This window comes from Nicotiana tabacum, chromosome 21 (genome assembly GCF_000715075.1).
Source record: "Nicotiana tabacum cultivar K326 chromosome 21, ASM71507v2, whole genome shotgun sequence".
Classification (NCBI taxonomy): Eukaryota; Viridiplantae; Streptophyta; class Magnoliopsida; order Solanales; family Solanaceae; genus Nicotiana; species Nicotiana tabacum.
Genome location: NC_134100.1, coordinates 66059309 through 66131397, shown reverse-complemented (window position 1 = coordinate 66131397; position 72089 = coordinate 66059309). Strand labels below are relative to the sequence as shown.

General features: G+C 38.7%; 2 protein-coding genes and 2 pseudogenes across 3 annotated transcripts; all 4 read left to right on the top strand.

Annotated features, from left to right (window-relative positions):
* Positions 1-18767: 18767 nt before the first annotated feature.
* LOC107821226 (actin-101-like) lies at positions 18768-20233 on the top strand (annotated as a pseudogene).
* A 2686-nt stretch (positions 20234-22919) lies between these two features.
* Positions 22920-24668, top strand: LOC107821225 (actin-7-like; annotated as a pseudogene).
* Positions 24669-39349: 14681 nt separating this feature from the next.
* LOC107821224 (protein TIC 20-v, chloroplastic-like) lies at positions 39350-41285 on the top strand. 2 transcript variants are annotated; one of them, XR_001656093.2, is made up of 3 exons: positions 39350-40040; positions 40735-40807; positions 40918-41285. XR_001656093.2 is itself a non-coding variant. In XM_016647647.2 (2 exons), the coding sequence occupies exon 1, from the start codon at positions 39426-39428 to the stop codon at positions 40029-40031; it is 606 nt and encodes a 201-aa protein (XP_016503133.1). In that variant the 5' UTR covers positions 39350-39425; the 3' UTR covers positions 40032-40040; positions 40918-41285. The 2 variants fall into 2 exon arrangements, 1 of the variants encoding a protein (XP_016503133.1); XM_016647647.2 differs by lacking the exon at positions 40735-40807.
* Positions 41286-56265: 14980 nt separating this feature from the next.
* On the top strand, positions 56266-57423 carry LOC107821223 (fasciclin-like arabinogalactan protein 1). Its single transcript, XM_016647645.2, has one exon. The coding sequence runs from the start codon at positions 56361-56363 to the stop codon at positions 57171-57173; it is 813 nt and encodes a 270-aa protein (XP_016503131.1). The 5' UTR covers positions 56266-56360; the 3' UTR covers positions 57174-57423.
* The last annotated feature ends 14666 nt before the right edge of the window (positions 57424-72089 follow it).

Sequence of the window (72089 nt, the reverse complement as noted above, 5' to 3'; positions counted from 1 at the left end):
TATAGCACAAGCTATATCTGGTCGTGTACAATTCTTGATATACATTAAGCATCCCAACACACGAGCATAATCCAATTGTGATATGCTTTGGCCTTTATTCTTTGCTAATGCAAGATTCACGTCAATTGGAGTCTCTGCAACTTTAAAGCCCAAGTGCTTGAATTTTTCAAGTACTGTCTTAATATAATGAGATTGTGCCAATGCCAGACCTTGAGGAGTCTTATGGATCTTAATTCCCAGAATTAAATTAGCAACTCCCAAGTCTTTCATATCAAACTTGCTATTGAGCATACGCTTAGTAGCATTTATGTTGGCAATGTCATTACTCATTATCAGCATATCATCCACATATAGGCAAACAATGACTATGTGATTTGGAACATTTTTAATGTACACACATTTATCACATTCATTTATCTTAAAACCATTTGACAACATTGTTTGGTCAAATTTCGCATGCCATTATTTGGGTGCTTGTTTTAGTCCGTAAAGAGACTTAACAAGTCTACATACCTTCTTTTCTTTACCTGGAACCACAAACCCTTCAGGTTGTTCCATGTAAATTTCTTCCTCCAACTCTCCATTTAAGAAGGCCGTCTTAACATCCATTTGATGAATTTCAAGACCATACACTGCAGCTAATGCTACTAATATCCGTATAGACGTAATTCTTGTAACTGGAGAGTATGTATCAAAGTAGTCTAGACCTTCTCGTTGTCTATACCCTTTGACTACGAGTCTTGCCTTGAATTTATCAATAGTGCCATCATCTTTGATTTTTCTCTTAAAAATCAATTTAGAACCCAAAGGTTTATTTCCAGGAGGAAGATCAACCAATTCCCATATATGGTTGTTCAATATGGATTCTATTTCACTATTGACTGCCTATTTCCAAAACAATGATTCCGAAGAAGTTATAGCTTCTTTAAATGTTTGAGGCTCATTCTCCAATAAGAAAGTCACAAAATCTGGTCCAAATGAAGTAGACGTTCTTTGACGTTTACTACGTCTTGGATCCTCCTGATTACATGTACTTTCTTTTGTTTCTTCCCGAGGTCGTTTAGATCCTTCACCAAACGACTCACATTCCTTTTTATACGGATATATATTTTCAAAGAACTCAGCATTATCTGATTCTATAACCGTATTATTATGAATGTCGGGATTTTCTGATTTATGAACCAGAAATTGATATGCTTTACTATTTGTCGCATATCCTATGAAAACACTATCAACGATTTTCGGTCCTATCTTTACCCTTTTGGGTTTAGGAACTTGCACTTTTGCCAAACACCCCCACACTTTAAAGTAATTCAAGTTGGGCTTCCTTTCTTTCCATTTTTCATATGGAATGGATTGTGTTTTGCTATGGGACACTCAATTTAATATTCAATTAGCCGTAAGAATGTCTTCCCCCCACAAGTTCTGTGGCAAACCAGAACTTATCAACAACGCATTCATCATCTCCTTTAATGTGCGATTCTTTCTTTTCGTAATCCCATTAGATTGGGGCGTGTAAGGAGCTGTTGTTTGATGAATAATTCCATATTTTAAACATATTTCTTCAAAAGGAGATTCATATTCACCACCCCTATCACTTCTTATCATTTTTACTTTCTTGTTAAGTTGCGTTTCAACTTCATTTTTGTATTGCCTGAATGCGTCTATTGCTTCATCTTTACTATTCAGTAAGTAAACATAGCAATATCGAGTACCATCGTCAATAAAAGTTATGAAATACTTCTTTCCACCGCGAGATGGTATTGACTTCATGTCACAAATATCTGTGTGAATTAAGTCTAAAGGATTTGAATTCCTTTCAACTGACTTATAAGGATGTATAACATACTTAGATTCCACACATGTTTGACATTTTAATTTTTCGCATTCAAACTTAGGCAGTACTTCCAAGTTAATCATTTTTCGCAAGGTTTTATAATTGACATGACCCAAACGTACATGCCATAAATCATTTGACTCAAGTAAGTAAGAAGAAGCTGAAATATTATTATTGTTTTCCACAACCATTACATTCAGATTGAAAAGGCCCTCGGTGAGGTAACCTTTTCCTACAAATATTTCATTCTTACTAATGACAAACTTGTTGGATACAAAAACACACTTAAAACCGTGCTTAACAAGAAGTCCAGTAGAGACTAAATTCTTTCTCATTTCGGGAACATGAAGGACATTGTTCAAAGTCATGACCTTGCCAGAAGTCATTTTCAGAAATATCTTCAGAAATATCTTCCCATATCCTTCAACTTTTGCTGTTGAAGCATTTCCCATATAAACTGTCTCTCCGGGTCCAGCAGGAGCATAAGTAGCAAAAGCTTCTCTAACTGCACAAACATGGCGAGTGGCTCCTGAATCAAACCACCACAGTTTAGGATTTCCCACCAAGTTACATTCAGAAAGCATGGCACACAAGTTATCAACATCATCATGGTTTACTATCATGTTTGCTTGACCCCTTTTCTTGTTTTTCTTTGGAGCACGACACTCCGTAGATTTGTGTCCGGTTTTTCCACAGTTGTAGCAGTTTCCACTGAACCGCTTCTTGCTTGGGTTGTATTTCGGACCAGAAGCCTTCTTCCTCTTTTTGTTATCTTCAACAATATTTGCTCCCATTATTGTTGAATTTCCACGGCCTCTCCTTTCAGCAGCTTTATTGTCCTCTTCGATTCTCAACCGAACAATGAGATCTTCAAGGGACATTTCCTTTCGTTTGTGTTTCAAATAATTTTTGAAGTCCTTCCACAACGGAGGCAACTTCTCAATCATTGCTGCTACTTGGAATGCTTCATTGATGACAAGACCTTCAGCAAGTAGATCATGAATAATTACTTGCAATTCCTGGACTTGGGTAATAACAGACTTGCTATCTACCATTTTGTAGTCCAAAAATTTTGCGGCAACGAATTTCTTCATCCCGGCATCTTCAGTTTTATATTTCTTTTCAAGCGCATTCCACAATTCTTTTGACGTCTCCACGCTACTGTATACATTATACAGATTATCATCCAGTCCGCTAAGAATATAATTCTTGCATAAAAAATCAGAATGCTTCCACGCTTCAATCACGAGAAAGCGTTCATTCTCTGGAGTTTTATCTCAGGAACATCTTCCTTGATGAACTTCTGTAGACATAACGTAGTTAAGTAGAAGAACATCTTCTGCTGCCAGCGCTTGAAATCAATCCCGAAAAATTTTCTGGGTTTTTCTGCCGGTGCCAACGCCGGTGTTCGGCTTGTCGATGCGTTGGCAGTCACCATCGGAACAGCTTGGTTTTCGCTTTCAGTCGTTATTTTTTCTGTAAAAGAATGACACAAACAAACGTTTAATACACGTTTTCAAACAGGAGTAAAAATCACGTAGATTTTGATCTCCAACAAAACGCCACGAAGGCTTTACTCTCCAAAACGGGAGTACACAAAACCACAAAGGTTTTAGTTTGCAGAATAATAAGAATAACACAAATACAGAAATAAATATTAAATTCCTTAAGATTGTTAGTCCCGCCAATATTGCTGTATATGTAAATAATAATTCTGTAAAATATAAGTTATCGTAATGAAACAGTAATTAATTCGAGCCCACTGAATTCACAGTGTTTCCTTAAGGAATTTAATCCCCTCCTAGTACCCAAGGTAATGGATTATTTCCTCCCAGGATAGAACGAATCACACACTAGTGTAGCGGTACTTCAAACTCCAGTGTTTCAGCGAACACAAAGTTCGGTAGCAAATCACACTTACAATTGCTTTGTTTGAAGTTAAAACAATGCAGAACGAAGGAGTAAAAACTCAGAAAATCGTATGGAAATGCTGAGAGAAAGGAGTGCAATGTATAGCCAAATCTGTTGAGCGATTTCAGTCTTGTGTATTGTGTATTGTGTATTGTGTGTGTCTTTCTTCAACAGCTGTTGCATATATATATAGCAGCCAGTGTTGAAGAAGACCAATCGTCCACCCTCCATGGTGGAGCAAGCATTAGCTTGTTTGTGGAGCAAGCACATTCATGGTGGGAAGAGCATTAGGCAGCTGCCAAATGGTCAATACACGGATTGAAAAATATCCGTTACAAATGCGGATAATCTTACGTTAATATTTACTATTAACAAATAAATTTAGTCTAAAAAATTAATCAATCAATCGATCATCCGAAGCCGAAGCCGAGCGAGCGACGACGACGACGGCGCGAGGCTTGCTTTCTTCTTAACTCTTTAAGAGCTACAAGAAGAGCAATTATATATATACCCACCAAAAATCTTTTCCTTTTCCAATATGGGACAATGTCTCATTGTCAAGAGGGAAAAACTTAAAATTTTACTCAAAATTTTATTTTCCCTCCATTTCCCATTCACCCTCATTTTAAGACTATTTTATCTTAAAAACAAAACCTCAACACATTTGGTTATATATTTTTCTACAAGGAGAGCTTTCTATGGGTTTGGATTGGATTTTTCTTAGCTTTGGATATGTTATAAAACGTCTATGTTATTCAATTTGAAAGCGTACATTCTTGTTCATATCTTTCTGTTGTGAATTTAAATGCAAACCGATTGTAGGCGATATGGACGAAAGCCTAATTCCATTTTTGCAAGAAAAAGGCATTGTTCATTGCGATTCAGAACAATTTTAAGTACCAACTAAATTCTTTGTATTCCAATACAACAACAATTTTGTCGCAATTTCAAACAAGTTGATGACGGGTTTATGAATATTTACTGATGAATTACATTGAACATATAAGTAAGCATTAAAAGTTTTTCTTTCTCAAAGTTTATTTAGAAATCATGTACAAAACACATGTTAATTAACATCAGCTAAGGGATAAAAATTAAATTGAAACTCATTCATTTACTAATTTAGCATGCCTATAGATCAATCAGTTAAATCAATCCATTTTGACTCGTCGACAATGACATATTTGTGACATCTTTAACATCTCATAAAATTCTGAACAAATTGAATGATAATATATATATATATATATATATATATATATATATATATATATATATATATATATATATATATATATATATATATATATATATATATATACTACAAAACATTATTCTACTTTTTAATACGTAACATCAACCGTAGAAGAATGAGGTTCGAGTTTATGAATAGGAGAAGGCCGCAATACATCTCCATCATCATTCTCCTCTAGGGCTGATTAATTAGGTTAAGGAAAGTATGAGGCGACCCTATTAAAGAGAGCATTAAGGATACATCGACTCATCCCCGTTCCCCTAATTAAGACTCTCCGTATGTGCTTTTACTATTTTATGACTTGCGGGAATGGTTAGTTAAGGTTGAAATCGGAACACTTAGTTCCTTAATATTGACTTAAAATGGTTAAGTTTGACTTGAGTCAACGTTTGAGTAAACGACCTCGAAACTGGGATTTGACGGTCCCAATAGGTTTGTATGATGGTTTTAGACTTTGGCGTATGTCCGGATCGAATTTTGGATGACCCGGAAGCGTTTCAGCGCTTAATATTGAAAGGTGGCGCATTGATGGTTTTCAAGTTCTTTAAATTTGGTTAGAAGTAGAATTTCGTGTTATCGAGTTCTGTTTGAGATTCTGAGTCTGGGAATAATTTCGTATGGTGATTTGTGACTTGGACGCAAAATTTGGCATCATTCCGAGTTAATTTGATAGGAATTGGACGAGCGAAAGTGTTTTTAGAAGTTTTTGAGTTTCATAATTCGATTCATGTGTTTTGGCTCCGATTCGTATTTATGGATGTTATTTTGGTGTTTCAATTGTGCGAGCGGGTCTGTATTATGTTGTTGGATGTGTGAGTATTATTGGATGGGGTCCCGGAGGCCCCGGATGCGAACCGGATTGGAATCGGACTCGGACTCGGACTCGGAAATTTGCATGAAAGACTGTTGGTGCACCAGTTCTGGTGCGTCCGCACCTGTGTGATTTTGGCTGCAGGTGCGAGTCACCGTGTGCAAAAGCGGCTGGGGAGTGGACTGGCTAGAGTCAGCAGAAGCGGAGCTTTTTCTGCAGAAGCGGACTCGCTTCTGCAAGGGAGGAGTCGCAGGTGCAGAGGGAGGTAGCATGGCGTAGGTTGTAGATGCGCAAAGCGAGCCGCAGAAGCGGGCTCGCAGGTGCGGAGATTTTCCGTAGGTGCGACCAGTTCGGGTTCGCACGTGTTCCGCAGGAGCGGGGATTTTTCCGTAGAAGCGGCCTCGCAAAAGCGGCGAAGCTTCCGCTGGGAGGCAGTGAAGTGCATTTATATCGGGACTTAAGCTACTTTGGCTCATTTCTTTCATCTCTTGGGCGATTTTGGAGCTCTTTGAAGAGGGGTTTTTACCTAGCACTATGAGGTAAGTAATTTCTATATGAGATGAGTTTAATACATGCACTTTGGGCAGATTCTTAGCACATAAAGTGTAGAAATTGTGGGTTTAGTTGAAAAACCTAGGTTTTGATAAAAACGAAATTTAACCACAAAATGATTATGGAATTGGGAGAAAATTATATATTTGAGTTCGTGAGGTTATGGAGCACGTGGCCGGGGGTAAATTTTAGGAATCTTCCAATTTGGGTTGGGTAGTTACTCTAATAGCTAAATTATTAACTTTTGAGTGTATATTGATTAATTTATACAATATTTGGCTAGCTTCGGATTGTTTGGCACCAAGTTGAGGCGTTAGAGTGAATTTCTGGGCCGAAAAGTGAGATTTGAGACAAGGTAAGTCTCTTCCCTAACCTTGTAAGAGGGAATTTACCTCATAGGTATTTTAAATCACTATTTGCTTCTAATTGTGGGGCTACGCACGCACAAGGTGACGAGAGTCCGTGCGTAGCTATTAATTATGCTTAAGTTTGGGTAGTTTTAGGACCCAAATCATCAAATACTTGTGTTGTTTGCACTCTACTTGTTAATTTAAGTGCCTAAATTATATTGAAACTTGATAAAGGATTCGTAAAGACTAAATTTCACTTACTTTGAGTTTTGGCAGGTTACTTGGCCGTTAATAAAAATTGTGCTTCCTTATGTATTAATCTTGTAATAGTTTTTAAATCGGATGTTCATAGAGTATTCTCTCTTCTTGTGGAGTGGGTCGAACGCTTCGGTAGTATAATAGATGCATCTATGATTCGTGTCACTCGACCCTCGGCAGTGTACACATTATTCTTGATCGGGTCGTATGACCTCGGCATAAATCATGCGTGTTAATGCTTCGAGCCCGAATACACTTAATATTATTTTTATGAATTGAGGGGTTTTAATTTATTTATTGGCCCGAATTTTATCTAGAGTTGGTATGTGTTAGTTGATGATTTTTTGGAATTTACTATCATTTAAAGAATCATTCATTCACTGCTTGCTAATGTGTTATTATTATTATTATTATTCACATATCTAATGCCTATTTAGAATTTCTGTATTTTATTGTTGGCCCATAGTAAGTGTCGATGTCGACCCCTCATCACTACTTCTTCGAGTTTAGACCGGATACTTACTGGGTATATGTTATTTATGCACTCACGCTATACTTCTGTACTAATCGTGCAGGATCGGAGGTAGGTGCATCCAGCAGTCAGTCAGGCGCGCACCCCCGTTACCCCGACGCATAGTGGTGAGCTATTTTCTGAGTCCGTTCTGCAGCACCCAGAGTCTCCCTTTTTTATTTACTTTCTGTCTACTCTATTTCATACAATAGCTTAGAGTTGTGTATATTCTACTATTTGCTCATACACTTGTGATACCAGGTCTTCAAAACATGCTAGTAGACACTTTATGGCTTTTGAGCATTTATTACACTGCATTTGTTCTTTCATTAGTTTTTGCTTTAATCTATTAAAAATTTTCCACTTCTCATTTACTTATTAAAATAAAAATTAACTACTTTGAAATTATTAAAAAGAATAGATACGTGGCCAATTCACCGTTGGCTTGCCTGGTGGTAACGTTGGGCGCCATCACGGCCTTTAGGAGAAATTGGGTCGTGACAACATGATATCAGAGTACTAGGTTCACGTAGGTCTCACAAGTTATGAGCAGGCCTAATAGAGTTTTGCGGATTGGTGCGGAGACGTCCGTACTTATCTTCGAGAGGCTATAGGGTATTAGGAAACCACTCTTTCTTCTTCTCCTATCGTGCAGTTGATGTTGTGCTAAGTGTCTTTCTCTTATTCTCTCACAGATGGTGAGAACGCGTACAGCAGATGTACTCGACCATGGAGGAGTTGCTCCCCCTGTTGCTAAAGGTCGAGGCAGGGGCCGAGGGAGGGCTCCAGCTCATGGTAGAGGGCGAGAGCGTCCTAGAGTTGCTCCAGTTGTGCCACCAGTGGATCCAGTGGAGGATCCTGATACTGAGGAGCAGGCCGAGGTGCCTGCAGCGGAGCCAGTCCCAGTGGATTTCATGTCCACACCAGGATTCCAGGAGGTCATGGGTTATATGCTACGGTTAATGGATTCTATGACTCAAGCTGGTTTATTTTCAGCAGACCCAGCCACATCTCGGGTGGGATGGTGAGAACAGACCCTTACTGCTCAGGCTCCAGGGCATGCATCTGTCGTATATCAGACCCCGAGCACACTACCCGTGGGAGGAGTTCAGCTAGTTGCAGCGGCTATACCAGAGCCCAGACCAGCTGCGGCCGGCGAGCCATAGAAGCTATTGGATAGATGGACCAGGCTACATCCTCCTGTCTTTGAAGGTGAGCGACATGAGGACCCCCAGGACTTTATTGATCATTGCAGGGACAGACTGCACAACATGAGGATATTGGAGTCCCACGGGGTGGACTTTACCACCTTTCAACTAGGGGGCAGGGCCCATAGATGGTGGCAGTCCTATCTTCTCGGCACATCAGAAGGTTCTCCTTCCTTGACTTGGGATCCGTTCACACGCCTCTTCCTTGATAGACAAATCCAGCACCGCCATCTCCTCGGGGTGCTCTAGTACGGACCTATTTCAGCGCCATTCTAGAGAGCTCCTACCGTCCACCAGCTATTCAGGGTTCCTCCAATGGGCCTTTAGGCCATCAGGGTCAGACTTCAGGTCAGTAGTCTACTGTACCAAGAGGTTGTTTCGAGTGCGAGGATCTTGGTCATGTGAGTAGGTTCCGCCCGGGGCTTCGAGGCAAGGCGGTACAACAGGGTCAGCAACCTATAATTATAGCACTAGCTACCACACCAGCCGTGTGGTAGCCCAGAGGCGGAGGGCAGGTGGGTAGGGGCCGTCCTACAGGTGGAGGCCAGTCAGGTGGCGCTCCAGCCAGGTTTCATACCTTTCCAACTAGACCAGATGCAGTAGCCTCAGATGCCGTGATCATAGGTATTATTTTATTTTTTTGCGGTAGGGATGCTTCGGTACTATTTGATCCAGGGTATGTATTCATATGTTTCATCTCCGTTTGCTCATTTTCTAGGTGTTCCTCGTGAGTCCTTGGGTACTCCTTTTAATGTGTCCACGCCGGTGAGCGATTCTGTTATTGTGGATCGGATCTATCAGTCCTGTATCATGACTTTATGTAGTTATGAGACTAGAGCGGATCTTCTGTTGCTCGATATGATCGACTTTGAGATCATCCTGGGCATGGACTGGTTGTCTCCATATCACGCCATCCTTGATTGCCATGCCAAGACTGTTACTTTGGCGATGCCAGAGTTGCCTAGATTGGAGTGGAAGGGTTCGTCTGTCAGTCCATCTAGTCGGGTTATCTCTTTTCTGAAGGCTCGACACGTGGTAGAGAAGGGTTGTTTAGCTTATGTTCGGGATACTACTAAAGATACTCCAGCGATTGATTCAGTGTCTGTGATCCGGGAGTTCTCTAATATGTTTCCTTCTGATCTACCAGGCATGCCACCAGATCGTGACATCAATTTTTGTATTGATTTGGCTCCAGGTACCCAGCCTATCTCTATTCCACCGTACCGCATGACTCCGAAAGAGCTGAAGGAGTTGAATGAATAGCTGGAGGAATTGCTAGCAAAGGGTTTCGTCAGACCGAGTGTGTCGGCTTGGGGTGCACCAGTGTTATTCGTGAACAAGAAAGATGGGACTATGCGGATGTGAATTGATTACCGCTAGTTGAACAAAGTTACCATTAAGAACAAGTACATATTATCGCGTATTGATGATTTGTTTGACTAATTGTAGGGTGCCAGGGTGTTCTCTATGATCAACTTGAGATCGAGGTATCATCAGTTGAAGATTCGTGATTTGGATATTCCGAAGACGGCTTTCTGGACTAGATATGGCCGCTATGAGTTTCTTGTGATATCTTTCGATTTGACCAATGCCCCGGCGACGTTTATGGATTTGATGAACCGGGTTTTCAGGCCATATATTGACTCGTTTGTCATTGTCTTCATTGATGACATATTGATCTACTCGCATAGCATGGAGGAGCATAAGCAGCATTTGAGAGTGGTGCTTCAGACCTTGCGAGAATAGAAGTTATATGCTAAGTTCTCCAAGTGTGAGTTCTGGTTAGATTCTGTGGCATTCTTGGATCATGTTGTATCAGGCGAGGGTATTAAGGTAGATCCCAGAAAGATCGAGGAAGTTCAGAGTTGGCCTCATCCTACCACAGCGATCGAAATTGGGAGCTTTTTGGGGTTAGCGGGTTATTATCGCCGGTTTGTGGAGGGCTTCTCATCTATTGCAACACCTTTGACTAGATTGACCCAGAATGGTGCTCCATTTTGGTGGTCCGGCGATTTCGAGGCGAGCTTTCAGAAGCTCAAGACCGCCTTGACTTCAGCACTGGTGTTAGTGTTTCCTTCCGGTTCAAGGATGTATACTATGTATTGCGATGCTTCACGTGTTGTCCTGGGTTGTGTATTGATGCAGGAGGGGCAAGTTATTGCACGTGCTTCATGTCAGCTAAAGACCCATGAGAAGAATTACCCCGTACATGATTTGGAGTTGGACGCGATAGTTCTTGCTCTCAAGATCTGGAGGCATTATCTTTATGGGATGTCTTGTGAGGTTTACACCGACCATTGCAGCTTGCAACATTTGTTCAAGTAGAGGGATATCAATTTGAGGTAGCGCAGGTGGCTTGAGTTACTAAAAGATTTTATGATATTACCATCCTTTATCATCCAGGCAAGGCGAATGTGGTTGCGGATGCCTTGAGCAGAAAGGCAGAGAGTATGGGTAGTTTGGCATTCATTTCAGCAGAGGAGAGGCCATTAGCTTTGGGCATTCAGTCCTTGGCTAACAGACTTTGAGGTTGGATATCTCAGAGCCCAGCCGAGTTCTTGCATGCGTCATCTCTCACTCTTTATTATTCGAACAGATTAAGGCTCATCGGTGCAACGATCCGCACTTGTTGGTTCTTAGAGATGCGGTGCTACATGGTGGTGCCAAGGAGGTTACTATCGTTGAAGATGGTGTTCTGCGACTCCAGGGTCATCTGTGTGTTCCTAATGTTGATGGATTGAGGGAAAACATTCTAGAGGAGGCACACAACTCTCGTTATTCTATTCATCCAGGTGCTACGAAGATGTATCGCGACCTAAGGCAGCATTATTGGTGGCGGCGAATGAAGGACATAGTTGAGTATGTAGCGAGGTGCCTGAATTGCCAGCAGGTTAAGTATGAGCATCAAAGGCTAGGTGGCCTACTCCAGCAGATGGTTATACCTGAGTGAAAATGGGAGCGCATCACTGTGGACTTCGTAGTTGGGTTGCCACAGACCTTGAGGAAGTTTGATGCAGTTTGGGTCATTGTCGACAGGTTGACCAAGTCAGCACACTTCATTCCGGTTGTGACTACGTATTCTTTAGAGAGATTGGCCCAGATTTACATTCAAGAGATTGTTCGGTTACATGGTGTGCCTATTTCCATCATATCAGATAGAGGCCCTCAGTTTACTTCACATTTATGGAGGGCAGTACAGAGTGAGTTGGGAACCCGGGTAGAGCTCAGCACAGCCTTTCATTCACAGACCGATGGGAAGTCGTAGCGAACGGTTCAAATCTTAGAGGATATGCTCAGAGCATGTGTGATTGACTTTGGAGGGCAGTGGGATCGCTTCTTGCCTTTGGCCGAGTTTGCTTATAACAACAATTATCAGTCTAGCATTGAGATGGCTCCATTTGAGGCTTTGTATGGTCGGCTATGTCGTTCGCCCATCGGATGGTTCGAGTCCTGTAAGGCTAGGCTATACAATACTGATTTTGTGAAGGATGCCTTGGAGAAGGTGAAATTGAATCAGGAGCGACTTCGCACAGCACAGTCTAGACAGAAGAGTTACGCGGATCAGAAGGCGCGTGGTTTATCATTTATGGTAGGCGAGAAGGTTCTCTTGAAAGTCTCGCCGATGAAGGGAATCATAAGGTTCGGGAAGAAGGGCAAGTTGAGCCCAAGGTTTATAGGTCCATTTGAGGTGTTGAGACGAGTTGGGGAGGTTGCTTATGAGCTTGTTTTGCCTCCCAGTATATGCTCCGAAAGTATCATGCCGACAGGTCGCATGTGTTAGACTACATCACGGTTCAGCTAGATGAGAGCCTGGGTTATGAGGAGGAGCCAGATGCCATTATTGACTGGCAGGTTCGCCAGTTGATGTCCAAGAAGATTTCTACGGTACATTTTCAGTGAAGGGGTCAACCAGTCGAGGAGGCGACTTGGGAGACCGAGGAGGACATGCGGAGAAGATATCCACACTTATTCAACACTCCAGGTGCGATTCTAGACTCGTTCTAGGACGAACGTTTGTTTAAGCGGTGGAGAATGTAACGACCCGGTTGGTCATTTTGATTTCTAGATCCACATTCCCCTAATTAAGACTCCATGTATGTACTTTCACTATTTTATGACTTGTGGGGATGGTTAGTTCGAGTTTGGAAGGGTTCGGGTTGAAATCGGAACACTTAGTTCCTTAATATTGACTTAAAATGATTAAGTTTGACTTGAGACAATTTTTTGATTAAACGACCTCAGAACCGGGATTTAACAGTTCTAATAGATTCGTATGATGGTTTTAGACTTGGACGTAAGTCCGTATCGGGTTTTGGATGACCTGGGAGCATTTCGGCACTTAATATTGAAAGTTGGCGCATTGAAGATTTTCAAGTTCTTTAAATTTGGTTTGAAACAGGATTTGGTGTTATCGAATTCTGTTTGGTATTTCGAGCCTAGGAATAGATCTGTATGGTAATTTGTGACTTGCACGCAAAATTTAGCGCCATTCCGAGTTAATTTGATAGGAGTCGGATGCGCGAAAGTGTTTCTAAAAGTTTTTGAGTTTCATAATTCGATTCATGTGTTTTGGCATCTGATTCATATTTCTGGATGTTATTTTGGTGTTTCGATTGAGCGAGCGGGTCCGTATTATGCTGTTGGATGTGTGAGTATTATTGGATGGGGTCCCGGGGGGCCCGGATGCGAACCAGATTGGAATCGGACTCGAAAATTTGCATAAAGGACTACTAGTGCACCAGTTCTGGTGAGTCTGCACCTGCGAGATTTTGGTCGTAGGTGCGAGCCACCGTGCGCAGAAGCGACTGGAGAGTGGGCTGGCTAAAGCCCGTAGAAGCGGAGCTTTTTTCGCAGAAGCGGACTCGCTTCTGCGAGGGAGGAAGCATGGCATAGGTCGCAGGTGCGCGAAGCTAGCCGCAGAAGCGGGCTCGCAGGTGCGGATATTTTCTGCAGGTGCGACCAGTGCGGGTTCGCACGTGTTCCGCAGGAGCGGGGATTTTCCTGCAGAAGCGGCCTCGCACTGATGGCGAAGCTTCAGCTGGGAGGCAGTGAAGTGCATTTATATCGGGACTTAGGCTATTTTGGCTCATTTCTTTCATCTCTTAGCGATTTTGGAGTTCTTTGAAGAGGGGTTTTCACCTAGCACTTTGAGGTAAGTAATTTCTATATGAGATGAGTTTAATACATGTATTTTGGGTAAATTCTTAGCACATAAAGAATTGTGGGTTTAGTTGAAAAATTTAGGTTTTGATAAAAATGAGATTTAACCACGAAAATGATTATGGAATTGGGTAAAAATTATATATTTGAATTCGTGAGGTTATGGGTAACATTTATTTTCAAAAAATTTCGGAATCACGGCATGTGGGCCCGGAGGTGAATTTTAGGAATCTTCCAATTTGGGTTGGGTAGTTACTCTAATAGGTAAATTATTAGCTTTTGAGTGTATACTGATTAATTTATATAATATTTGGCTAGTTTCGGATTGTTCGCCACTAAGTTGAGGCTTTAGAGTAAATTTGTGGGCTGGAAAGTGAGATTTGAGACGAGGTAAGTCTCTTCCCTAACCTTGTAAGAGAGAATTTACCCCATAATTATTTTAAATCACTATTTGCTTCTAATTGTGGGGGCTACGCACGCACAAGGTGACGAGAGTCCATGCGTAGCTACTAATTATGCTTAAGTACGGGTAGTTTTAGGACCCAAATCATCAAATACTTGTGTTATTTGCACTCTACTTGTTAATTTAAGTGCCTAAATTATATTGAAACTTAATAAAGGATTCGTAAAGACCAAATTTTACTTACTTTGAGTTTTGGCGGGTTACTTGACCATTAATGGAAATTGTGCTTCCTTGTGTATTAATCTTGTAATAGCTTTTAAATCGGATGTTCATAGAGTATTCTCTCTTCTTGTGGAGCGGGCTGAACGCCTCGGCAATATAATAGATGCATCTATGGTTCGTGTCGCTCGACCCTCGGCAGTGTACATATTATTCTGGATCGGGCCGTACGACCTCGGCATAAATCGTGCATGTTAATGCTTGGAGCCCGAATACACTTCATATTATTTTTATGAATTGAGGGGTTTTAATTTATTTATTGGCCCGAATTTTATCTGGAGTTGGTATGTGTTAGTTGATGATTTTTTGGAATTTACTATCAGTTAAAGAATCATTTATTCACTGCTTGCTAATGTGTTATTATTATTATTCACATATCTCATGCCTATTTAGAATTCCTGTATTTTATTGTTGGCCCATAGTAAGTGTCTATGTCGACTCCTCGTCACTACTTCTTCGAGGTTAGACTGGATACTTACTGGGTACATGTTGTTTATGCACTCACGCTATACTTCTGCACTAATCGTGCAGGATCTGAGGCAAGTGCATCTAGTAGTCAGTCAGGCGCGCACCCCCGTTACCCCGAGGCTTAGTGGTAAGTTGCTTTTTGAGTCCGTTCTGCAGCACCCGGAGTCTCTCTTTTGTATTTACTTTCTGTCTACTCTATTTCAGACAGTAGCTTAGACTTTTGTATATTCTACTAGTTACTCATACACTTGTGACACCAGGTTTTGGAAACATGCTAGTAGACACTTTATAGCTTTTGAGCATTTATTTCACTGCATTTGCTCTTTCATTAGTTTTCGCTTTAATCTATTAAAAAAATTTCACTTCTCATTTACTTATTAAAATAAAAATTAACTATTTTGAAATTATTAAAAAGAATATATACATGGCCAATTCATCGTTGGCTTGCCTGACGACGACGTTGGGCGCCATCACGGCCTTTAGGAGAAATTGGTAGTTTTCGCTTTAATCTATTAAAACAAATTCACTTCTCATTTACTTATTAAAATAAAAATCAACTATTTTGAAATTATTAAAAAGAATATATACATGGCCAATTCACTGTTAGATTAAAGCGAAAACTACCAATTTCTCCTAAAGGCCGTGATGGCGCCCAACGTCGTCGTCAGGCAAGCCAACGATGAATTGGCCATGTATATATTCTTTTTAATAATTTCAAAATAGTTAATTTTTATTTTAATAAGTAAATGAGAAGTGAAAATTTTTTAATGTAATTGAAACCAAACCGGGCTACCACTATTATATACTAGAAAAAATTATTAGACTAGAAATGTTTGAATGTTTCTTCTTAACATTTGGCACAACGAAGATTTTGTTGCCGTTGCTCAAATGAAAAAGTGTCAAAGAAAAGAACCAATTTAAAATAATTCAAAACAAAAAGGAAAATAGGGAGCATATATTACAAAAGATTTGGCTAGGTAATTCAAAAGGGGAAAAAGAATTAGTCCAACAGCAATACTGATTTGATTCGAAGCTTCCGTTTTATTTGCATTTACGGTTGTTTACACGCGTCCAATAAGTATAGGCGGAACAGAAACTATTAGTTTCTTTGTTTACTAGAAAATTTCCTTTGTTTTTCTTACATTCCATATATACTGAACTAGCAATCGGAACTAGTACGATTTGTCTCTGTTTCACTTGTATTTATGCGCTTGCTACTTGTTATTGGTTGCTCAATGATTTGTTGGTGTAAATGGTTTACTAATTTTGGGTTTTTGAGTTTTGAATTTAGGTGAAGTTTGACATTTGTTATGATGATTTCATATGATTATAAAATAAGAACTTACTATTGATTATCTCCTTGTGACCTATAGATCACGTGTTCGGTCGTAAAATCAGCCACTAATGTTTGTATTAGATTATGTTGTCTACATCACACCCTTGGGATGCGGCCCTTTCCCGGACCCTGCATGAACGCGGGATGCCTTGTGTTCCGGACTGTCCTTTTTTCCCTTTTTCTGACGATATGGAATGCTTTGCGGTGTAACTAAATTGATAATTTGGTCTAGATTACCCACATAAGTATGGAGGTACATAGGTCAGGTTGGTTCGGATTTTTAAATTACCAAACCAATGGTGTTGGATTTTTAAATCTATAAACCAAACCAACAAAATCGGAGTTTTCAATCTCGATTTTTCTCAGGTTTTCACTAAAGTCTTCATAGCACAAAATATGTAATTTCTGCTCTAAATATTTCTTAAGTCCTAATAAGATACAACTATATAATATATTTTCCAAGAAAGTAATACAATAATATGAGATAAGTCATAGCATTATACTAAAATATTCAATAACAAAGATAATAAAATTCATAAAGCAAATATTGCTAATTAATAAGCCGTAATGAAAATTAACATAATCTAAAAATACTATATAGATCATGCTAAAATAAGTACGATTAATTACATAACTAAATACTAAAGAAAAAGATAAACTAAGTTATGAATTTTCATTATAAACCAATGTAAAACTAAAAATAGATATCCAACACTATTGGCATTCCTAGTGTTGAATTGAATTTTTTTTGTTAGCATTAGTATTGATTGAGTTACTACATCTATGGGCTATAAAATTTATTTACCATTCAAGAATCTTAAGTCCAAACTTGAAATAATACGTTAAAAGATAAAACTGTGAAAAAGTTTAAGAAATATTTATAAATTATATTACAATAAATATTTATATGTATAGAATAGTTTTAAAAATTGTATAAATATACTATCAGGTTGATTTTGTTTCGATTTGACTTTTTTTTAGTTAAAACCAAATCATACCAATTATGGTTGGGTTTTATTTTTCCAATACTAACCCAAATCAAACCAAACCGGATTGGAGTTTTTTTTTCCGGATTTGGTGCTGTCTATCGGTTAATATCCCTATGCATAAGTGTCCTTACTAAGCACATGTCAAAATTTTATTATTAGAAACTTGTGTACCGACTCGTAAGTGATTTTATATGAAAGAGAAAGTCAAAGACGGATGAGAATATTAATCAATACGAGAACTATTCATTAGATTTTAGGCAGAAGTCTTCGAGCTAAAAGGAGATTTACTAGATAAACTTTTCTCTCTGGTTCTATAAAACAGTTTCTTTGATTTTGAAAGTGTCTTTTTTGCTCCATCGCATGAAATAGGAATGAACCCCCACCTTTGCCCGCCAACAGTAACTACAAAACTGGGAAAGAAACATATATAATTTTCTTTTTGGCTCTTGATTGAACTTTGCTTGTACTGGTCAATTGATTTACACATTTGATATATTTACGCATAGTAACTATTTGAGTTACTTGGGAAGTTCATGATTCAGTTTTATGGGTAGCAATAGCATGATCACTGTCCACCAACAAACCATAGCATCTACTTAAAGAGCAAGACCTTTTTCTTTTTTCCTTTTCCTCAAAACAAAGAGGCGAAAACCTTAAAGTTTTGTGCTTTCTTGTGTATAAAAAGAAAAATATAATCAGGCAACAAGCAATGGTGTTAGTAGAGTTTTCTTATTCTTTAAGGTTACTATAGTTTCAAAATGGTGATTTCATAGCGGGGGTATTAGCCTAACATTCTGTGTCTTCGTCACTCTTTGCTAGAAATGCAGTCTTTAAGGTCTTGGGGCTTCCGTTTTATTGGCTTTTATTAAATTAAAATTATTTTATCTGTTCGGTGTGTGACATATTTTGGTCTATACTTAATGTAAAAGTGGGGAAGTTTAACATAAGGCGACGAAAAGAAGTGAGATAGTTTGGCCAAAGAAAGAATTTTGAGAGGTAAAAGTGAGCTAGGGAAGTCAACCTAAGGATTTTGGAAAATTCGTGTTTGTGCCTTTAACATGAGTGAGATATCTTGAAATTGCTTTAATGAACTCCAACTGCACCAGTTGACCTTTGTTATTCCTTCCCCCTGCAGGTTTTTGCATGAACCTCCTATTTGTTTTCACCACTTGTTTCTGTTGTCTTCGACTTTAACTATAAAGGGGATCGATGTTCATATGCTAATAGCTGATGACTTTTACTGGAAATATGAAAATCTCTCTCCCCTTGAGCTTGAAGGGAGATAGAAAGGAGAATCAAACAATATACTATTAAGGAAGAAATTCTCTCATTGACTGAGCTGATTCTATGAACAATTTTCACTTTTGGCTCTATATTTGTACCAGTGATGTCTCATCTATATTATACCTTGCAAAATAAAAATTTGAAGTCCTTACAAGATGGCTGATGGGAAGGATACTCGACCACTTGTTATTGACAATGGAACTAGATTGAGCAATGTTAGTTAGAACAAACTGCTTGCAATTTCAGCTCCATGTGACATACTAATGAATAATAACTATTTTGCTGTTTGTTTCTTTAGGCCGGCTTTGCTGGTATAATTCTCCAAGGGCTGTTTTCGAAAGTATAGTTGGTCGTCCTCGTCACACTGGCGTCATGCCTGGAATGGGACTAAACCACTATGTTGGTGATGAAGTTCTGAATAGAAGAAGTATTTTGACTCTGACATATGCCGTTGAACATGCATTGTATCATAAGAAACTGGGATGATATAGGGAAACTCTGGCACCAAACCTTTTATAATGAACTCGGTGTTGCTCCAGCGGAGCATCCCATTCTTCTGACCGAGGCACCTTTTAACCCCAAGGCTAACCGAGAGAAAATGACTCAAATCATGTTTGAGACATTCGATGTGCCAGCCATGTATGTTGCGATCCAGGCTGTTCTCTCACACTGTATACTAGTGCCCATAAAACTGGTATGAAGATGGAATACCAACATAAACTGGTTCTCTACTGTTTTAATTAGTCACTAATTTCGTTTGTTGTTTTGCAACAAGGTATTGTGATTGAATCTGGTGATGGGGTGAGCCACGTTGTCCCCATCTATGAGGGACATGCACTTCCCCATGCCATCTCGTAGTTTATCCTATACCTGTAGCATTGAAATAGATATATTTCGCTAGCTGAAGGAGACAAATGCTTATGTTGCACTGAATTTTGAACAGGAGATTGAGAAGGCAAAAAATTTCCCAAAATCAGCTAAGAAGAAGAGCTATATATGAGTTTCCTGATGGAGAAGTCATTAATATATGTCCTGGGAGGTTCCGTTGCCCTGAAGTCCTCTTCCGGCCGTCATTGGTTGGAATGGAAGAGATAGGAATTCATGAAAAAATTTACAACTCAATCATGAGAAGTGATATCGATATTAGGAAAAATTAATTTTTAAAATATTTTGCTTAGTGGTGACTCAACTATGTTTCCAGGCATAGCAGATCGTATGAGTAAGGAAATCACTGCTCTCTCTCCAAGCGACACAAAGATCAAAGTTGTTGCACCCCCTGAGAGGAAGTACGGCGCCTGGATTGGAGGATCAATTTTAGCTTCCCTCAGTACATTCAAACAAGTTAGTTTCTTTTTGCTTTACTTCAATGATCCATGGATCAATTGTTAATTCTTTTAAGCTCAAGGATTTATAACAAAGGGCGAGTTTGATGAATATGGTCCCTATATTGTCCACGGGAAGTGCTTCTAAGAGTGGTTTGTGAACTTAGATCCTTGTTAGTTAATTCCACAGAGATATGCTTCTTTTGTTGAAGTGATACCCAATATTGTGAGAAGTATGATATTTTAGTTTTTAGCTGCTCTGTAATGAATTGTCTTAGTAAGCCATGGAAATTGTAAATCTCTGCAACTAATTGTCTGTTCTGTTGCTTCAAGTTATGCACAGTTGGTTTCGTGGAACGCGGATTTGCTGCATTTTATTGAATATTTACAAGAATTATATTGTCCCAGGTTTAGGGTAGATCGAGATGGTTTAATTTTGATTTAGCTCTTATTCAATTTGCAAGACTAGATTCTTGTCCATAGTACCTTTCTATTTGGAATTTAAACAACATGTAATTTGAATAAAATATCAATACGATTTGAAAATTCTATACAGGGCCAAAGCATTTTTAATCTATTTTGGTAAGAGAAAGTGACTGTTGGTTGCGATCTTTTTTTTTTTGACAGAAAAGCAAGACAATGGATTATTAACTGCAAAATTACTCTACAAATAGTCAACAAAATGCAAGCTCCAATTTCCAAACTGCCCGACCTACAGACTGTGTTGGCACCTGTTTTGAGTTTCAGAACCATTTTCAGTTCCAACAAAATCGTTTTGTTCTAGTATTCGATTTTGTTATTTACATGCGTAGAAATGAGATGTCACAAGAATAACATGGAATGTATATTTTTTTCTTAAAGATTATTAAAAAGAAGTATTAGAAAATGTTGCACGTTTGGCAGGATTATAATTTATAAAATATGTTTCTGATTACGTAAATTAACAGATTATCTGATAATTGATTTAAAATGACAGTCCGCACTCTAGACCATTGTTCAAGTGAAAATAAAAGTTATGTTTATGTACGGTAACCAAACAATAACATGACATGATTCTTGAGTTGATTAAAATTAACGAAATATGATTATTGAATTGGTTTACATCTAATTAAATCAATTCAAATAATTCAAAGTTTATAAAATAAAAGTTGAGTGACCTAGCTTTTCTCCCTCCTTTGTTACACCAAATCAAAAAGGGTATGCGGGACGAGATAAATAGGTCCTCATCAATTGATTTTCCGTACACGTTCAATATTGAACTAGCAATGGATTCGTTCCCATAAAGGTAAGCTTCAGTTCTGTTTGATTATCCATCAAATTTAGTTGCTAAAAGATCGATTTGTTGGCGTAACTGGTTAACTGAATTTTTGGTTTCTTAGTCTTTATCTTAGATTCAGTTTGACACTTGGTATGTATGATGAATTCATATGTTTCATATTCAGAAGAGATTTGTATACCATCTTGAACATGAAATTTGTTTAAAAATAAGAACGTACCATTGATTGTTTTACGACACTGTTTAACAAGCTTACGAAATGAAGAAAGATGAGACCTTTCTGACAATATATGGAATGCTTTGCAGTGTAACCAAATCGATAATTTGGTTCAGATTATTCGCATAAGTTTCTTTACTAAGCACGCGTTAAGATTTTGTTTAGAAATTTGTGTACTGACTCGCAAGTGATTATAAAAGAGGAAGTCAAATACTAATGGGATTATTGATCACTAGGAGAACTATTGATTAGATAATTAGATTTTAGGGGGAAGTTGTCGAGCTAAAGGATTTATAAGATAAATCTCTCTAGTTCTATAAAACCATTTTCTTTGATTTTAGTGTGAATTTCGCCCTGCTCCTTATGTCCTAGGAGGGATGAAATTTTCCATACCTAGTTGAATTAGTCTTTTATGCCACATTACATAAAATGGGGATGGAACCCACATTACCAGCCAACAATAACCATAATATTGGGAAAGAAGGATATAAATAATTTGAAACAGTATCAAATGACATTTGTAGAGTTTTCTTATTCTTTAAGGTTGTTTAAGAACCAATAATTTTTTTTTGATCTCTAACTAGTTATTTTGAACTCTTTTTTTGAATGTTGTCAAAGACTGCAAATTATTCTTTAGTATTACTACCATATATAGCACTTGCCATGTCTGCTGCTTCTTGTGTTCATATTTTCTTAAGTTCAGTGAATCTTATGCTACCATTCTTTACAAATTATGAACTTTCTTCAGTTTTAGAGTATTTAACCAGCTAACTTTATATCATGGTGAAAGGTGCACTAGCATATCTTGGTCTAAAGTGGGGACATGTTATTTGGAAACACTAGTAGCTAAGTTTCAGCATTTTGCTCTTTCTTTTTATAGGCAGGAAGGAGATTAGGATTTTACAAAATCCTTGTGCTGTGCTTTAACATGAGCGAGATATCTTCAACTTACCTGAATGATAGAGGTGGATTCAGGATTTAAATCATATCAGTTCAACCTCTAAGGTTTTTAGCATTGAACCTATTATATTTTTTTAAGTTATGGGTTTATACCTACAATTTATTGCAATTTTAATAGATTTTTAAAATATAAATTTATGCTCCGCATTAAAAGTACTAGGTTCAAATGAACCCGGAAGTAATACATTGCATCCGCCTCTGATGAATGTGAGCTCCCCTCCCACTGCGCCATTGACATTTGCTATTCCTTCCCTTTGAGGACTTTTACAGGAATCCCCTACTTGTTTTCGTTATGTTGTTTTTGTTTTCTTGTTATTTTCTCTGCATATAGCGAGAAAAGAGAGGTTCATGTGCTAATAGCTGGTGAATCTTACTAGATATCTATCTTACCTTGAGCTTGAAGGGAGAGAAAAGAGAGAATCAGAAAGACTAAGCTGATTTTATGAAATATTTTCACTTTGACTCTGTATATGTACCAGCGATATCTCGCCTAAATTATACTTGCAACATAAATTTCTGAAGTCCTTATAAGATGGCTTATGAGGATATTCAAACACTTGTTACTGACAATGGAACTGGATTGAGCAAGGTTAGTTAGAAAAAAATTGCTTGAAATTTCAGCTCCAGTGTAAAATTCTAATGAATAATAACTATTTTGTTGTTTGTTTCTTTAGGTCAGATTTGCTGGGGATGATTCTCCAAGGGCTATTTTCGAAAGTATAATTGGTCGTCCTCGTCACACTGGCATCATGCCTGGAATGGGACAAAAAGATGCTTATGTTGGTTATGAAGTTCAACATAGAAGAGGTCTTTTGACTCTGAAATATCCCATTGAACATGGCATAGTAAGCAACTGGGATGATATGGAGAAAATCTGGCATCACACATTTTGCAATGAACTCCGTGTTGATCCGTAGGAGCATCCCGTTCTGCTAACTGAGGCACCACGTAACCCTAAGGAAACCCAAGAGAAAATGACTCAAATCATTTTTGAGACACTCAATATTCCAGCCATGTATATTGCAATTTCGGGCGTTCTTTCTCTGTTTGCTAATGGTCGTACAACTGGTAAGAATAATACCAGCATATTCTAGTTCTCCACTATTTTAGTTAGTCACTAATTCTTTTTGTTATTTTCAACAAGGTATTGTTCTTGATTATGGCGATGGTGTGACCCACACTGTCCCCATCTATGAGGGACATGCACTTCCCCATGCTATATATCTTGCGGTTTGTTCTTGGTGGTCGTGATCTTACATATTATCTCGTGCATATTCTCAAAAAGAGCAGTTATGTATTTAGCTGTGCTGTTGAAACATGTGTTATTTGTCATATGAAGGAGACAATTGCTTATGTTGCACTGGATTTTAAGCAGGAGATTGAGAAGGCAAAAAATTGCTCAAAATTAGTTGAGAAGGGCTATGTGCTTCCTGATGGAAAAGTCATTAATATTGGTGCTGAGAGATTCCGTTGCCCTGAAGTCCTCTTCCAACCATCATTGGTTGGAGAAAGCGACAGGAATTCATGAAAAACCCTACAACTCAATCATGAGATGTGATGTTGATATTAGGAAATATTTATTTTCAAACATTGTGCTTACTGGTGGATCTACTATGTTTCCTGGCATAGCGGAACGTATGAGCAAGGAAATCTCTGCTCTCTCTCCAAGCCGCACGAAGATCAAGGTGATTGCACCGCCTGAGAGGAAGTACAGCGCTTGGATAGGAGGATCAATTCTCGCTCCCCTCAGTACTTTCCAACAAGTTAGTTTCTTTGTTGCTTCAGTTGATCGATCAATCGTTTAATCAACCACGTCTCGTTCCCAAATAAATTGTTCTAATTGTGAATGTCTTCTTTAAGCTCAAGGGATCAGCACTAACTTCTACTTGCTGTGCGGATGTGGATAGTGAAGGCCGAGTATGATGAATCTAGTCCCGCAATTATCCACAAGAAGTGTCTCTAAGGGTGGTTTGATAACTTCAGCCCCTCTTAGTTAATTCTATCAAGTGAATGTTATTTCAGTCAAAGATATGTTCCTTTTTTGAAGTGATACCCAATCTTGTGAGCAGTCTGATATTTTAGTTTTTAGCTGCTCTGTATCTAAAAAGCTGATTTAACTTTGCTCGGATTTAATCTTTTTATTTCAAGGGTTTTGGCTAGTAAGCCATGAAAATGGTGGATTATCTGCTACTAATATCTATTCCGTTGCTTTTCTGGTTATCCATAATTGGTTTCATAAGCAGAACTCTCTGAGTTGTGTGAGTGGATTTGCTTGATTTTTATGTTTTCTATTCTACTTGGGCAGTTGGGCTGGGATTGAATTTTTATTTAGCTTTCAAGATGTTATATATATAAGGCTTACCTTTATTCAATTTACAAGAGTAGATTCTTGTTCATAGTACCTTTCTATTGCTAATTTAACTGCAAGACCGTTGTAGGTGATACGAATGAATGCCAACATAATTTGAAAATTCTATAGGCCAAAGCATTTTTATTCCATTTTGACAAGAAAAAGTGACTGTTGATTGCGACCCCCTTTTAGTTAGAGCAAAGCAGTCCACAGGCTTGCCCCTTTGAGATTCTTGAGAGTGGGTGAGGTGGCCTACAGGTTTGCTTTGCCACTTACTTTATCAGCAGTCCATCCGGTATTCCATGTCTTTATGCTCCAGAGGTATAACGGTGATTTATCCCATGTGTTAGATTTCAACTCAGTCCATTTGGACAAGGATTTGACTTATGAGGAGGAGTTGGTGGCCATTCTAGCCCGGCAAGTCTGGAAGTTGAGGTCTAAGAGTTATCCTTCAGTTCGAGTGCAGTGGACAGGTCAGTCGATCGAGGCATCCACGTGGGAGTCTGAGTCCAATATGTGGAGTAGATACCCACACTTTTTCACCAGTTCAGGTACTTTTCTATGTCCGTTTAAGGATGAACGTTTGTTTTAGAGGTGGAGAATGTGATGACCCGATAGGTCATCTTGAGATTTAGCCTCTATTTTTGTGTTTCGAGATATCGAATAGCTCCGTTTAGCATTCCTCAATTTGCGTGGGCAGTCCGTGCCTTATTCCGGAAAATCTTTGTGTGAAAAATTGAAGAATGTGTGAATTTTATCTTTAAAATTTATTTGAGTTGACTACGGTCAATATTTTGTGTAAACGGACTCGGATCAGTATTTTGACGGTCCCGATGGGTCCGTATCATGATTTTGGGACTTGAGAGTATGCCCGAAATTGAATTCGGAAGTCCCTAACTTGTTTTGACTCATTTTGCCAAAAACAAGTATTTTTGAAAGTTTAAGAATTACAAGGTTTGACCGAAAGTTGACTTCTTACCTAACGGGTTCGAATTTTGATGTTAAAACTGAAAATAGTTCCGTATTGCTATTTGAAATTTGTCTGTATAATTTGGTTCAATTCGGAATTCATTTGACATGATTCGGAAACTTAAACGTGATTCTAGTGTTCTTGAGTTTCACTTTGAAAGTTCATTCGTTTTGATGATTGATTCATAGATTTAGATGTTATTTTGGTGATTTGATTACACGATCAAGTTCGTAAGATGATATTACACTTGTGTGCATGTGTGGTTTGGAGCCTGAGGGGCTTGGGTGAGTTTTGGATGCATTTTGCATAGGAGAAGTCTGCTAGTGTAATACCAGTGTTGGTGCTCTGTTGCAAATCTCGCAATTGCAAGGTCTGGCTCGCAATTGCAAGACTCACTTTCGCGAACAACGATTCGCATTTGCGATCATGGACTGGGCTTGGTGAACCTTGCATTTGCGAGAATTTCTTCGCATTTGCGGACACTGGATCTTCGCAATTGCGAAGGATGTGGTCGCAATTGTGATAACTAGCTACTCGGTACCACTTCGCTTTTGCAAAGTGTTTGGTCGCATTTGCGAGGGCTTTGGGTTTGCATTTGAGACCAAAATGTCGCATTTGCAACGATTTCTCTTCTGAGACAGGGTTCGCATTTGCGACTCCTTTCTCGCATTTGCGATGTTCGTAATTGCGAAAAAGACATTGCAATTGTGATATCCGCACCTGGGTAAAAGAGGGGGGAAATGGGACTTAGCTCATTTCTCACATTTTCTCAACCCTAAATACCCTAAAGGCGATTTTCCAAGAGATGTTTCTTCCTAAATTTGTTGGTAAGTGACTTTAACCTATTTCTTTTAAATTACCCATTACATTTCATGAGATTTCAACATCAAATTTAGGATTTTCATGGTAGAAATTAGGAATTTAGGTAGAATTGGGGATTTTTGTAAAATTGAGCTTTAGACCTCGAATTGGGGTTGGATTTCGAGACAAATTATATAACCGGGCTCGGGGATGAATGAGTAATCAGGTTTTGGTCCGAATCTCGATTTTGACCAAGCAAGCCCAGGGTTGACTTTTGTTGACTTTTTAAAAATAATCTAAATTGAACCCCTTTCATTTGTGGGTAGTTTCTAAAGCTTATTTAGAATTATTTGGTCAATAATTTATTAGATTTGGTTGGTTTGGAGGCTTGTTCAAAAGGAAAGGTCGTGGTTGAGTGATTGCTTGAGTTGCGGAATGAGGAAGTGCTGGGTCTAACCTTGATTTGAGGGAATTAGGAACCCTTGAACTATATGTTATGTGAATTACATGTGAAACGGCATATATGCGAGGTGACGAGTGTATATATACCGTCAAAATAATTGTTTCCATGCCTTTCTCATATTACATGAATTATCTCACTCCATGCCTTAGTTGTTACATGCTTTAAATGCTTTCTATGCCGTAATTTGTTACTTGTCATTAATTATTCTTGTACTGAATTGTTCCTTCCTTCCATGACTCCATGATTAATTGCTACTTGCCTTAATTATCTTACTTGCACACCTTAATTGTTACGTACTTGTCTTGTCTTGTTGCTTTTCTATTATTTGTAGCATTCCTTTGATTAGTACGTGGTTCCTTTATTGCTTTGTTGTCATATTCCTTAATTGTAGAGATTCTTATAAATTGGGCTATTGAATTGATTACTTTTATTGACAATATTTATGGACCGGGTTGCACACCGCAATGGTTGTGATATAGTGGAATAAGGGAGGATTTTAATATTGATTATAATGATATGGTGGGATCGGATTGTGCACCGCAACGGTTGTGTACGTAATACTTGATATTGGTAAATTATGACATGGTGAAATAAGGGAGGATTATGACATTGATTATGATGATATGGTGGGATCGGATTGTGCACCGCGATGGATTTTATATGTAATTCTTGATATTGATAAATGATGCTATGGTAGAGAGAATTGTGTGTGTACGGTGGGATCGGGTTGCGCGCCGCAATGAATTGTGTATGTTGTATTCGTTGTTATTGTGTTTGTCCAGCATTGTTACATGAAATAATGAGATCGGTTATTCTGGGTGCTCACATCACCACCACCCCCACCCCCCGGCATCACTCTCCACTATCTGTTTAATTTCTGTTGAACCCTAAGGCATTGAATGCCACTATAAAAGGAAGCTTTCAATGCTCTCACCTAACAACACAAGACACATACGAAAAATCACCTAACAAACAGAGAAACATCAATTTTAAGTTTTGAGTAGAAAAATCAAGCTAGTGTTTCTAACTAGCCTTTGATTTCTTTTCGATTCTGAGATTTACACTGGTCGGAGTTTGAGTTCCTGATTCTTAACGGCGAAGAAGGACTCTCATTTGGTTTGCCATCCAAAAGAAGGTCAGTGAGCCTCGACCTTTCTTCTCTCTTAATCATTTAATTGAAATCATGTTTGTTCTGTTATTTCCTTATTAATTAACTCTGTGTCTTGTATGTCAATAGTTGATTATCTATGTATGTTTGTCATTAATTCATAACTAATTACTAAACTCTAGAGTTATAAGCTTCTTAATATTCTGATATCAGAATCATGTACTGAATAATTACCTACTTGCAATCTTAATGAATATGTCTTGAGTAGTTGTACATTGTTCTGAGATTAACAAAGAAGCTTTTAAATGATCTCAAATAATTATCTTAATTATCAGACCTTCTGATGTTCTACGGTGGTTCTCATGTGTGCCATATTAGTTTGCCTTAGTGTTATTGGTATGATTCACTTAATAAACTAGTCTAAATGGATATACATCCTTTAATGATAAAGATAGGATTGTCACCTTAGTCTAGGTACATCAGCTCACGACATCTAGATCAATTTCTTCTTCCAAATGTATGTTTGTGACTCTATTGACACTTGAAAGTTCATTAGTCTTCTATTAAAACTCATGACTATGCAGTCAAGTTTGGGATTTCATTGTATAAGCATGTTCTAAAACTTATTGTATCCTTGTACTTACCCTTGTGTGTATTCTGATGGTTACTCCACATTTGGCTTAAGTTATGGAACCTATTTAAGATACCTCTATGGTGTTTGAGTTCATCTATTGTGCTAAAGTATTAAACTAAGCTTCATCATGACTAAGTCCTTATACACAACTTGATCCTTAATGTGATACTCTCATTGACTTTTCCTAAAATTTATACATGGTGATGCTGCTAACTTGATCACATGTTGTGATCCTATAAGACTGACATATGTGTGTGTTTTAATATTATCTCTGGGACTTCTGCAGTCAGCTCATTCTTGAACAAGCTATGTTTGTCTTACTTGCTCATACATGTGTCCCTGACATCACATAGCTTTGTTAAGTCAATATAAGATAACTGTAGCCATTATAAACCTAGGAGAAACTAATTGATGCTTGTATGCCTTGTTGAGTATAGGACTGTGTATTCAACTTCTAATCATCCTAGATAGAATGAAAGATTTCTTTAAAGGTCATATCACTTGTTAAGTGTAGACAAATGTATTTGCTTATCCCTGTCTTTAAAGAACTCTAAAGTAGACTGTTAACTCTTACACTTAGTAAGAAGTAGAGTGCTAATCTATGTGTAGACTTTCATTAAGTGTATACATGACTAAATATATGATTACAGTTAAGAATCCTCATAAGTATGAACCTGCCAGTAGGATTGGTGAGGTTAATACACATGATATCTCTTATGCTCCTTTGAACTACATGACTTACTTGTTCTGAGTTCTTACATTGGCATGTTGGTGTTCTCATTGCTTGTCTACAACTGTAACTGATTTTATTGAGTATTCTCAAGCCTGATAAAGTACATGACAATGTATTATATGCTTGCATGTGAACTATGATCTCTTATGGTATTATCTGCAGTATTCTGAACAGTTATTTGCAATAAATATACATTTCCTTGTGTGTAGTCACTACTGTTCTATTGAAATTTACATTGAGTACCTCATTAGCATCCAAACCATTAGGGAAGAGTAAATGTGAGTAGTTAGGGGTATTTGGTAGTAGAATTTAGTTTTTGATTGAGATACTCTCCCTGACACAAGCACTGCTCGGAGTCCTTCAGATCCTTGTGAACTTTGAAGTGTCAGGATCAAAGGATATCTCGGCCGTAAATGGAATTTTACCCCAAGCCTTTAATTATTGATATTTTCTAATCTTTTTAGGTTTAGTGTTAAATGAAAATAAAGGTTTCACGGTAAATTGCATTACTCTGTGTGACTTCACCTTAATTTGTATTCCTCACTATTAATGATTATTATAGTTTTATCTTGGGTCGATGTTGATATTACTTGTGTTTAAATATTGAACTGGGCCACATATCTAATAACATTATTTCCTTTTTTAGGCATGTGTCTGAGTTGGGCCTGCTGAGTTCTCAAAAAACTCAGGTCCAAATTTCTAGCCTGAACTTGGAGTCACCTAAAGCTGTTGTTGTTTACTCATTGTCTGCTGGGCCTAATTCCTCTCAGGCCCAAACCATGAGTCCATTTCTTTTTCCCTATTGCTTTATAATTCTACTATTGTTCATATATGTATCAACACTGTGATATTGATTGAGTGTTTTACTTTTATTTTCTTTCAGTTATATTAACTACCTAGGCAAGCCTCAAAAGAACGTAGGTAAAAAAAAGAGTAGTACTGAAACTTAGTAGTAATTAATTCTAATTGTTAATCACTTCAGTTATTCAACTTTCGTTATTATTTTTACTAACAATTTTCATGAAGTTTTTAAGCTAAGACAGAATTGAAAAAGAGTCAACAACCTTCTCTTTCTAAAACAAGAAAAAATCGTAAACCAGAAAATGATTTTCAAAAGCGGGCTATTCAAACAAACACTCATGCAATTAAGGTCCTTCAAATGGTTTGAATTGGAATATGAGATTTGAAATCAAAATTTTAAAGGTATATCTAAACCCCATTTTCTCAAATAGTTATTACTTTATACAAAGAGCCATTTTGTTTCAAAAGTCAAATATTTTAACCCTAACCCCATTTTGTTATTCAAGTAAGTGTTATATACACTCTTTCAATTGTATAGACATTTTCAAAGGCATCTCTGTTAAATAAAACTTACACCTTTTCAAAGTATATACACTATTTTTCTTTTAAAATTGATAAGTTTTACAACGTAACATAAGGTAAGCTGCACATTTTAAGCACTAACTAAGTACGATATAGACATCTAAATTCCCCGAACCTAGTCTAAGTCCAATGGAGCTACCTTAGTTAGATTCTAGAGGGTGCCTAACTTCTTCCCCTTAGAAGAACAATAACCCTTACCCAAATCTCACTGGTTAGCAGACTAATAGGATAATTCCTAACCACTAAATAGGTACCATAATATACCTTTAAATATTAGGTGGCGACTCTCTTTTATCATCAACAGAGAAATCACTAGTTGAATCTTATTTTGACTCGTGCAAAATAGGGTATAACATTAAGAATGTTTAGTTTTAACCATAGTTTAGGGATTGCTTAGTCCAAATAAATTTTGGCCTTTGGATTTAAAAATGACACAAATGTCATTAAATTGGACCTGCATTGATGGAATTGGAGAGAGTCTATACAGGTGGTGAGCGGGATCCTTAATCTTCCAGTTGGTATTTGTTTTCTTCATATAGTCAATAATGAACTGGAATTTTCTAGCTTTAGGATTATTTATCATGTAAAATGAGAAAGCCAAGGTATCTAGCAAAAATAGAATGTGTCAAAAGCCTAATTGAGCAGTCAAGGAGTCTCTTATCAATTGGGTAGTTCATATAGAAAATAACTTTGGATTTAGCTTCATTAATTTCTGGACTGACAATTCACAGAAGTAGTATAAAGTGTTAAGAATAGGTATATTTTCCTTAGTTGCTTTGCCGATAAGAGTGAGGTTGATACGATTCTAGATTGCCTGGGCGGAGCAGAGAATATTTGACCCCAAATTATCTAGTAGACCATTGACTCGCTCCAAGTTCAAGAACGCCTGAGGGATGCACGCTGAGAAGCTACATGATCTTCAATAATTGACTAGAAGATGATTGGAGAATCACTTTGAAGAGCCATGCAAAGAATACCATGTTTGGAGTCTTGAAAATTGAAGAATCAAGACCCTAAGTCAAACTGTGTGACACGATTTCACACAAATCGTTGACTACGATTTAAGAGGGTCCTGAAGAGATGAATAAAATAAGCTTATGAAATTCGACACGGTTCAACTGTATGTTACGGTTGGGGTTACGGTTGAGGTTACAGTATGGCCTAACGAATTATTATTTTTTGTAAAACTAACTTTGAAATTTTTTCTATTTTACCCCTTAGATATTTATAATAGCATAGGATTATTTCATTAGCCACGTAGCATATTTTGACATAAAAAAATTCTTGAGAGATATATGGAACCTCTTGGTTCGAGTTTCACTTTGGTTTACCTATTTTCAAGAATTGGGTTTTTCAGGGTAATCTTCTTTTCCTTTCTTTATATGTAGAGTTTCTAATTTGTCATTTTTGGGAGGCGACCAGATAGTTTTTTGATTGTTTCTTGAGACGTTCACTTAGGGTTCTAGATTTTCCTTCTATATTTTATTATTCAGACTACTGTTTATCTTAATCAAACCTATCTTTAATTTTGCTTTAAATTTTGTTATTTTAATATTCGGATGTTTTGTTTATCTCTGATCGTATCAGTTGGTATTAGAGCGAAGGCTCGGGTATTGTTCTAACAAACCGATGTTCCCCCAGCCTTAAAATCAAGATTCGAACTAGTAAAAAAAAGCAAAAAAAAAGTATAATTCTTGTTTTCGACTAAACCCTAGTCGAGTTACTTACAAATAAATCAAAAACAAATTTGTTCTTGAGTTTCAAACAAATATCAGAAAAAATATTATTTAAGTGTTCTTGTTGATTGTTGGAAAAATATTACTTTGGGTAAGAAATATTCATTGGGGATTCTTGTTAAGGACGAACTAGTGCTAGTTCGCATTAAATCGTTCTTAATATTTTAACCTAACTATTTTTTTCGTACCAATTCGTTCATGCTTTTCTCGTTATTTTCTTAGAAATTTCTTTGCTCCCCTTCTTAGTTTTTAAAAGTCCGTTCTTGATTACATAAACTCCACTCTTAAATTATTTTCAAGAAAAACTCATTCTTGGATAGGTGATTTATGAATTAAGCTCGAACTTTGAGGATTTACAAGAAGTGAGGCAGAGATTATATACGAGTGAAACATGAGAATTCATAATTGTGAGAGAATATTTGTCGTTGATGATAGTACCAGTGTCACTAAGGCACCGGCTCAAGCTAAAGGAACTAATGAAATGTTGCAAGCTATGATGCAATAGATACAACATCTGACTTTGCAGGTAGAAAACTTGTAGAGGGCTAATCAAACAATACCAGTAACTCAGATACCCGCAATACATCAAGGTCCACCTCAAAATGTAAGGAGGGATCCACCATAAGTTAAGGTACCTCTACAATATGACCTATATGAAGAATTTGAAGATGGAGATTTTGCTGACTATATTGATTATGGTCATCAAGGCTTGAGAGGGGGTAAGAGAGGAGCTAGGCATCACAGAGTATTTGAGATGCGACAATGGAATCAACACAACCGAGATGAAGGAGTTGATAGAAACTTGGGTAGCATTAAGATGAAGATTCCTTACTTTGAGGGAATAACTGACGCGGATGCATAATTGGAGTGGGAAGCAAAGATGGAAAAGGATTTACAGAGTTCATAACTACTATGAGGAGAAGAAAGTTCAAATGACGGTGACTGAATTCAAGGAATATGCCTTTGCTTGGCTTGAAAAAACTGAGCTTGATCGTAGGAGGCTTGGTGACAGACCAATTGAGACTTAGGAAGATTTGAAGAGAGCAATGAGGGGTAGATTTGTACATTTAAATTATCATAGAGAGATTATCAAGAAGTTTCACAGCTTGGTGCAAGGTCACAAAAGTGTTGAAGAGTATTACAACACCATGAAGGTGCTTAGGATGAAGGCCAATTTAGATGAAGTCGAGGAAACCATTATGACTCGATTTCACACTGCGTTGAACAAGTACATTACTAATCAGATTGAACTTTCAGGGATTGACATTCTGTAGTAGAGATGTTGCACTTGGCTACTAAGGTAGAGAGGATACTTAGAGATCAAAACAAGCCGTCCTCTTCTAGTTGGAATAGACAAAGAACTACTTGGAGATCTTCTTCGAGTAAGAGTAAAGAGGTAAAAATTGAAGTCAAGCCATCTCAATCAGTTGAAAAAAGTAAAAATAATGTAGAGGATAAAGAGGGAGGAAACTCTATTCAATCTAAAACTTACAAAATTCAAGTTCTATTATTTGTCATAGATGTCAGGGGAGAGGACATATGCAATATAAATATCTTAACCGACGAGCTATTTTGATTAAGAAGAATAGAGAATATAAATCTGATGATGGTGTGGAAGAATATGATGGAGAGGGATCTACATATGGTATTACTAGTTGTAAGAAGGAAGAGCCCATGAACACACAGTTAGTTGCTAGGAGATTAATAAGGGTTCAAGTGAAAGAGGTTTATTCTGATCAAAGAAAAAAATTATTACATGCTAGATGTAACATTGGTGGAAGAATTTATTTCGTGCTTATGGATAGTGGAAGTTGAACTAATGTGGCTAGTGTGTCTCTTGTTGAGCAGTTGGGTATTAGGACCTTGAAACATCCTCGTCCTTACAAGCTTCAATGGTTGAATGATAGTGGGGAGTTGAATTTGAATAAGCAGGTTCTTCTATTCTTCAAAATTAGGATGTATATGGATAAAATTTTATGTGATGTTATACCTATGCAGGCTTGCCATCTATTGCTTGGGAGACCATGTCAATATGATAGGAATGCGCTACATGAATGGAGGAGTAATATCTATACTCTTGAACTGAAGGGTAAAAAGTATCTCTTAAGCCCTTGACTCTACTTCAAGTGTATGAAGATCATAAAAGTGTTAAATAATTGGGTGGAGAGAAGGTGAGAGTAGAAAAGAGAGAGAATGAGTGTAAAGGTAAATTTTCACTTGTTAAGGTTGAGGAAAGTGAGGAAGCGAAAAAATTAGAGGGTAGCCGAAAGAGGAAGAATGAAAAGAAATCGAGTAATGGTGAGAGGAAAGAGGCGAACGGAAGAGAGTTGAACCTTTTTGTAAAAACCAAGGAGTGTGAAAAGAACCTCAGTGAAGAAATACCAATTTTACTATGTGTGTATAAAGGAGTTTATTGAACACTAACAAACTCTCTAACTCTTTGTCTAGTGATTTTATCTCTTTATTGCAGGAATACAATGATGTCTTTCCTGAGGAGCTACTTGAAGGATTGCCACCACTTAGAGGGATTGACTTTGTACCAGGATCTCAGATTCTGAATAAACCGGCTTATAAGAGCAACCCAGGGGAGGCTAAGGAGCTTTAAAGGCAAGTAGAGGAGTTTTTAAATAAGGGGTTTGTGAGGGATAGCATGAGTCCTTGTGTTGTACCAGTCATTTTCGGTACCAAAGAAGGATGGCTCTTAGCGTATGTGTGTTGACTGTAGAGCTATCAACAAAATCACAGTAAAGTATCGATATCCCATTCCTAGATTGAATGATATATTGGATGAGTTGCATGGTGCAAATGTGTTTTCAAAACTTGATTTGCGAAGTGGATATCATCAGATTAGTATGAATCTTGGTAATGAATGGAAAACAATCTTTAAAACCAAAAATAGTTTGTATGAATGGTTAGTTAAGCCTTTAGGGGTTAACTAATGCATCTAATACATTTATGCGCTTGATGGATCATGTTTTAAAGCCATTTAGAGGTAAATTTATCGTTGTCTATTTTGATGATATACTTATTTATAGTTATTTTTTGGATGATCACCGTTTGCATGTTAAAAGTGTGCTTGATGTACTTAGGAAAGAAAAACTCTTCAAATCCTAAGAAATGTGATTTTTGTGTGGATAGGGTTATTTTCTTGGGTTTTGTTGTGAGTGAAAAGGGCATAGAGGTTGATGAAGCGAAAGTGAAAGCCATTAGAGAGTGGCATATTCCGAAGAGTATGTCAGAGGTAAGAGTTTTCATGGTCTCTCTAGTTTCTATAGGAGGTTTGTTAAGGGTATTAGTACCGTAGCTGCTCCTTTGGTTGCAGTAATTAGGAAGGATAAGGGATTTAAATGGGATAAGGATCAAGATGAGGCTTTTGAAATATTGAAGAAGATGCTTAGTTCAACCCCTTTATTACAACTACCTCATTTTAGTAAGACTTTTGAGGTTGAGTGTGATGCTTCTAGGGTAGGTATAGGTGCAGTTCTTATGCAAGACCAAAAACCTGTAGCTTCATTTAGTGAGAAATTGAGTGGAGCAACCTTAAATTACTCTACTTATGATAAAGAGTTGTATGCCCTTGTGAGAGCTTACGCCAGTTGCCATCATTAATTGTGGCCTAAGGAATTTGTGATTAGGACTGACCATAAGAGTCTCAGATTTCTAAAGAGTCGGTCTAAGTTAAACATAAGACATGCTAAGTGGGTAGAGTTTATAGAGACCTTTCTATATGTTATCCATTATAATCAAGGCAAAGTAATGTTGCGGCCGATGCACTTTCTAGACGATATGTTCTGATAAATGTATTAACTGCTAATTTGTGGGATGCGAGCATATTAAAGATTTTTATAATAGTGACCCAAATTTTAGTAGTAAGTACAAGGAGTGTGAGTTGGGTGTGTTTGAGGGATTCATTAGGGATGATGGTTATTTGTTTAGGAATAGAAAATTTCGTGTCCCTGGATGTTCTTTGAGGGAATTGTTTGTAAGAGAGGCACATAGTGGTGGATTGATGGGGAATTTTGGAGTTTCTAAAACACTAGAGAGCCTAAAAGAAAAATTTTATTGGCCCTGCATGAGGAGAGATATAGGTAGAATTTGTGGTAGATGTATCGTGTGTCTTCAGGCTAAGTCTAAGGTTAAGCCACATGATTTATATACTCCATTGCCTGTTCCTGAGGGTCCTTGGTTAGATATTTCTATGGATTTTATTTTGGGCTTACCAAGGACTAGGAAGGGACATGATTGCATATTTGTTGTGGTTGACCATATTTCTAAGATGGCACATTTTATTCCTTGTCACAAGAAAGATGATGCGTCTTACGTAGCTACATTATTTGAGAGATAGGTTTTGAGGTTACATGGGGTGCCTAGGTCCATTGTTAGTGATAGGGATACTAAGTTTGTTAGCCAATTTTGGAGAACCTTGTGGTCTAAGTTGGGAACTAAGCTATTGTATTGTACTACTTGTCATTCCCAAACTGATGGTCAGACTGAGGCAGTCAATAGGATTTTGGGTAATATGTTGCGAGCTACACTTAGGGGTACAAGTACATTTCTTGGGATGACAATTTACCATTGATTGAGTTTGCTTATAATAGATCTATTTAAGTTTGAAGCATTGAAGAGGGTTCGTGAGCAAGTGCTGTTGCAATTGGAGAAGACATATGAAAAGGTTGCCAATTGAACTAATAAAGGAAGAAAACAGGTTATTTTCAAACCTGGTGATTGGGTTTGGATTCACTTGAGGAAGGAACGATTTCCTGATAAACGCAAGTCGAAGTTGCATCCTCGTAGAGATGGTCCATACCAAGTTCTTGAGAAGATTGGCGACAATGCGTACACGTTGGATCTCCCAGGCGAGTTTAAGGTGTGTGCAACATTTAATATTTCTGATTTATCTCCTTTTGGTGCAGATATGTTGGATTTATCGACGAATCCTTTTCAAGAGGGAGGGATTGATACGACCCTAGATAGCCCGGGTAGAGCGGAGAATATTGAAGATGACCCCGAAGTATCTAGTGGACTGTTGACTCGCTCCAAGTCCAAGAACGCCCCAGGGATGCACGCTGAGGAGTTGCATGATCTTTAACAATTGACTAGAAGATATTTGGAGAGTCACTTAGAGGATTCATGCAAAGAATACCATATTTTGAGTTTTGAGAATTGAAGAATTAAGACCCCAAGTCAAATCGTGTGACATAGTTTCACCAATCGTTGACTACGGTTCAAGAGGGGCCTGAAGAGCTGAAGAAAATAAGCTTTTGGAATTCAACACGGTTCAGCTGTGTGTTACGGTTTGGGTTACGATTGGCATAGCGAGTTTTTTTGGAAAATTAACTTTGAAACTTTTTCTATTTTACCCATTGGGTATTTATAATAGCCTAGGGTTATTTCATTAGCCACTTAACATATTTTGACATAAGAAAACTCTTAGAGAGATTTGGAACCTCTTGGTTTGAGTTCGACTTTGGATTACATGTTTTCAAGAATTGGTTTCTTGAGGGTAATCTTCTTCTCCTTTCTTTATATCTAGGGTTTCTAATTTGCCATTCTTGGGAGGCGACGAATAGTTTTTCGATTGTTGCTTGAGACATTCACTTAGGGTTCTAGATTTTCCTTCTGTATTTTATTATTCAGACTATTTTTGATTATTTTAATTAAACCTATCATTAGTTTTGCTTTAATTTTTATTATTTTCATATTTCGTTATTTTATTTATCTCGAATTGTATCATAGGTCATCTGCTAAGAAGAGATGTGCTATAAGAACCTTAGGGAGAGATTTTAATAGGACGTTGTTTACTTAGATCCACTTGGTGAAAAATATTTCTAGACAGTATTTTCATGCAAATGGATAAAAAATGTAAGCAGACATAGAAATCACTTTAGCTCGTCTTATGCCTCTAGTTGGTTCAAAATACTAAGTATGTCCTACATTAACTAAAGGGAAAATACATAAAATCCCCCGTGAAATAGGTCCTTTTTGCCCATTAGGACCTTTAGTTATGCGGGAATCTTAATATCTCTCTCAACTCGTTTAAAACGCACCATAGCCTCACTTAATTAATCAAATTGAAAATTATATGGTTTGACCTTGTACTCTGAACTCTTCACATAAATTGGGACAGAGGGAATAATAGTTTTTCTTTTATTTCAAAGCAAAGTACTCTTTACTAACACAATGATCAATATTATAATGGATTTTTTGTTCTTTTCTTTTCGTCTATTTTTGTTTAATCATTATTTATTTTAAAAATTGTCTATTTGAATTTCGCAAAAAAAAAAAAAACCAAATATATGAGTCGTGTTGCAATAAGTTGATATGAACTACAAAAAAAATGTATTCCCTGTATTTTTACTTGTCCAATATACTAAAAGACAAATTATTTTTTACTTTTCAACATTAGCAAATCAAGAAAGAACATTAAGTAACTATTTCCAAACTAATTGGAGTACTATTAGTCTAATTTAAAATTTTCAAAATACTACTAATAAGGATAATTTAGTAAAACATATATTTAACTAATTCTTTCTTAAAAAGGGTGCAAAATAAAATTAGACAAACAAAATTGAGTGTGGGGGGAGTAAATTGTAATGAGTCAATTAATTAGTTCGGGTTGTGAATTGGAAGTACAGTTGAGCTGATTTTTAGCACTGGTGAACTGATGGTTCCATTGGCTTAGGGTATCTGGATCCGAATCGATATAACCCGACCCAGAATGCAATTCAAGATTTTCTCAACTGACTGTTGGAAAAAAATCACTTATAAATCCTCCAATCCAATTCCCATTTTTCTTCTTTTCCCCGAAAGCAAAATATCAGTTGGCCATCCTCAAAAATTCAAAATTCTCAATTCACAGGATGGCCATCACCCATCTTTTATCCACCAATATTACACCCTCCCTCTTTACTTCCCAACCATTTCTTGTACTGAAACCCAAAAGAACACTAGTCATATACCCAAAAAGGCCTACAATTCGAGCTCAATCTAAGAACAATGACTCTGCAGATGGCCCAGATCGTTTAATCTCCGCCATCACTTACTTCTACCCTTTTTTTGACGGTATTCAGTATGGGAAATATGTCATCACACAGTTTGCTCCAATCCAAACCCTTATTCAACCTTTAGTCCCAGCTATAAGGGTTTTCAAGAGCTTCCCACTTAATGGGTTGCTAATTTTCTTTACCCTTTACTTTGTTGTTGTAAGAAATAACAATTTCAGTAGGTATGTGAGGTTCAATACCATGCAGGCTATTGTTCTTGATGTGCTTCTCATATTTCCTGATCTTTTGGAGAGGAGTTTTAATCCAAAAGATGGGTTGGGCTTGGATTTGATGATGAGCTTTGATAGCACTGTGTTTTTGTTCCTTTTGGTGTCTTTAGTTTATGGTTCTTCTTCTTGCTTGTTGGGTCAGCTTCCTAGGTTGCCTATTGTTGCTGAAGCTGCTGATAGGCAAGTGCTATGAACGAACGAGGTTCCTCTTTGTACACTTTATTATTTTTGCTTTAGTTGACAAATAATAGCTACGGTATTTCGTTCGGAAGTAAATGCTTATGCTCCTTTATTTTTTGTCTTTATTGAGATTTCACCATGATAAACTTGTTTATACATATAATTCTGCTGTTTCTAAATGTGCATATGTAAATTCATGTGATGGAATTGGAAACTTTTTTCCTATCTATCTCCCATAACAAACACACACACAGAGGTAATGATATTTTCTTATTTCCATTAAGACCAACTTGCATACCCTTAAGCTATTTCACCGGGTACCTAAATTGTCACACCAATATTGACATTGTGTAACTCTGTCCACTAAGATTTAGGCAGCAAGAAGAAACCACCTAACTTTATTGCATGTGCAAGGACTTGAACTCTGAGCTTCTATGGTTTCATTTGTGCTTCATGGACCTCGATTCCACGCCATTGAGTGCCACGGAGGTTTTGATATCATCAACAAGTAATATCATTTTTTCATACGTAGGTAATTCAATCCCCATTTGTAGGTGACATGTTACTTCATCTATTTGTTTGGGTAAGGTAACATGTTACTTCATCATATAGTTATATTGATGCTTAAGGAATAAATTCATGATCCTCCTAAACCATAAGAGATTTGTTAGTTGTATCATGATTTTTAATTAAGTGTTTTGTCTTGTCTTTGAAAGGGAAAACATGTGGAGCTTTGCAAAAGGTTGACATCAAGTGTTACTTCATCATATAGTTATATTGATGCTTTAGGTTCTTCACCTTCAGCTTCCCTTTTGGTGAAATACATACTACTGTCAAACTGCTCTGGAAGCTATAGATAAAATTCACCTTATACATTAATAATATGGCTTTGTCTGCAGACTATGATGAACTGGTGAACTCAAGATGCCTGATTATTTACCCTAAAATGCTAGTGGTAAAATCGACTTTCAATGTAGCGTTACCAGCCATGCATACTGAACATAATATTGTGGGCATTTAGGAACCAGAAAATCATGGATTTTTGTGTTAAGGACGCAGTCTTATGCCGGTCAAACCCCATTTCCTGTTTATTATCCTTTCTAAGTTATATGGTTATTATTCAGCTCAAGGCTAGCATAAATATCTTTACTTATGTATAGCATTCAACGTTGGAGACTTTTGCTTCCTTCAGCATAATTGGTAGAACATGGAGTCATTACTTTGCTGATTATTCTCATGTTTATGCCAACTATTCATCTTTTGCCCCTGTTCTGGCTTACTGTAGTTTCATTCTTTTGTTCCGTCTAAAGTGAAGTGAGAATCTTTTGTCAATAATTTGTGAGTTTTAATAGAATGCCTGTGCTATGTTCCCTTTTACTTTAAGGGGTCGTTTGGTTACCGGGATTAGAATACTAATCCCGGGATAGAATTTGGGATTACATTTATCCCATGTTCGGTTATGGTTATTAGCTAATACCGGTATAAATTTTATACCAAAATCTTTGTATTAACTATCCCACATTGGAGGTGGGATAACAATCCCAGGATTATAATCTTGGGTTTGTTAATCCCTAGATAACCTATTTTGGAACGAAACGACCCCAACTCTTTTTGTGAGCTTTGTTGATATGAATATGGAGCTGGTGAGAAGACAAAGTTATCCATTTGGTGGAAGCTCTTTGCTTGGTTTTGGTATTGTGTTTCTCATATGTGAGCATCATTCTTCATGTGGTCAACCATTAAGAAGGACATATTTTCCAAGTAGTTACCATAGCCGGTTCTATTCCTCCGTGCATGAGCTTCTTAAGTAATGAAATCATTCTATAAACTGCAATAGGTACTTTCGTCCTATGTTGCTCGGACTCTTCAAAAGTGCTGCCGCACCCGTGTCGGATCCTCCAAAAATGCACTAAATTTGGAGGATCTGACACACACCCAACAACATTTTTGAAGAGTCCGAGTAACATAGCTTTCGTCCTCTTGTCACACAACCAGAATTATGTGTGTTAGCTTCTCAGTTCAACGGATTTCCTCTTTCTTCTTGCATCATTAGATAAAGCAACTTCTCTAGTGGATACATTAGATTGTTGCGGAGCCAAGTTGGTCTGGGTCTGGCCTAACAACAGTGAAATGCCACACCTAAGCCCAACTAGTATGCTCACACCGCATCAGTTTACCAGTGTGGTCATCGTGCCTATGCATCGTCTAGTTTGACTGAACACACCGTAGACCTCAACAAACTCCTAAGAACTAAGGATGCAGTTCTATCCCCTTCTCAGCTGCTCCTCCCTTTTAGTGGGGTTGTTGGACACATCCAACAGCTGTAGAAATAAGGGATCAATATCATCCTCAAGGGGGAACTCGAATCAACTCTTTTAATCCCACTAAAATTGATGCTATCAACCACCATCCCTCCTCCGTTGAAGAAGACTTTACTGCTTTTTAACTATTTTTGTCTATTGTTCTTTTGATTTTGTTCATCCTTAAATCACATTATTTACTCTGCATAGGTGTTAGTGAAAGTTTGTTAGTGAAAAATAAGTAATTCTTATTACACTTGAAATACGCGTCACACAAATTTATTAATGTTCCATTAGTACTATTTCAGTTGCAATGCTGATTGAATTGCTGTTTCGTCTGATATATATGTCAAAAGAACAGACATGTATTTACTCTGCATAGGTGTTAAGAAGATTTTGTCCAAAATTTAACATGTATTATTATTATTAGCTTCAAACCTAAAAGGTCATATATATATATATATATATATATATATATATATATATATATATATATATTAAGATGTATATATAGTATATAAATATTGGGCGTTACAATCTAATCTTTAATCATCACTTGGTTCGGTGACCCGGTGTTTATAACCTGTCGGTGGACTCGTGGCTGATGCATCACTGTCTTCCCTGCTGATTCACGTGGCACCATATTACTGGGACATGCCAACTACGACTACTTTTTTTCCTCTTATTTCTTGGGTGGGTGGGTTTGCTCTCTCTTGTTTGTATAACGAGAGTATCCGATAAAACAATTTTTATTAAATATTCTCTCCGGTTCATAATAAGTGATTATTTTATCTTTTTATTTTTAATCAAAATGTTAATTTACATAATCAAGAAATAATTAATTTTATTCTTTCAAAAATTTATCCTTATTTATATATTCCAATATATCAAGGTAACAATTAATTAAGGTTAATTTAGTGAATATATTTTTTTTTTAGGAGTTCGTATTTTCTTAATGAGTGTGTCAAAGGTAAAATTATTACTTATTGTGGATCGGATTGAATATTATTTTCCTCTCTATCACATATTCACATATTCAAGTTTCGGTGCTATCTTTGAAGTGATTCCGGTTAATAATCACAGAAAACAACGGGCAGCTTTGTAGAAATCTACAATAGGATATTTCTGTATTTCCTTGTCTTTGTGATGACAGAATATGAGTAATATCCTGTTTGGCCAATTCTTTTTTTTTTTTTTTTTTGGGGTTAAAAGTACTTTTAAAAAAAAAATTGAGGTGTTTGGCCAAGCTTTTAGAAAGCAAAAAAAAGTATTTTTGAGAAGCAGCAGAAAAAGTAGCTTCTCTCCAAAAATATTTTTCTAGCTCAAAAGTGTTTGGTCAAACACTAATTACTGCTCAAAAGTGATTTATAAATTAATTAGTCAAACACAAACTGCTTATCACGAAAAGTACTTTTGAGAAAATTATTTTTCAAAATAAGCTGATTTTAGAAGTTTGGCCAAACAGACTTTAAGAGTCTAAGAGCCCGTTTGGCCAAGCTGCCAATCGGCTTATTTTGAAAAGTACTTTTTTCCAGAAGTACTTTTGAAAAAAAAACAGTTTGTGTTTGGTCAATTCATTTAAGAAGTACTTTTTGCAATATTTGGTAAACAAATTGTGGTTGGCCAATCTTTTTAAAAAATGCTTTTGAGTGTCAAATTACCAAAAAAGATAGTAACAAGGTCTTATAATTCCTTTAAAGTGAAAAATAAACTTAAATATTTATCGTAAGAGACTTTTATTATTATTTTTATTTTATTTAATTAAAATATTAAGCATAAAGTAAACAAACATATTAAAGATTTAAATCAATTTTACATATATAGTTATACCAAAACATATAATATTATCTAGTATAATTACTTATTGTTACGGGATGATTTAAATAATCAAAGTACATTGTTTACGTGATATTGTTTTACAATAAAAAAAGGTTTAAAAATAATTTGACTTACACTTTTAATGTTTTACTCTTAATAGACTGATTGTTTTAGGCCATAAATTCTTAAAACCTTGTTTACCCGAAAAAGCGGATAACAATTGAATATATATGCGGTTATACGGATATATAGTATAAATTGGTACAAATTGAGAAAATACACAAATGGGTATCGAAATTAACTATAAAGGTAATAAATGCAAACCAAACGGATGAATTAGCCTTGGCCCTCGAGTTTGGTCACCCTCGAACCAAGTGAAAACTCTACTGATGTATGAACAAAGTAACAAGATATTGAAAGCTGAAAGAAGGTAGTGTATTGCTTTGTATTGTGTCAAAACTATTTTTACAAATGATCAAACCCCCCATATATAGTAGGGAAGTCCTACTTGTGATATATTACTAAATATAGTAGGGAATCTCGTGATAGATTAATTAATTGGTCTTTCCTTGATATGTGCCAGGATTTTCGCTGTTATTCGGGCCCCATTACGGATATTTCGGCTTTTTATCTTTTGGCTCGTTAAACCTTCCTCGATCTCGCTCGATCTCTATTTTGTCTGGTCTCGATCTAGGCTGATCTTGGTCTCGATTGGTCCCTTCCTAGCTTGGCCTCAATCTTTTTCGGTTTCGATCTAGGCCGATCTCGGTCTCGATCGATCCCTCATTAGCTTGGTCTCGATCTTGGTTGATCTCAATCTTGTTCGGTCTTGGTCGATCTTGATCGGTCTATGGGTCATGAGCTTGGCGATCTAACTTTGCATCATGGTTCGACATTACATGGTTTGACATTACATGATCCCGAACCTCGTTTAATTATTTTCCAATTTCGATCGGTCATACGAAAGTGCAAACTCTATTTTGACAATATACAGATAGTCCCCTCGTTTCTCGGAAGGAAAATGGCGAGAAACGATATGAATTTCCGAAACCCCGACTCGATGGATGATGACGTAAGCGACGAGCCCGATCATGACGCATACGACGAAACGTCTCATCGGTCCAGTTACCAAGGCATGTAATTCCCATCAATTGCTGGTCGGCCACTACTGGTTTCGAACCGTCTCCATCAACCTATAAAAACCCTAGCTTTTCTATTCAATCCTATACACTTCAAACATTTCTTTATTCTTGTTTCTCATTCAAAAGCTCTCTTTGCTCCATAGTTTCTACATCTAAATTTCTCCTAACCAATCCACATATCATCTTAGTTCACGTTTCTTCATTCATCAATGGCAAAAACCTCCAAAATAGTGCCGCAAAAAAAGGACGCTTCTTCATCACAACCCGCCGGTGGTGAGGCTGCGGCGGAGCCCCTCCCTACGGAATTTGTTCCGGTAGGGTGCCCAACAGTCTCTGAGCCAGTCTCGAGGTACATGTGCTCAATCACCGAGAAAATCCTCGAAAAAGTTAAAGAGGAATATAATTGGGACAAAAACATGTGGTGGTCTCGTCTCCCAAGAAAGAGATCACTACACACATGGAGGGGGTTCCTAAGTGTTTACACTTACCCTTTCACGATAAGTCCCTTAGACCCTGTCATTGTTGCCTTCTGCAAGAGATACGATGTGACCCTCGGCTAGATCCACCCTTATTTTTGGAGAATAGTGATTCTCCTTCGATTCTTTTCAAGTAAGATCAAGGGGTGCCTTTTCACCCTCGATCACCTCATGCGTTTTTACAGTCCCCGACTCTATCGAGGGGGCTGATTAAGCTTGCTCGCCGAGACACCAAAGCCCCATTCTCGAGCATAGATGAAACCCTGACCGAGGTTGGATGGGCCGATTTGTCCGAATAAAGACTTTGGACCTGATCCCTGCCGAAGATATGTCATTTCCTGAGAAATGGAACATGCATCGTAAGTATTACCTCGCTTTGGATATTTCTTTTTGATATTTTACTTCTTGCCTTCTTTCTTTAATTATATTTTTGATGTTGCAGTTGTGGCCCAAATGCCGGAACCGATTTCAGGACTCAAGCAATAGGTCTAGGGCCTGGTGTCACAAAAAACATACTCTGAGCCTGCTTGGATAGAACTTCAAAGGGTCGATGGGAGGCCCGCAATCACAGTAAGTTTCTCCCTTAGATCGATTTATCGTTTTAGGTTTATTTCACAAAATTGATTATCTTTTTTATTTTTTAGGGCTCGGGAAGGACGTCGTGATGAGACCCCCATATGGTGACGAAGAAGTCCCTCCCCAACTACCTGCTCTGAAGCAGGCTAAGGATAACAAGAGAAAAAGGGCTCCAAGCTCCCCAGGCTCGGAAAAGAAAAAACTGGAAAGGAGGTCTCGCAAGCCAAAGGGGAATACCAATGCTATGACCTCGGACTCCATTCGCCGATTGAGGGATGAGTCTGAAGAAGAAGAGGAGAAAAATATCACTTCGCTTGTGGCCCGTGTGCGGGCCAATATATTGATACAAAAATCCTCCAAATCTGAGGAGGTAGGTGAGGGGGCTCTAACTGTAGTTCCTGAACCAGGAAGGGTTGAGGCCACTCCGTCCCAAGACGAGATGGTTGAAGGGAATATCGGGGGCGAGGCTTCATGGGCAGCAGAAAATATCTCTATGGACGAGCTCTAGATGGCTGATATTTCGGGATCCCCTCAAATTTCAGATGTTATGATCCATGAGGCCAACATGTTATTCAGGGGGGAGACTGATATACATGGCTTTTTGGATGGGCTCGAATCCGCTGCTTCGGAGGATATTAGCGGGTTTGGCGAATTATCGATACCGAAGAAAGTACCGTCATCGGGAACTATCAGATCTTCATCGAGCCCCAAACTGGTAGACCAATTCCCGACCCCGAGTGTCAACCCCGATCATAGGAGGAAGATAGTGCTTTTGGTCCCAGAGGATGCTCGAGTCTTTACTCCTTCTGTGGGGATTGCTAGTTACCTTCGGTCCTTGGTGTCCGAGGATGACCAAGCTGTGATGGATGCGGTAGGATCCGCTTGCCTTTTCAACGAGGCCCAACATGGTCTGAATCGGGTAACTTCGAGGGTACTTTTAATTATTTCTTCTATACTTAGAGTTATAGATAATTCTAACATCTTTTTCCTTGTTTGTAGGTTTCGGTGTTACATCACGAGGCTTTCCTCCGAGTTCGGGAGGAGCATGAGGCTGAGGTTCGTGGCCTCACTAAGAAGAGTGACACCTACAAGCTTCTCGGTGAGAAGCTTCAGGCATATTTGGTAATGGCTCGGGATGAGCATGCCGAGATGGCTGAGCAGGTATTTCGAGTGCTTCATGATAGTAAAGATGAATTGGAGATGATTACTAACGATTCGATTTTGCAGGTCAGACAGAGGCTCGAACAAATCGGATAGCTCCCGACGCAGGTGAATACGATACAGGCCGAGGAGGAAGAGTTTAAAAAGAATATGGACATTCTTGCCTCGAAAAAGGATACCGTCCAAGCTCAGTTGCACTCGGCCGAGGCCCAGCTCTAAGCTGCAAAAGAGAAAGCCTCGGTGCAGGTTGAAAAGATCAAAGAGCTTCAGTCTCGGTTGGATTTGGCCGTTTCTGATAATGCAAGCTTGGCCAATGAACTCGAAGTGGCCAGATCCGAGGTGGTCGTGGCCAACAAAAATGTTGATGCTAAAGTGGCCCAGTTTAGGGAGGATATCAAAACCAACCAAGCCAAGGCCAAGGGCATGGTCGAACATGCAAAATGGCTAGCTCGAAGGGAAGCCCTTGAGGAAGTTCAGGCCCAGGGCTTCCATGTCATGGCTAAGATCGAAAATGCCAGAGTAGAGGAAGCCAGGGCCCAGAAGCTGGCCTTCCCTGAGGAAGACTCCGATAGTTCGAGTGAATCTGAAGACACAGGAGATCCCGAGGATGGAGACGCGACCTCCGATGAAGACCAAGCATCTTAGGATTTTTTCACTTTTTCTTTTATATTTTCTTCCAAGGCCTGTTTTTGGCCGTTTTAAATTTTTGTTTTTAGGCCGATTTGGCCTTTGTAAAAAACTATTATATATAAATATAAGGCTTTTTCTTTTCCGTTCGGCTCTCGTATTTTTCCCTTGCTTTATTTGTATTTACAAAGGTTGAAAATGCCTTAGTATGAAACTATAAGGTTGTGTTCGAGGGTTCGAACAAACCTTGCTTTTATTTCTTTTCTGGCGAAGAATAAGGTTGTGTTCGAGGGTTCGATGTTATCGAAGTTTTCTCGAAAAACGTTTTAAGTTTGAGATTTTGCCGAGGGTAGCCTTTAGAACCGGTTGTGAATGGATGATTTTTGAAGGCCTAGTTTTGTCACAGATTTCGGACGTCTCCGAGCCGTGTTAGATTAGCCACAACCTTTTAGTTCGGGAGTTACCCGTTGGGCTTATTGTCCCGTTTTACCCGGGCTTCCCCGAGACAATAGTCCCCGAGTGGGATGGCCGTGACTTTTAGTATTCAGAGAGTTACTTATTAGGTATTTTTCTGCAGAGGCCAGATGGCTTAGGCCATTCGAGTCGGACGGCAATCCTCGAGTGAGGGGATGGTCATTCGTACTGTATTTATGTGTTTGCCTTTAGGCTTTTTCGGAAGTACGAAACACTTTGAGGTGTAAAGATAACAAATTTTTACACATAGGACGATTGCAAGAAAATACTTTTCTTTATTCTAGATCGAAACAATCATACATGCATACATGTTTTATGTCAGGGTTCGAACGATCTACGTGGGCACGACTCATTTTAACCGTTTGGCCCTTACAACAAATTCTGTCAATCGAGACCCTTCCTTCATGACGTAGTTTCTCGCTAGTGCATATTCGAGGGTACCCCCCCCCCCTCCAGTATTTGAGGTTGATTGCAAAGGAACCTTGGATACTTTTGTATTGATCTTTGGTGCCAATTCGTAATCAGGTTTGATTCTAAGTTAGCACATTTTCATTGTTGCCTCGTTAAAAACCTCGCTGAAAAACCCATTTGGGACAACATCAGTCTGAGGAAAAATGAGTGCAACACGTGCTTTCAGACCTAAAAGACTTCATCCCGTTCACTGAATAATTCCATCGTCGTTTTGTGTCGACCATCTGCAAGTGTTAAAAATATGAACAGAATGAAAAAAGGGCGTACCTTAACAGTGGTACCGTTTTAGGTGAGATATATTCCAATTGCTCGGCAGTTGTTCCCTGTTCATCGTTCCGAGCTTGTATGACCCTTTTCCGGTGATTTCGAGGATTTGGTACGGTCCTTCCCAATTCGGACTCAATTTTCCTTTATTGGGGTTTCGGGTGTTGAGGGTGACTTTTCTTAACACTAAATCCCCGATGTTAAAATATCGAAGATTGGCTCTTCGATTGTAGTATCTCTCGATTCGTTTCTTTTGGGCGGCCAATCAAACGAGGGTGGCTTCACGCATTTCGTTCAATAGTTCTAGACTCGTATTCATAGCCTCGTTATTTGATTCCTCTGTCGCATATCGAAACCGGATACTCGGTTCCCCGACTTCGACAGGTATTAGAGCTTTGGCTTCATAAACCAATGAAAATGAGGTAGCCCCAGTACTAAACTTCAAAGTTGTGCGGTATGCGCAAAGAACTTCGGGCAAGATTTCCTTCCACTTCCCTTTGGCGTCGGCTAGCCTCATCTTAAGATTTTGGATAATGGTTCTTTGGTCGATTCGGCTTGTCCGTTCCGGTAGGATGATAAGGCATTGATAGGATTCTTTTAATCTTATGATCTTCGAGGAATTTGATCACTTTGTTCCCGACAAACTGTTTTCCGTTATCACACACAATTTCGGATGGCATCTAGAATTGACATATGATGTAATCCCAAATGAAGTCGATGACCTCTTTTTCCCTAATTTTCTCGAAGGCATGTGCTTCAACCCATTTAGAAAAATAGTCAGTCATAAATAAAATAAATTGAGATTTACCTGGTGCCCGTGGAAGAGGGCCAATGATGTCCATTCCCCATTTCATGAATGACTATGGTGACAAAATCGAATGGAGCGGTTCCCCGGGTTGGTGAATCATTGGTGCATGCCTTTGGCATTTGTCACATTTTCGAACAAACTCTTTCGCATCTTTTTCCATATCAATCCAGTAATAGCTCGCTCTGATTACCTTTTAAACCAATGATTCGGCACCGGAATGATTTTCGTAAGTGCCCACGTGAACTTCCCTCAGAACATACTTGGTGTCTCTCGGTCCCAAACATATCGCTAATGGACCATCGAACATTCTTCTGAACAAGGTTCCATCTTCAGACAAAGCGATTCGTGCTGCCTTTGTGCGCATGGCCCTCGATTCTTTCGGATTCGAGGGACGTTTTTCGGTATTCAAATACTCTATATATTTATTTCTCCAATCCCAAGTCAAGCTTGTAGAATTTATCTCGGCGTGACCTTCTTCGATTATTGACCTCATCAGTTGCATGACGGCCCCCGAATTGAGCTCGTTGTCCTCGACCGATGACCCCAAGCTCGCGAGGGCATCTGCCTCGCTATTCTTATCTCGAGGCATGTGTTGCAAAGTCTACTCCTTAAAATTGGTGTAAAGTTACTTATAACTTATCTAAGTATCTTTGCATTTATTCTTCTCTAATTTCGAAGGTCCCGTTAACCTAATTTACCACGGGGAGGGAGTCGCATTTGGCTTCGATCACCTCCGCTCTTAAGCCTTTGGCTAGTTCAAGACCTGCAATCATAGCCTCATATTCGGCCTCATTGTTAGTCAATTTCACAGTTCTAATAGATTGTCTAACCACGCTGCCTATGGGAGGTTTTAGTATGATACCGAGTCCGGACCCTTTCGCATTCGAAGCACCGTCCGTGAAGAGGGTCCAGACTCCTGAGATCGTACCCGAATTTATCAATAGCTCTCTCTCAACTTCGGGTACTAGGGCCGGTGTGAAGTCAGCTACGAAGTCTACCCAGATTTGGGACTTAATTGTCGTTCGGGGTCGATATTCAATATCGTACCCGCTGATTTCTACGACCCATTTGGCCAACCGCCCTGAAAGCTCGGGTTTATGCAAAATATTTTGAAGTGGATAAGTTGTTATAACACATATGGGGTGATATTGAAAGTACAGTTTTACTTTCCTAAAGTCGCTTATCAAAGCGAGCACTAATGTTTCTAGGTGGGGATATCTAGTCTCGGCCTCACCTAAGGTCCGACTGGCGTAATAAATAGGGAATTGCGTACCTCGTTCTTCTCGGACTAGGACTCCACTTACTGCTACCTCCGATACTGCCAAATATAAGCAAAGTTGTTCGTCCTCCCTTGGTGTGTCAAGTAACGGCAGGTTCGATAGGTATCGTTTAAGCTCTTCCAAGGAATACTAGAATTTCGAGGTCCATGTGAAATCATTTTTCTTCTTTAGCAATGAGAAAAACCAATGGCCCTTATCGGAGGACCTCGAGATGAATCGACCCAGGGCGGCCATGTGCCCGGTTAATCTCTGCACAACTTTTACGCTGTCTACCATCGTGATACCATCGATAGCTTCGATCTTGTCGGGATTAATCTTGATTCCTCGGTTGGATACCATGAACTCGAGAAATTTGCCTGATCCGACCCCATTTTTCTGGGTTCAACTTCATGTTATATTTTCTTAATATAGTGAGAGTTTCCTGCAAGTGCTTCAAATGGTCCTCTGCTCACAGGGACTTAACTAGCATATCATCAATGTAAACTTTCGTAGATTTTCCTATTTGTTCTTCGAACAATCGATTTACTAGGCGTTAGTAAGTGGCACCAGTATTTTTAAATCCAAATGGCATTACATTGTAGCAGTAGGTACCATATTTAGTGATGAACGAGGTCTTTTCCTGATCATCCGGGTTCATCTGTATTTGATTGTACCCGGAATAGGTATCGAAAAAACTAAGGATCTCGTGGCCTGACGTGGCATCGATCATGCGATCGATATTAGGCAAAGGAAAGAATCATTGGGGAATGCTTTATTTAAATCCTTTTAATCTACACACATTCTAACTTTCTTTCCTTTTTTAGGGACTACTACTACGTTTGCTGACCATTTGGGGTATTTTACTTCACGAATGGACCATATTTTAAGAAGCTTGGTTACCCCGTCTTTGACGAAAGCATGTTTGACCTCGGATTAGGGTCTTCATTTTTTGCTTCACCGGGTGAAACTTTGGGTCCAAGCTTAGTTTATGAGTAGTGATTTCCGGTGGGATCCCTATCATGTCAAGATGGGACCAAGCGAAATAATCCATGTTAGCTATAATAAATTGAATAAGCTTTTTCCTAAGCTCAGGATTTAACCCCGTGCCAGGTATACCTTTTGTTCGGGTAGACGTTCGATTAGTATGATTTGCTCCAGCTCTTCGACAGTCGATTTGGTGGTATCGGAATTGTCGGGGACTATGAAGGATTGAGGGACCCTATAATCATCATCCTCGTCAGTCCTATGCTTCCCAAGTTGGGTCGAGGCCGGCGTTTGCGATTGCTATTTGGCCTTCTATTTTTTTGTTTGAATTTGACCCCTTCGTTGATGAAAATGACGATATCGAAATCACTTTGTCAATGGCAAACATTTCCTTTGCGGCGATCTGCTCCCCGTAGACTGGCTTAATTCCCTTTGGTGTTGGGAATTTTAGAACCTGATGAAGGGTCGAGGGTACTGCTCTCATGTTGTGGATCCATGGCCTTCCGAAAAGGGCGTTATACCTCATGTCACCTTCAATCACATGGAACTTTGTCTCTTGAATGGTCCCTGCCACGTTTACTAGCAAAGTTATCTCGCCCTCAGTATTTTTGCATGCCATGTTGAATCCGTTTAGCACTAGGGCCCTGGGCACAACCTGGTCTTGTAGACCGAGTTATTCTATGACCCTCGATTGAATAATGTTGGCCGAACTACCTGGATCAATTAACATACGCTTAACTTGAGTTTTATTCATGAATACAGATATTACTAGTGTATCGTTATGGGGTTGCATGATTCCATTTGCGTCTTCGTCGTTGAAGGACAAGGTACTTTTAGGTATGTAATCCTGAGCCTGAGATCGTTTCTCCCTTATGATCGACCTCTTAGTGCATTTTAACACTGGCCCTTGGGGTGCATCGATCCCTTCAATGATCATGTGAATAATGTGTTGCGGTTCATCTTGCTCGTTTTGCCTATTAAACTCCCTGTTTTTAAAATGATTCTTGGCCCGGTCACTTAAAAACTCCCGAAGGTGACCTTCATTGAATAACCAGGCTACTTCTTCTCTCAACTGCCTACAATCTTCTATTCTGTGGCCATGGGTGACATGATACTTGCATACTTGATTGAGATTTATCTGGGCCAAATCGGTTTGCAGAGGTCGAGACCACTTGGTGTCTTTGATGTGTCTGATGGCTGATACGATGGCGGATGCATCAATATTGAAGTTATATTCAGACAGTCGTGGTGCTTCCTTAGGTCCGGCATGCCTATCGAAACCATTCTTTCCTATGAGCCCTCAAGAGCCCTAGCCTCGGTCGCTTATCCTTTCACCTCGTACGGAATTATGCATAGGTCTGTTGCTCTTACAATCTCTAATATATGGCAGGTATCGATCCCTGTTTAACCTTGGTTCTCGATCGATGTCCCTTTTGGTAATAGATCCGGAAGGGGCCCCAAGCTGGTCGTCTTTGACTCTAATCTTCGATTGATATCAATTATGTATATCGGGCCAAGTAACAGTCGGGTACTCAATCAAGTTCTACTTCAACTATTGTGAAGCCACTGAGCTTCGTTCATTTAGTCCTTGGGTGAAAGCTTGAACGGCCCAATCGTCGGTGACTGGTGGTAGGTCCATTCGTTCCATTTGGAAACGAGATATAAAACTCTCTAAGCATCTCCTTATCTTTCTACTTTACCGTGAAAAGGTCCGACTTCCTAGTCTCGACCTTTATAGCTCCTGCGTGTGCTTTTACGAAAGAATCTGCAAGCATGGCAAAAGAATTGATAGAGTTAGATGGTAGATTATGGTACTATATCATTGCTCTTTTTGACAGGGTTTCCAAATTTGTTTTCAGCAAAACAGACTCGATCTCATCGTCTTCCAGGTCGTTCCCTTTGATAGCGTATGTATAAGAGGTCACATGCTCCTTTGGGTCAGTCGTTCCGCTGTACTTCGGTATTTAGGGCATACAAATATTTTTAGGGATCGGCTTCGGGGCCACGCTTGGAGGAAAAGGCTTTTGCAAGAACCTCTTTGAATCCAGTCTTTTCAGTATCGGGGGTGCTCCGGGGATTTGGTCTACCCTGGAATTATAGGTTTCGGGGTTAGTCCCCGATTCTTATTCATTTGACCTTACCATGGCTGGCCCCGTTCTGTGAGTGACCTCTTGGGGTGGACCGAGCTCAGCCCTACTCGGCGCCTGTGTTTGGCTCTGCAACTAAGCTATCGCCACTTGTTGAGCTTGTAGCATTTCGAAGATCATACGTAGGCTGATCCCGTCTTCTCCAATATTTTGGGTATTTCGAACTGCAGATCGGTTCCCACCTTGGATGCTGTTTTCGGGACCAGAATGGTGATTCGCTTCGATGGCCACATGTGAATTAATAGCAATTGGATCCACGACTCGAGTACCAACGGGGTCAGCGGGTGGCCTTTCATCCCCGGGCGCCACGTTGTTATTCTCACCTTGATGGCCAGATTCGTTGTCGATATGTAGGGACAGTAATTGAGAGTTCATCATTTTTAACCTGAAATCAAATATACTTCCAAGAGCAAGTGTAAAATAGTGTGTTTTATAGGGATTTGTATCAAATAACCACTATTATTCTTAGCCCCACGTTGGGCACCAAACTGTTTACCCGAAAAAGCGGATAACAATTGAATTTATACACGGTCCTAAGAATATGTAGTATAAATTGGTACAAATTGAGAAAATACACAAATGGGTATCGATATTAACTGTAAATGTAATAAATGCAAATCAAACGGATGAATTAGCCTTGGCCCTCGAGTTTGGTCACCCTCGAACCAAGTGAAAACTCTACTGATGTATGAACAGAGTAACAAGATATTGAAAGCTAAAAGAAGGTAGTGTATTGCTTTGTATTGTGTCAAAACTGTTTTTACAAATGATCAAACCCCCCTTATATAATAGGAAAGTTCTACTTGTAATATAATACTAAATATAGTAGGGAATCCCATGATAGATTAATTAATTAATCTTTTCTTGATATGTACAGGGATTTCCACCGTGATTCGGGCCCTATTACGGATATTCCGGCTTTTTGTCTTTTGGCTCGATAAGCCTTCCTCGATCTTGCTTGATCTCTATTTTGTTTGGTCTCGATCTAGGCCGATCTCGGTCTTGATCGGTCCCTTACTTGGTTAGCCACGATCTTGTTCGGTTTCGATCTAGGTCGATCTCGGTCTCGATCAGTCCCTCATTAGCTTGGTCTCGATCTTGGTTGATCTCAATCTTGTTCGGTCTTAGCCGATCTCGATCGGTCTATGGGTCATGAGCTTGATGATCTAACTTTGCATCATGGTTCGACATTACATGAGCCCGAACCTCGTTTAATTATTTTCTAATTTCGATCGGTCATAAGAAAGGACAAGCTCTATTTTGACCGTATACAAACCTGCCTTTTCAAAAATTAGGTACCAAATTATCAAATGGAGGGAGGGAGTATCATTTACTCTTGAAGCTTGATCACGAGCCATGACATATAGGCAAATCATGCTTCTACATGTTAAATTATCAAAATTATCATGACCTGTCATTAAGCTTTTAAATGTAAAAACATTTTGCAGGTTCCAAATAGATCGGACGTACACATCTTTGAAGTAAATACCCAAAGTTGGTAATTATAATGAAGATTTTGTCCTCAATTTACAAGTTAATCACACTCCTATATTATTAGTATCATCATTACTCTATCTTTTTTACTTTAATTTGGGACAAAATTACACTCCCAAGTTACCTGAACGAGGACAACTGCCAGCTTAGTCAGCAATACCCCACTTGAGTGGCATTATCTGTAAATACAGTTCCATTACTGGTCAATAAAATAGGTATTCACTTCAGATCTAGCTTCTTCCCAAGTACACACTTTTAACTTCAGTAAACATCACTTCACTGACCACTCACACTCCATCTCTACACAGTACCCAAAGCCCCTCTCTCATTTTCCGCTTCAGATGGCATCCACTATAGCCACGCTAGTTATTTTTCTAGCCGTCCTTTTCCCGTATTGTTCATGTGAGACCCAAAACACTGAGATCAGTAAAATCAAACCTTCCGCTGCTAAATCTGAATCTCCTGCTCCAGAGGCAGCAGCACCCCAAGTGAGTTTCACCTCTGTAATGTCAGCTCACGGATGCAAAATCTTCGCCGACATTTTACTTGCTTCACCTGCTGAAAAGACATACGGGGATAATGTCCAAGGTGGTCTAACCATTTTTTGCCCAACCGACGATGCAATGAAAGACTTTGCTCCTAAGTTCAAGAACTTAACTGCTGACGGGAAACAGTCCGTTCTTGAATATCACGGCGTTCCAGTTTATCAGTCGTTGTCGAGTTTGAGAACAAGTAACGGTTTAATGAACACGTTAGCTACTGACGGTGCTAATAATTACGATTTTGTTGTTCAAAATGACGGCCAAGATGTTACATTGAGGACCAAAATAGACACGGCTAAAATTACAGGAACTGTAATTGATAAAGAGCCGTTGGCGATTTTTTCGATTGATAAGGTTTTGGAACCTAAGGAATTGTTCAAGGGTGCTCCGACTCCTGCTCCAGCACCAGCCCCGATCGCTGAGTCCCCCAAGCCGGCGGGAAAGAAACATAAATCCCCGCCGGCGCCTGCTTCTCCGGCGGATTCCCCGACGGATGGTCCCACCGGCGATGTCGCGGATTCAAAGGCAGATAAGAACGGTGCGTTTAGATACAATGCTGGTGCACTGGTGATCCCTGTTTTGTGTATTTGGTTTGGCCATTTGTTGCTGTAACTTTATCTTGTTAGGTTGCCCTTTTCTTTTTTTATTGATTTGCTGTTAAGTCTTAGATTTGAAATAAGATTGGCCAATATGGGTCTCTGAATTGTAATTTGTATTTGTAGTGGTAGGATTGCTTTTACTAGGTTTTGTGAGTGCCTTTCTAAATTGTTTTTCACTTTACTATTTCTTTGATTTTCTTTGTTTATCTACCTCAGAGTGAGATTTGATTTTATATATACATGGAAACACTTTTGCTTGTCAATCATAACTTAAATTAGGCCTCTTTTTAATTGGTCACGAGTCGCTAGAAATTGAAAGAAGTGAAATTAATTACACTTGATACTTTAAAACCTTCATTTTTAATTTAAATTTGGGTTTGTAAGTTGGATACAGATCTGTGGATATCAATTCAAGATTTTCTTTTCCCCTTTTCTTACCACTTGAGCAACCTTTCTTCTCAGTTTTTTTTTGTTTTTTTTAATCATGTGTTTGGCGAATGCTTTTATTACTCCAATAAATAAGGGAGAGGGTAAGAGAAAAAAATTGAGGAAATGGTTCAAAATATTTATCCTTGAGTAAGGGACTAAGGGGTACTGAATTGTGAAATTACTGAAGCTATTTGAGACTCCAAAAACAGGTTTTAAAAATGCAAAAGATAAATAAATAAATTTAAGAGCATTAGTATTTTCTAATTATATGAGTTGGCAATAAATAAATTTAAGAGGCTTGTCGACGCACTTACGTTGTTAAGCAGGCAGCCGTGGGAAGAATTTTTTTATTCGAATTCTATATTGCATTAAATTATATAATAATTATAGAAATTATAAAAGTATTATATCACATATCACTTTAAGTATGATTACTTTGAGGATACATACATTGCGCTCAATTCTATATCAATGAGTATTTAAAATCACATAAATATATTAGACTATGTGATTGAGTTATAAAATAAAATTTTGTAAAAAGTACGCTCTTGAAAATGATAGATATTGATCCTATTTGACAACATAATAAAGGCAAAAGCTATGTCACACAAAAGTGTTTTAATATGATATCATAGCTTCGATATATTTGTGTATTTACTTTAGTAGCTCAAATAAAGTAGAATAATATATTAATTTATACTTAAACATCATGCAACAATATGTTATCTTGGCCTTAAAAATAAATTCTATTTGCTCAAGTACCTAATGAAAGCCCCGTTTGTCCATAATTTTTTTTTCTTTTTTCAAAGTTTTCTGTTCAAAAATGTATTTGTTCATGAAATTTTGCAACTTTTTGAAAATATTTTGAATATGCATTTTTCAAAAACCAAAAAGTGATTTTGACCACTTTTTCCAAAATTTTAGAAAATCTTTTCTCCCCCTCACAAAAGTGCAACATCTTTCCAAGTGAAATGCATGTCCAAATACAATTTCAAATTTCAAATACCATTTTTCAACTTTGTTTATCCAAAAATGAGTAACAATTAAAGTTGTACGCGGTTTAAAGGATATGCGGTTTAATTCAATATGAATAATCAAGAACAACAAATAAATAAGTTAAAGACAAAATATATGATCAACCAATTGCAATATGGTGACCCAGTCTAATCTTAGATTGAACAATAAAATTCGTCCTCAATTGGACCTTCGATACAAGTTCGGTCACGGGCAAAAAAATGAACAAATGAATAATGCTTTGAACAATAGCTAGAAGACAAAAGTAAACATTTTATTACTTTGATTTGCGTGTCACAATGTATCAGATTAAAGAAAACCTTCCTCTTTATATAGTAGGGGAATTTCAATCCTAGTACAAGTCTAAATAAGGTAAAAATTATCTTTTTTCAGTAAATGTCGATCCGCAGTTGATAAGGGACGTGATTCGCGCCGTAATATCCGCTTAAGGCTGAACATTACGGCCCCCTACTCGTCATGCGTAATCGTTCTGCGCGTTTTCCGAGGTCCAGAAGTTATACTTGGTTTGGGTCTGCTATTCCACCATGTCCGATCTTAGATACCTCGTTCATTCCTTTCGGGTTTCGCTACGAGGGGCTCCTGGGCCTCGATTATAATTACATCGAGCCGCACTTCCCATTTGTTTCCTTATCGGGGAATCAGGAAAAAATTTGTCCTCGATTCTACCCGTACACATATAGTCCCCTCGTTTCCTAGAGAGTAGATTTATCGAAATGACGAAAAGCCATAAATTAACCCCGGTTCCTTCTTCTGTACTCTAGAACCGAGTTAACGGGTCAGCGAAATATCACATTAGTCGCGTCGTTCTGACTTCGGACATGTGTTAGCTGCCAGTTGACCATTCCCGAATGCGAAACGTCATGCAATGATTACCCTTTCTCTATAAAAGCTCCGACCTCTTTTTCACTTTTTTACTTTCCTATTTCAGAGCTCCCTTATTTACCCTCGAATTCTTCACTTGATTCTAACCCCTTCAAATCTTCATACATTGTGTTCCAGATCTTCATATCTTTATCTTCAAATCTTCATACTCCTTCTTCAAACCTTCAAGTTAAACCTTCATACCAAGTTTGTCACGCCCCAAACTCGGGGAGCACGACCGACGCTCAACCGAGAGAACCCGGCCGAGCAAGCTTGTTAGATTTTCTTCTACCCAAACTCATCCATGAATAAAGAGGAGATGTACTCCACTAATCAATCACTGAAAAGATTTTATTAACAACTTCCTTTTCATTCCCATTAACAGCTTCATTCATAATTTTCAAAACATTTCGAGTTTATAGAATTAATGAAAAACATGATTTTCAAATACCAACATTTCTAGTTCAATTCCCAACATCAACCGCAACTCACAACCTGTCTACGGAGCCTCTCTAAGTACAATAGAAGAGTAACATGAAAATACCGGCAACAAGACCCCAGCTATACCTCAAAATACAGTACATGAGAAACAAAAGATATATGACCCCGAAATAGGCTCACCAAATCAGCTGAAAGGAGTGTACTGCTATCACTGATCAATGTCGCCTGCTATAGAAACACATGCATCCATTAAAGATACAGCACCCCCAGCAAAAGGGACGTTAGTACTGTCGAATAACACTAGTATGTATAGCTAAAAGTCCTCTTTCAAAATAGAATGCCCATATAAGAAAAGGCAACACATAGAAATAACAAGTCACAATCAACAATATCCAAATGTCCAGTTAAAACATAATAATTTTCAAAATACAAATTTCATATACAAGTTTGGTTGGGAGATCATTAGCACCGATATACCACCGTCTTTGTTAGCACAGAGTCCGATCACGCCCGATCGGCTAGGCCATCTCCCCATGAACAATGTGGTTTCACATGTGATGCAAAAAAAAATTGTTACCAAGAGTAGTACCACCATGTGCGCAACATGGCATCCGATCTCCACCCGATCAAATAGGTCGCCTTCCCACATATGTCGTGTGGGTTGACTTTTCCAATCCACAATTGTTACCAGTTTCATCCTAATTAAGGGGAATAATATCACAATTTCACCAATATTTCAATTTCATCCCAAATAAGGGGAATAATCACAATCTACCCTTACACCGGCACATGTAGTTTCAGGTGTAGGCCTTATGACCCACCCTTCCTCAATTTTGCTAATGATGCTCTCAAAAATATTTTTGATTTGATTTTCACACAAAGGTAACATAAATACAATTGAACTCATCTCAATCTCTTTCACATTGTATAAATCCTAATTAGTATTTCCAGTCAATCACAACAACAATATTTTCTTGGCTCATTTGGACATTCACAAGGTTCTTTATTCCTGGTACGATGGCCGTATTTCATATTCCACACTTTTACCTCTTTCAATTTCAAATATCACCATCAAATATCAACATATAGAATATTTTAGAAATTATATACTTCAAATCCATTTGTAATGGGAATTTTAAACACAAATGGTTTCTTCCCAAAGAATGGGGCATACCAACCAGCAATAGAAACACACATCAAAATTATAAACAATCAATACATCACTTATTCTTGCAATACTCTTCCCCACAAATGACAATGTATAATTTCAACATATGAGTATGTAAGAACTCGAATCACACTGGATATATTTATAAAATAAAGCATTAGTTAAAGCAACCGCTTATGGGCATGAATTGAGTACAAAAGCTTTTAGGCAATTCTATTTTCAAAATCATTTTTAAGCAATTGAGTCGAGGCTCATTTCATATTCTTTATCGCATCCTTTCAAATTATTTTCACTACTAGCCACAATCAGAACTTAAATTCTTGGCACTTTGGCCACACTCTATATCCCCAATTCACTTATTTCACTTCCAACCATCTTTATAGATTATCAACAATAAGACATTTCCAAATCAAGACTTTAGGTACACATATGAGAAACTAAGAGTCTTAAGCATATTGAGTTTTTCTCACACAATTTGGCATACTAGCTTTCATTAGAAACACGATTCAATGCCATAATATTTTAATACACATATCATTCTTGAACACATTCCCGAAGGATAACATAATGTGATAGGAACATTCGGAACAAGTTTTGATTACACAATTCTTATCACTTTGCTTATTCGGGATCAACACAAACTTATTCAGAATAGCCAATTTTATAATAAACCACTCGGGACTTACATAAATTACAAGAATATCGTGGAATTCAATTATAAAAGAAGAATTTAGCCAACATACCTCACTTGAGCTTCCTTAAACTCTAAAATATTCCGGAAATCTTAGCAACTTCAATCTATTTTAGAAATGTAACAAAATGAACCAAAATTAGGAAGATGATCATGGTTCTAGCTCATTTGAGCATTTTATCAAACACTAGGTGTGCATTAAAGTTTCAAGGTTCTTTTATGGTGGATTCCATCATCCCAAACCCATTTTCTTCCATTCTTAGCTCAACAATCTTCTTATACCCTTTGATAACACATGCATGCAAGATGGACAACTCCCATGCCCAAATATTAACTTACTAATTACCCAATTCTAGACAAAATTTGAAATTGAGGTTTAGGGTGTAAAATCTCACTTGAGGATGAAGACCTTGTGGGTTTTCCTTGTTAATCTTCCAAGATTTGAGCAAGACTTTATGAATAATTACCTAGGGTTTCCTCTCTCTCTAAAACACTCTCACTTCTCTCTAAAACATCAAATTTTAACTCAAAAATAGTCCATTGCGTCTATTTAACGAAGTAGGGTCGGGTTATAAAAACCCAAAACGCAGAATGGATATGTGGTCCGCATATCGGCCGCACAATTTGGCCCCCAAAGCTGATGTCGCTTTCCTGGGTCTGCGGTGATTATGCGGCCCGTAAATCTATTCTGCGGTCGCATAATGCATCGCAGAACTGGTCTGCGATCGCATAATGCACCGCAGAACTGGTCTGCAGTCGCATAATGTACCACAGACTTCCTCCAAATTTTTTGCCCCTCATCTGCTTCACTCTGCGGCCATTATGCGGTCCGTAGAGTAATTTTGCGACCGCATAGTGGGCCGCAGAAATGCCCTCTTCACCAGAAAATTTTCCTTTACTCCCTAGTACATTGTTCAACCAAAACATGTAAGCCTACTCTAGCACCATGAAATCTTGAATTCATTTGCGAAATTTTACGGGGCTTTACACTTAAGTACTTTGAAATTTTTGGGGGTGTTACATTCTCCCATCTTCAAATCTTCATCCTCATCTTCAAACCTTCATCCTTACCTTCAAACCTTCATATTTTTCAGAACCCGATGGAAAAAACCTCTAAATTTGTGCCTCAACAGTCCGTCCCTTCAACTTCAATCCGGCCACGGATGCCGAGGTGGCCCCGGAGCCTCCTTTGAAGAGCTTTATCCCCTGGGGATGATCCATTGAGAACGACTTTAAAGTTGAGAAAGCCTCTAGTGAACATGACCGAGGTGAAGGGGCTTGGAGGTATATATGCTCCGTGATTGAGGATACACTCCCTACAGTTCGGGAGGATTACCACTGGGAGGGAAAGGAAATGGTCATCCCTGGGCCCAATTAAGATATTACCATTCAAGTGGATGGGTATCTAAGTATTTGCACTTACCCTTTCACGCTTGCCCAGGTGGACCCTATAATCCTTGGCTTCTGCAAAAGGTACGAGGTCTGCCTACACCTGTCATTTTGGAGGATCGTAATCCTCCTCCGCCACTTCGTCAACAACACCGAAGCACCTCGGTTTACCCCCGACCATTTGCTTCATCTCTACAGTCCCCGAGTTTTCCGATGGAGGTTGATCAAGCTCGTTCATCGGGCAAGTAAAGTTTCATTATCGAGCATCAATGAAGATCAAGATCGAGGTTGGCAGGGAAGGTTCATTCAAGTGAAAATTGAAGACCTCATTCCCCCCGAATTCTTACCGTTCCCTGAAAAGTGGAGCTCATCCCATAAGTTTTCTCTCCTTCCTGAGTACTTGGTACTTCCTTTGTTCTTTTTCTTATTGCCTATGCCTACCGTTGTGCAGTGATTGCCCAAGTTCCTAATACAGTCCCCCACTTCAAGGAGTGGATCGAAGGGATCCACAAACAAATGTCTTATTTTGAGCGCGAACGGTGCAAGATTTCAAAGAGCAAGTAGGAGGCTTGTTCCCATGGTGAGTCCTCCTCCCGAACAATTCTATTTTCCTACTTCAGTATTATTTCTACTAAGTCTTTTTTCCTTTTACAGGCTTGCCCAAGACAACTGAGCTCCCGCCATCGGACGAGGACGAGGACGAGGACGAGGTCCCGTGCTCACTTGTTGTACCCGTCGCTTTAGGATAGCCCGGGTTGCTGCACATGAGGAGAAGAAAAGGAAAAAGAGGAAATCCGCTGGCCCTCCCGGACGCCGAGGACAAGAAGAAGACGGTAGTTTTCCGGGTTAGGAAAAGCAATAAAAAGAATACCAAAGCCAGGGTACCGGACCCTGATTCCCTCTTTCGGCTTAGGGATTACCTTGAGGATGATGATTTGGTGTTTGTCGCTCATAAGTCGACCATCGACAAAGGCGAGAAGGTGGCAACCGGGGGAGACGGCCGAGAGGCCGATCCCACTTTAGCTTAGGAGACAGAAGGAGAATCAGAGGCCACGACCTCCCAAGAAACTACCCCTGCCCCGAAGGAAGCGGCCGATGTCATCGATATCACAGAATCGCCATTTCACATAGTGTCTATGATCGACGAGGCAAAAGCTGACAACGAGAAATCAAATGAGACGGCGCGGGGCGCAGAAGAGACCCTCAACATGTTTTTCGACTGTATGGACATGAGCTATTTGGAGGATTATTCCAGGCTTGGTTACATGGAGATCCCAAAAAAGGACGTGCCATCGGGAGCTGGCGAGCCGAGCTCGAGCATGAAGCTAGTCGTGCAGATCCCGACCGTAAGAGAACAGTCGTGCTTATTGTCCTGGCAGACACTCGGGTGTTGTCTGCTCCAGTGGGTATGGCCAACTATCTTCACTGCCTGGTGACCGAAGAGGACCAGGCGAAGATGAACGAAGTAGCCACATTGAGCCTTTTCAACGAGGCACAACAGGCATTGAACCAAGTAAGTTTCCTATTGTTTGTGCCTTTTATGAATCATGCTTAGCTTCATCATACTCTAACGATCTTGTTGTTTTGTTTTTTAGGATTTTGTGCTCTACCAAAAGCTTCCTTCGATCTCAAATTGAAGTCAGCCAGCTCGAGTTCTAGCTCAAAGAGCAGGTCCGGTAGAAGAACATGTACAGGTTTCTCAGTGAACAAAAAGACGAGGCCCTCAAGGATCTCCCAATTCTCTAAGCCGAGTTGGATAAAGCACAGAAGGAAGCCCTATTTGTGAAATGGGAGTATGCCGAACTGGTCGAGAAGGTAAGAATTTTTAGGTTAAAAATGAGAGGTTATGCGTAATGACTAACGACGCAACCTCGCAGGTCCAAGAGAAGATAGACATGATTGACCAGCTTCGGGCCGAGATGAACGAGGTCAAAGCTACGGCGGATTCGCTGAGGAGTACGATGGACCTACTGTCTTCAGAAAATAAGGCTACAAAAGAGGAGTTAGCATCAGTCAAGGACCAGCTTTGGGGTGCAAAGGACAAGACCGACAAGTGGTCTAGGCTAAGTGAAGAACTCCAAGCACAATTGGATTCAGCTGCCTCGAAATATGATGCCCTTTTCCAATAATATACTATGCCGAAGTCCAAATTGGAGGTCATTTTGTCGTGCCTTTGTAAATGTTTTTTTGAGATATATATAAAACAATTCCTTCGGCAACACCGTGTCTTTTATTTTTCAACATTTATTTGGAATTTTTTATTTGTGGATCATCCCTAATGCCTTACAATGGAATCAAACGTAGTCTGAAGCATCTGTTCTCTAGAAGTCTGAATGAGGCCCGGTTTCGATGGTAACTTCAGATTGCTCGTGGCTTCGAAATTTTGATAAAGATCAAAGGCCTTTAAGACACTTAAGTGTTTCAGTCATATACGATGATATTTTGCCTAGGGTAACCCTTTTAATAGGTTTTAATTATACGTAAATACCTTACTTTCCAAGTACGGAATTTGGACGTCTTCGAGCCGTTTTAGGGCGGCCGTAGCCTTTCATGTTCTGGCCCTGCCTAATAGGCTCAGTGCCTCCAGGATTTGATAGCCTGGGCCATCCAATTTATTATCGGACTATAGTCACTGAGTCGCGGTGGCCCGTGGGCTTTAGGATTTAGGATCCATTGTGAAGCGTCGACGGAGCGAAATGCGTAATAATAAAGTATTATAATGACCTGACCGGTCATTTAGAGCTGTAGTGTTTCTTTAGGTGATTCAAGACCTTGGGTAGCTTCACTTCATGTATTATGACTTGCACGTGTAGTCATATTAGATTTTCGGGAAGATTAGAGTTGGTTTGGAAGAATAATTCTCAATACGGAAGCTTTAAGTTGGAAGAGTTGATCATGGTTTGACTTTTAGATAAATGACCTCAGATCTGAGTTTTGACGATTCTGTTAGGTCCGGATGATGATTTTGGACTTAGGAGTATGTCCAGATTTGGATTTGGAAGTCTGTAGGTTGATTTGATGCTTTTTGGCAAAAGTTGGAAGATTAAAGGTTTACAAGGTTGATAGGATTGACCGAGAATTGACTTTGTTGATATCGGATCTGGATAATGATTTCGAGAGTTGGTATAGGTCTGTTGTATTATTTGGGACTTGCATGCAAAATTTGAGGTCATTCTGGGTTGATTTGGTATGGTTCGACATGCGTTTTAGAAGTTTAAAAGTTTATCAGTTCATTAGGGTTGAATTGATGTGTGATTCATGATTTTGATGTTGTTTGGTGTGATTTTAGGCCTTGAGTAGGTTTGTGTTATGTTTTGGGACTGGTTTGTATGATTGGGCGGGGTCCCGGGGGCCTCGGGTGTGGTTCGGATTTGTTTGGGTTGTGTCGCGATCTTATTTGGTGTTTCAGTGTCATTTCTTTGGGCATAAAGGGTACTATATTTAGAAAACGACCTTTGATTTGTGATTATATTGAACCATTATATCCTTATCATAATTATGGAACCATAGCAACAAGAATCGTCGAATTCTGAGGTCGTATGCGAGAGTTATGCCCATTTCTGTGTCGGGAAAGATTGTTGGTTTCTGGTGCGAACTTTTGTTCTTCACGAACGCGAAGAAGGATTTCTGGGTTGAACGGTCAATACGAAATATTTCTCTTCACGAACGCTAAGATCTACCGTGAAGGTGATGAACAAAAATATCTGGACAATGTTTTAAACCGAGAATTTTGGTATTTTGAGCATATCTTGAGTTCTAGAGCTCCGTTTGAGGTGAATTTCGCGACGATGTTCTCATCTCAACAAGGGTTAAATATCTGACCTTTATTTTGATGTTCTTACATGATTATTTTTGTTGATTATTTTTTTTATCCGTCTTTGAATTGTAGAAATTGGGGTTTTGAGCCCCAAAGTTGAGAAATGGTAAATCCTTGATTTGAGGGTCAATTTGTGGATGCAATTGGATGATTTTCTGGATATATACTATATAAGTTAAGGGTAATACTTATTTTTGATAATATTTGGAATTCGGGCATGTAAACCCGGGCGTTGACCTTGTTGACTTTTCGAGCGGAGTTGAGAATTATTATAAATTATTAAATTACGAGTATTGAAGTATATTTTGGTTGGTTTGCACATTGTTTTATTAGTTTCGGATCGTTTGGCATCGGTTATAGGAGATAGAGAGGCATTGGAGCCGGTTATCGGATTTCGAAGCAAGGTAAGTCTCCTGTCTAACCTTTTTAGGGGAAATTTACCCCATAGGTTTTATGTTTATTATGTGCTACATGTTGTGGGAGCTACACATGTATGAGGTGGCGAGTGTCCGTGCGTATGCTAGAATTTCTGATTATGTCTGGGTAGACTTAAACTCACGCTATGCTTTAATTGTACTATTTGAGTTATCCTTGCCTATTTAAATGCTTTAATTTCCATTTAGCCTGAGACTAGACTCGCATAGAGTATCAAACTTGCTATTTTAGATACTTAACGAGCTACTTGATTAGCCGTGGAAATTGTACTTTCCTTTACGGATTTTGTTCGCATTGTGTGTATTCGTTCGATAGTTTTTCTTGAATTTTATAACTCACACATATATTCGTGAGTGGGGTCAGTGGCCCGTCAAAGTTTCATATTCTAATGGGATCGGGCTGAATGCCTCAGCAATACTCTTATGGGATCAGGCCGTTCGCCTCGGCAGAGTAATACATTCAAATGGGATCGGGTCGTTCGCCTCGGCAGTTCTATGAAACACTCTTATGGGATCGAGTCCTTCCCCTCGGTAGTTTTATGAAACACTCTTATGGGATCGGGCCGCTCGCCTCGGCAGAATCGTGCGAAATACTTGATAAAGAGTCCGCGTACTCATGAGTTTCCTGACTTTAGATGTGACCGTTGGTTTGGTATTGACCATTACGTATTCCATTTGAGGAGGTATCCGATAATTGAAGACTTTGTGCTCACTTTTCAGTTGTAGACCATACTATTTTCCTATATCTGTTCTCATTGTTCATTTACCATATTTCACACTTGTCTACTTTATTATATTTGATTTATTGGACCGCTAGTAAGTGTCAATATCGACTCCTCGTCACTATCTCTTCGGAGTTAGACTAGATACTTACTGGGTACGCATTAATTTACATACTTATGCTGCACTTCTATACTAAATATGCAGGATCTGATAGGTTCATTTGGTGGTCATTTGGGCTCGTAGGCTCAACTAGGCTCAACTGATGAGGGTGCTTTATGGTAAGCTACATTCCATACTACGATTCCCATCACACATATTCCCATCATAATTATTTACTTTATCATATCTATCTTGTATTCCAGACAGATGTTGTATGGTTATTGTACTTCCTAGTAGATGCCCATGCACTTATGACACTGGATTTTGGGATGTTCTAGAATTTGTTTATGGTTTTGCTTACCATTGACACACTTTTACTTTATATTTCATTTAAATTGTACATATCTACGATTTATAATGCATTCATTTAACTATCTAATAAGATTTATGATTTAAAAAATAATAAAATGAATAATTATATTGGTAGTTCACTGTTGGCTTGCCTAACGACGATGTTGGGCGCTATCACGAGCTATAGTGGGTTTAGGGTCGTGATAGTTTGGTATTAAAGCGCTAGGTTCACTTAGGTCTCATGAGTCATGAGCAAGTCGAGTAGAGTCTTGCAAATCGGTATAGAGACGTCTGTACTTATCTTCGAGAGGCTACAAGGCTATTAGGAAAACTTCCCTTCCTTATTTCCTTATCGTGGAGTTTGATTTCATCGAAACTTATGTCTTCATTTCCTTCCTACTCATTCTTATACGATGTTGAGCACTTGTTATCAATTGGGCATTGCGAAGTTGTAGTGGTGCTACAGATATGGTGCCGGATATTTTTCCCTATGTATTTGGGCAGACTATTATCGACATCTTGTGGAGGGGTGTTATGTCATTTCAGCCTAGTGTTAGCATTGCCTATAGTTTTGAGGCTATGCATAATGTATTGTGATGTTCATGCGTTGTTATCGCACAATGTTGGTGTAAATGGTAGGGTGCATATTTATGTGTCGCGGCAGTGAATGTCCCAAGAGGAGGATTTCTCGGTTCATGGTCTAGAGATTCGGCATTTACTTCCAGCAGAGGAGAGGCAATCGGACTATGGATATTTAGGCTTTGGTTGACGGAGTAGCGAGATTGGATATTTTCAAACTTGGTGGAATTTTTGTTTGTGATGTGGTGTCGTTGTCCTTGTTTGAACGCATTTAGTCTCGTCGGTGTGATGACCTTCATTGGTTTGCCTTCGGGGCATGGTGTTGTGAAATGGTACCTAAGAAGCAGGTATCAAAGATGGCAGTGTGTGGCAGCTTCAGGCTCGAATCTGTGTTTCTAGTGCTGATGTCTCCATAAAGATGATCTTTATGGAGGCTTAGAATTGGTGGCAATTCATTAGTTTGGATGCTACAGAGATGGATTATGATTTGAGATAGTATTTTAGTAGCGAAGGATGAGGAATGACATGGAGGGTTATGTATTGCGGTAGATGAGTTGTTAGCAGGTCAAGTGCGAGCAACAAAGATCAAGTAGTTTGCTAAGGAAGTTTGAATGTGACAGGAAGAGTTTGCTTGGAATGTAGAGGGATGTGAAATCTTGATTATCGTTTTGGGATGCAACATGACTTTGAGTTTTAGAACGTATTGTTGGACCTTCAATTGATACTAATGGTATGAACAGACTCTTGCATCTGGCGGATGAGTGTGGACCTAGGAGAATCAACTGATTTCATAATGAACATGGTTATGGCTATGCCGTTGGAGGATGTCAGTGTGAGGTTACACAGGTGGGATATCTCCTATGAGAAGGTTAGGGGTTGCATGACTCCTGATTAAGTTCCTATAAAGAGTTCTGCCTTTTATCCAATGGGATGCGATGTGAGCTTGGATTGCTTGAAGAAGATGGTACGACTATCAGGAGGTCGAGTGTGCGATTGTGGCTGATAATTCGGGATGTGTTATGATCAGTGCAACAAGAACCTAAGAGAAATTTAGCTGAGCAACGGTGCAAAATCATGGTAACTAAGGAGGAGGAGTCATTGTGGGTTCTAGATTTATGTGATTGTAGCTTAAAGTTAAGTGGGAGAGCCTACCATCTATGGTTGGGTCACATGGTGATGTGCCTTTGCAGTTTCGGGTTATCGGTACGTTGGTGGATTAGTTATTACTAAGGGAAGAAAACATTAGGGGTAATTTGATGTACAAGGGAAAGTATTCATCCATTTGCTTCATTGGAGTGCTCATAAGCTATCGGAGCACTGGTGGTTTCGTTAAATAATCGAGATTAGATTAGAGTGGGTGACTCTCAATAATGGTTCTAGTTGATTCTAAATTTAAAGTGCGGTACCTAAGGATTTTGGGTTCGTTATTTGGCTGAGGATTGGGTTTTGCAGCAGAGTGTGAAGGATACTTGGGAAAATTCTACGTTATCATCGGGCCTACGGTGGAGTATTGGAGAAATGGGAGAAACGACGTCAGATTCACAGAAGATCTTTCAGAATGGGTGTATCAGTTGGAGTTACTACTGAGTGTATGAGGAGAGTGTGAAATGTCTTATGGGTGCTGAGGCGATGTGGTCTTGTGGTTTGGGGTCTCTCGGGGTGAGTGTCGATTGAGGTCCGTTATGTGCTTGAAAAGAGGTATTACTCCAGAGTCAAGTCAAGAGTAAATCGAAAGAAGTTGAGTCAGTTAGTAATGGTTTGGATCAGTATGGTTAAGAAGATAATCGGTTCCTTTGGTGCGACAAGGCCATACAGGTGTTTCGTGGCTAAACTTGCGGGCTTGGCAGTCTCCGTAATTTGACTGATTTTGAGGTATTTGATTCGGATGGTTTTTTTATGTGTAAATGGGAACCAAAAGAGTTATGGTGGTTTAGGCCACAATTTAGGTTTGTGTTCTCTGCGTTTATGGGAAGTTGGTTGTGTGTTGCGATTCTTCTTCTGAAATGAGTTAAATGAAAGGTTTCTAGTCGATGAAGTGTTTATTCTACTAGTGTTTCAGGATTTATGATGAAATTCTTGTAGCCTCATGTAATAGCATAATAAGGGTAGTGAGCGGTGTGGAATTGGAATTGAAGTATCGAGGCTACGATTCAGTTTGACAAGAATGTCACGGGCTTGGAGGAGCAGGGGGAAGATTTCAGATGTTTAGTGTATGCTGGCGCTACCTTAGTGTCGCCGGATAATGGTTTTTTGTGGGAGTTTGTTTCGGATTTAACGGTTGATCATATGTGTCATGAATAGGATCATTATGAACACTTGAAAGTTTATTGGACCAATATGGGATGATCGGAATCGGCTTGAGGTCTGTTGGTAGATCTAATGTGAATATATGCTCTACATCATGTCATATGTAATCATTCAGCACAACATTGCTTATGGATGAGTCTTCGGGCGTTGGATGTTTTCAGTTTCGTCAGTTATTCTATGTGACACTCTATTATGCCATGTGGGTTATGATCCCGTGTAGCTTGTGATATTATATGAGCAATATAGCTCTCGAGATGCAGGACATTTATTACACCTTATTCGTGCTTGGGCCCTTGTAGCTTGAGTAATGTTATGCACCTGGCATACTTGTTGTTGATATACGTGTGTTTCGTGTGTACAAGCAGTATGGATTGGTGGGTATTTCCTTATTGATTGTTATGTGTGGATCGAGTGGCACGCCTCTACGAGTGTCATGTTTGGATCAGGTTGCACGCTACAACGATATCATGTGTGGATCGGGTTGCACGCCACAACAGTGAGATATTGAGTACGATTCCTTACATTTATTTTGTGTGCCTTGTTTTTTATGTCTGAGATAGATTCATAGTATTGGTTTGGTTATTTTTGTTCGTTGTGCAGGCCGG

What these genes read in the sequence shown, in the direction of transcription:
- LOC107821224 (XM_016647647.2), top strand. Translation starts at nt 39,426, where the DNA reads ATGGCCATCACCCATCTTTTATCCACCAATATTACACCCTCCCTCTTT.
- LOC107821223 (XM_016647645.2), top strand. Translation starts at nt 56,361, where the DNA reads ATGGCATCCACTATAGCCACGCTAGTTATTTTTCTAGCCGTCCTTTTC.